We start from the raw sequence: 72,089 nt of genomic DNA, 5'->3' as shown, positions 1-72,089 counted from the left end.
TTGTCGCCATGTCGAAATTGTGTGAATTGCACTACGAAATTCTACCCCATCCACCCTATTCTCCAGATTTAGCACCGTGTGACTATTATTTATTTCCAAACTTAAAAAAATGGCTTGGGGGTAAGAAATTTCAGTCAAATGAACAGGTAATATGTGAAACAAACGCCTATTTTGAGGACCTGGACAAATCCTATTTTATGGAAGGTATTAAGAAACTGGAGGATCGGTGGTCCAAGTGCATACGTCTGAAAGGAGATTATGTTGAGAAATAAAAAAGAAAAAATTTAAAAAAAACGTATTTTCTTTGTAAGGCCGACTTTTTATCAGCCCACCCTCGTATTAATAGTGAGTGCAAATGAGCCCAAAAAAAGGGTATACCCGCCGAAAACAGGGCGGTAATCGGCGGTCCGCTAACCCAAGCGCGCCAAACAAAAAATGGCGCAACAACAACAACGCTTGCACCGGTATATAAGCGAAAGCGAAAAACAAAAAAGGTCACTGCAGCTGCTTTATATAAGGCTAGTATGTATTGGTGCGCAAGGTTGGATTAACTTCCCAACTATTAACGCGAGTTTCCACGAGAGATGGGAGGGGGCGATAGTGATTGCAGTAATACAGTACAAACAATACATGTTGCGTTCAGGAGTGGTTCAGTAAATATATATATGTATGTGTATGTATGTACTTTTGAACAATATATAAATTTATTAAGGTGCACAAGACAATAAACATAAAATTGGTCTCCAACTCTAGCTTTCAATTTTGTACATAAATATCTCCGATTTCTGAGGGTATATAAACTGCTCCAGCAGCCACTTTCTGTGTAAATCCCTCGGTGATGGTAGCAATTGGCTCAGCAACCAGGGTATTTCGCGACCGACACGAAGATTTATAGGATAAGGTGGGGTAAAGCCGACAGTGTGGGTAAACCCGACCTCCATCTGTTTTCGAAAATCGGAAGCACTACGCAAACTAATATTAGTGTTATCGTGTAGAGCATCGAAAACAATGAAAATGGTGGTATGACAGCATTTTATTAGTCAACATTGAGATGGTCAAACGACAACAAGTTTGTTTTTACAATTTTGACTTTCATTTTTCTGCATAATTAACTGCAGGATATTTCTTTTTGTCAAAATTATTGCACGAAAAAAAAATTTTAAAAAATAAATTCTTTGAATAAAGTTCTACAAAGTGCATATAAGTTTGGTTCATTTTTTTCTTAATTTCTTTTTTAATTGCGTTTTTATGAAAAATTACGTGGTGGGGCAAATCCGACCTCTAAATAGTGGGGTAAATCCTGCCGCAAAAAAAGCAAAAAAAAAACAACAATCACACCAAAACCATCAACATCGCAGCCAACCAGACGTTCAACTCGAACCAAAAAACGCCAGCAAGCTATTTGAGCAGCGAATCAGATGATACTGATTTATTCTTTTGCTATTTTCATTTTTTTAATTCTATTATCTTTTATTACCATTATATAACATAACATTGATAGATTTATCATTGCAAAACCAATATTTAGGTTATATCTGTATTAAGTCAACCAAAAACTTAGGCGGTCGGGTTTACCCCATCATTTTTGAAAATAGCAAAAATGAACTTTTTCGTAAAAAGCTTGTATCTCAAAATTTTTCAAAGGTATGAATAAAATGCTACATAAAAAGTTGCGCAAAAGTCTCACCTTTTATTTGGTATGTAAAACGACTTGATCCGATGTAAAACAAGCATTTTATAGCCAAAACCATTTACTAGGTCGGCTTTACCCCACCTTACCCTATTATATATGCTAAATCGCAAGAGCGTGTCGCGAGCAACAAGTTTTAATTTTTCAAGCACAGAAAAAAAACCTTTTGTTTGCACTTTTCTTATATTTTGTTTATGTGTTTGTTGCCTTTTTCAATTTAATTATTGTTGTCCACCCGGGGGCGCCATGAATTTTCTAATTAGTTTTAGAGTAAAAAAACAACCGATACTTGAAGAACGAAATATGCGTATGTTCGATCTAACTTCAATTTTGCTAATGTATTATACTTCAACCAGTTTTAAGCTTAGAGCCTAGCTTAATGAAAGGGCGAAGACGGGCGAATTCGGAAAGAGCTAGAGAGAGCTTTCTTATGCTCCCGCCTTTGCCCTACTAAGTTACACTACTTCAAAATTGAACAACGTTGATTTAGCCAACATAGAATCTCGTTAAAAATTATAAGCCAACAAATTCATTAGTGTCTCCGGTTAATATGAAGATTGTTTTTGAAGATGATGTTCCTGTTTATCGACGTCCGCGACGCACCTCGTACGAGAACAAATGTTTTATAGACAAACAGGTGCAAAAATGGCTTTCAGCAGAAATAATTTTACCAAGTTGCTCAGAGCATGCATCGCCTGTAGTACTGGTCTCAAAAAAGGATGGATCGAAGAGATTTTGTTGCGACTATCGAAAACTGAACTAAAAAATCAAGAAAGACAACTTTCCAATGACCCTGTGTTCACACATGAACATGTAAATAGATAAGATGCATCTGTTAAGCATTAAATCTCTACCGCAGTGCACTGTACTTGTATATCTTTAAGTAAAACCGCCACTTGGGCCTGTGTAATACAAGCAACCCGAAATTTGACCTCCTGCGAGCAGTCTGGGTTTGTTTAAGATATGTGCTATCGGGTTGACTGTGTGCACCCTTATCGCACTTAGAATATTTCTCACGATCGGGAACTCTCCGATGCGTGGGTCTAAAACTAAGATCAAAATACATTCTCATGTTAGCTATATAAGCTAGGATTTGAATAAAAAAAAAATCAGTTTGAAATATTAACTCAACAAATGAAGACGTGTTCTTATTCGGACGGTCTTTCACCCTGATTGATGGTGTATTGGATAGACTGCAAGGGTAGAAAGTCTTTACCACCCTCCACATGATGATCGCATTTTTCCAGGTCTTTATTGATAAGGATTCTAGAAAAATTCACAGCTTTCATGTCTCATAACGGACAGTAATAATTTACGCATATCCCATTTGCTATCTCAAACTCTCCGGTTGTGTTTTGTCGTTATGATTCAGCAGTCTTTCGGGAACTGATTAAAAATCAGACAATCGTAGTATATGTACATGTAAAAAAGGGTATTGAACGAAGCAGGCGGAGAGCTGGGAGGTGACAGGCGACACAGGCAGTAAAGCATTAACCGAGGGAAAAGAGTTCATTCAGCAGTGAGATACGACAGCAGAAAGAACAAAAACGAAAGCTGAAAAGTAAAAAAGCAGAAAAGGCGCAAAACTTGCAATAATAAAAATAAAAATAATTTAAAGAAAAACTACTATAATAAAGAATCAGCTAAGCGGGGTTATCAACCCATCTTACATTTGGGGGCTCGAGAAGTCCGAGAAGTCTCAACGCCGGATAGCAAAAGGGAATGAATATGAGGGAGAATGACAATGAAATTGAAAACATGCAGGAACTTGCCGAATCAAGAGGAGAACAAAAGCCAGCAAGAAGAAGCATGCAGAATCGTGTCGGAACAAGTGGAAGGCAGAATGAAGGCTGTCGAATTGGCAGTTGCAAAATTGAAATGGAGCATTTACAAACTATTTTGGCTGTTGTACAACAGCAAAAGCACAGATTGCGTCAGATTTTGTCCGCACTAACTTAAAATAAATTAGATGACGAGGAATTTGAGTTTCTCTAATGATTTCTTTCTAACAAAGAGCGAATTCCCCGAAGAGTGTGTATAGGTGGTATAGGCTTCCCAAATCGATTAAAAAAAGTAGAGATAGGCGTTTTATATTAAATAGTAGCAATTGGGGACACTTTGGGACAAGAATATACAAAAAAAACGCCAACAACTATTTTGGGCATACTTGTAGCTTTGGCGCCACATTTTAAATTCCATATTTCATTTGTTCCTCGCCAAGTGTGTATACATTTTCGTAGTGTTGGTAAAATTTTCACTGTTAAGAAGAAATCAGAGTAGCACCGAAAAACTATCGCCAAACAAACGGTCGTTAGATTTAGATGCGCTTTGATGCCGGTCCATTTTAGAAAATTCGGAACGGCAAAACCTTATGGACCGTTTGTTCAACGAACGGTGGATGCGCTTTGACGGTGTGTGGAAGACCCTATTAGTCGCTATACGCCGGACACAGTTTGTGGCTGGAAAGAAGTTGTCGGAGAGTACATGGGACCGTAGGAAGTTGCAAAAGTGAAGAGAAATGGCAGATACAATGTTCGGAAGGCAGCAGACTTCGAAGGACCATCTAACACTTCAACCAGTTGTGACTACATGAAGCTGTGGTGGGACAACGAGGATGATGTCACCTGGGACAGATGAGTAGTCAGGAATGGCCGAATGTAAAAAAGGGTATTGAACGGAGCAGGCGGAGAGCTGGGAGGTGACAGGGGACACAGGCAGTAAAGCAGTAACCGAGGGAACAGAGTTCACTCATCAGTTTCATTCAGCAGTGAGATACGACAGCAGAAAGAACAAAAAAGAAAACTGAAAAGTAAAAAAAGCAGAAAAGGCGCAAAACTTGCAATAATCAAAGTTAGGAGGAGTTATCAACTCATCTTAGATACATGACCGGTAGACTACGCCTTTTGGACCTGCCTTCTCTTAAGGATTGTCGGACCTGCAAACGCGTGATGTTCCTTCATAAACTAATCAACAGACATATTTTTTCAGGTCAGCTACTGAGTCCAATACGTTTCTCAGTTTCTTCAAGGTCAACGTTGCTTTCGGCCTATAGCTTTGAATATTTGTAAAACAAATTTTAAGTGTTTTATGTTCGCTTTACAACGACCTGCACTTTTTGTTGTATTTTGAAATGTCCTTAGATTTTAATAAAAAAATATCTTAAGACACCTATTCTTGCCTCTGGCCACTTGATATGAGTTGGAGCATGTCATTAAAAAACACTCTTTACCCGGTCAGATATAAAGATATTTGCTATTTCTTAATAAATAAATAAAAATATAATCGGGCCGAGCAAAGATGAAACCTATGGAATAAGTAATAATAATAGTAATAAGTAATAGTTATAAGGCATATGTGTTAAAATTAAGTATATATTCCAAACTCTTTGTGACTAGTGCTAAAATTTTAAGTGTAAACTTCCTTCGCTAGGATAATAAAATTAATAAATTAAAAAAAAAAAAATCAAGGCTTTGGAGATCGTATTAAATGCAGCATCAAAGCCGGCTTACGAATTAAGTGGGAAAAACACAGATTTTGAAGGGCGGGATCAACTTTTTAGGTTATACAACTGACGAGAAAATTTAAGCGATCGTTAACTTTCCAATTGCTCTAAGTAGACAAGCGTTGCAGAAATACTTGGGCTTAACGTCATATATGTGGCGCTTTATCAAAAATTATGCCTAGTAAAGCCTTTGAGTGACATGCGTCAAAAGGAATCAAATTAGAAAAACGATAGGAGCGTCGCAATTACTGATCAGGGTGTCTTTTCCTTCAACCATTTAAAAGTATTGGTATCAGCACCAGTACTCAAACTGTTCGATCCTTTCGCTATAACGGAAGTACATACAGATAAATACCGATTTTGGCAGCGTTTTGATGCAAATGGACCAAATGATCAGTAATTTCACCCGATAGCATTTATGAGCAACAAAACAAACCCTTGTGAGGAGAAGTACAGTTCGTATGAGATTGAGGTTTTAGCCATTGCAATAGCTAACAATGAAAAAGTGGAGAGTGTACTTGTTACAGAAACCCTTTACAGTAGTCACAGATTGCACGCTTTTGCAATGACCATCAAAAAGGACGATTTGCCCCATAGAGTTGCAAGGTGGGCCATGGAACACCGAGCCGGAACGAAGATGAGGCATGTTAATGCGCTTCGCCGTTTGTCTTGCTTTCTTATTACATTATTCCACAAAATCACGTTTAATTGAAGCACAGAACAGAGACAATTGGATAAAAGCCGTTAAAGTCATATTGGTCAGCAACAAGGAGCACGAAGTTTTTTATTTAGAAAATAAAATCCTTTACAAGGAACCAGTAAATAAACTGCTTGAAAATCCCAAATAAATGAGAAGTCTTCATCTGTTGAGTTTTTGTAAGAAACTAGTTTATTTCATTCCAATCCTAGCTTATATAGCTAACATGAGAATGTAAATTTAGATATTAGTTCTAGACCCACGCATCGGACAGTTCCCGATCGTGGGAAGTATTTTAAGTGAGATAAGGGTGCACACAGGCAGCCCGATAGCGCATATCTTGAACAAACCCAGACCGCTCACAGGAGGTCATATTTCGGGTTGTTTTTGTATTACATAGGCCCAAGTGGCGGGTTTACTTAAAGATAGACAAGTACAGTGCGCTGCGGCAGAGATTTATTTAATGCTTAACAGATGCATCTTATCTATTTACATGTTCATGTGTGAACATTCTGCCAAGGGCCAGCCAGATTCGGGGTACATTTAAATTAGTTGCAATAAAAAGTAAGTGGACTGTATTTTATTTGTTTCATTCGATATAATTAATTTTGCAACTAACATTTTGCAAAGGCCTCCGTATCATGGCTTAATACATGTACAATTTTATTTCTTTTCATTTTTATTTTGAATTATTTTTCTTAATTTTGCTTAGACTTAACCATTTTTCTTTATCTTAAACATTTAGTATATTACTGGGGATAGCTATGGCTTGCAATTGCCTTCGTATTTTTATTTTCCTCGCAAAATATACAATCAATATTATGATAATAATAATAGCCAACATTAAAGATGTATGACCAGTGATATGATGAAAATCTAACTCATGTAATTTTAACTTATGCGTTTTTAAATCATTTATTTCATTTAACAAATTCTTCATTTCTACTGTATGATTTATCATAGTCGTACCTGACTGTTCAAATATTACATTAGGTATTTCATTAACTTCACCTATATATGCCAAGGATATTGTCCCTTGATCTTCTGACTGAATCGTGTGGTGAGCTACTAGGATATCATTATCTGTTCGGACAGTGCAATCTGATCTTATTGTAAAAATTCCCTGTTCAGGCAAATCTACTATTTCTAATTTGGAACTTCCGCATTGCACTCTAGCCTTGGTGTTGGTCTGCACCTTAAAGAGCCAACTACTTCGTCTATCTAACTCAAACCAGTATGACTTATTCTCAATAATTGATTTATACCTACAATTTGAAGCCCTGTTTGGTTTAAGAGGAGTAATCTCACAACTGTTATCGTTGGCACTTCTCCAAGGCCAACTTCCATCACAAACCCTTTTGTTTGATTGCCATCTTTGGCACTTATTAAGTGTGGATTCTGCCATTAGGTGATAAGCATCTAGTTCAAAATTGTAGACTAAATATTGAGACTCGAGATGTATTATTATCATGCGTTCGTCAATGTTAAGAGGCACAGGAACGATTCTATAAAGCACGGAAGCATGCCTACCAAACAACGGTATTTTTGCATTAATAATTAACTTCCTATCAACGAAAAGTCCTCTAGCTGTTAGCAAAGTATAAATTTCTTTTAACTCAGTGCCTGTCCTTTTTCCTGGCAAAACTAAATTCTCTGACAGTAAGTCTTTTATTCTGGAGATTTCTAGCTTTAACTGACTGGGCTTTACCATGTTAGTATTAAGTCTACCATGATTGATGTCAATTAATAGGCCTATGATTCCGGATTGTATTTTCTCGCAATCATCTATTATATTCGTTAATTGCTTGGAGATCATGAAGAAATTAATCGATTCTTTGTATACATAATACGATTCCTTTAGCACAGCAGTCATATTGTCGATTCTCTTATTCATGCCCTTAAAGCTTGCATTGATATCATCTGTCGTACTTTTTAATATATTAACTGTAGAATCGACAATTGACGTTTGTTTTTTGCCTAATTCGTTAAGATTCTGCTGATTGCTTATTAAATTCTTCATATTATTTTCCATTGCTTCTCTATCATCTTCATCCATTATTCCAAATAGTATGTGATAAAGAGATCCCATAAAGCCAAAAGGAGCTCTCCTATTTCTAGGCTTACTTTGAGACATAAAGAGTTTGTTATTCTCTTCTAAGTCTGAGATCTGTCTTTCCGTGTTATCTAGAACTAAGAGACACTGATCTTCAAACCCATAAAGCTTTTCGCAAACAACTCTCATTTTTGGTATTAATTGCTTACCCTTTCGCAACATTTCGAAATAAACGTCCATATTATAGTAAATTACTAAGTTCCACGACGAGGCCACAATTTCAACGTCGCCCATTGGATCTAAGTATATTGCCGAGGTTTTATTTATACTCTCTATTGAGTATTTTGGTTTTTCTTTATTTGGCAATGCGTTAGACAATTGACAACACAATATAAATATAAGCATTGCCATTAAAAACCCTAGCTTGGACATTCTTGACGCGGCTCTAGTTTGCCTTTTTGGCTGGGGGTCAACCTCTCTATTTTCAACGGACTTTATTCGCTTTAAATGGTATTTAGTTGATTTCGCCCCAGCTTCCCAAATACCTCCGAAGTGAGGTCCTGCCGGGGGGATAAAATGCCAATTAATCCTATCCTTTTCCAGCTTATCCCCTGTGTCTCCTACAGTGGCTAATATTTTGAGATCGTTGGAAATCCATTTCCTCAAATTGAATCCCACTTTCTCCAATTCTTGTGAACCCAGTTTTATTAATTTATTGGCTTCTACTGAATCAGCTCCAGTCATTAGGTCATCCATATAGAAATCATTCCTAATTATTGCACTGATTTTCTGGTTTTCACATTTTTCTGCAATATTTACCAATACTCTGGTAGCGGATGCAGTACCGTAAGTGACTGTTGTCAACTTATAATTTTTAATTTTTTCTAGAGAATTTCTCCATATATATTTTGATATTTTTGATCATCATCATTAATTTTTATCTGACGATACATTTTTTCAATGTCTGCCGACACCACAAATTTCCACTTTCTCCACTTAACAATAATGTCAAAAATATCTTTTTTGTTTGTAGTTTTTGCTGAAGCATAAAAAAACTACTCTTAATTTGGTTGTCAGGCTGGAGTCTCTTATCACAGCCTTGTGCGGTAGAAAATATTTACCTTCATCCTGCACATCAACCATCTGTCCTAAATCCATGTATTCTTTCATGAACTTAGCGTAGTCAACCTTAAGTTTTAGATTTCTTTTTAACTTCTTCTCCAAATTCATAAATTGCGATATAGCTTGTTTTTTTGAATCGTCTAAGGTGACATTCTCCTTAAATGGAATTGACACAATGCATCGTCCATCTGAATTTTTTATGGTACCTTTAATAAATTTGCTTTCGCATATTTCAGACTCGATATCATTCCTGTCTTCCTCTTTCATCTCCCCAAATCGATCTAAATCTTTTAGCTCGATTGTCGTTGCAACAATTGTTTTGTTGTTTTGTTTTGTTTTGGATTTTTTACATCCAGAAACAATCCACCCGAAACGAGTTTTTTGTCCAAGGAGCCCGTCTTTTCTTTTAACTCCATTCTGAATAATGTGAGTATATAAGTCTGCTCCAATTATTAGGTCAATATGACCTGGATTATCGAATTCGGGGTCAGCTAACTTACACTTCTTCCATTTTTCTTTGTCAACTTTAACTACATTGACTGGAAGATCCTTCATTAGCTTTGGGAGTATTATTGCTTCAGTTGTTAAATTTTTCGGAGAATTTTTAATGGAAATTACTACTTTGTGCTTGGAGATGCACTTTCCAGTGGAAGATACTCCACTTATCTCTGTTTGAGATTTAATTTTGTTTAATTTTAGAATCTGCGCAGATTCTTCTGAAATAATTGTTCTTTGTGACCCTGTGTCAATCAAAGCTCTAAAATTTTCGTAATTTCCTTTTGAGTTGTTTATTTGAACCCTAGCCGTAGCTAATAAGGCTAATCCGATGTCCTTAGCGTATTGACATTTTCTATTTTTATACCCTTGCAGGGTATTATAATTTCAGTCAGAAGTTTGCAACGCAGTGAAGGAGACGTTTCCGACCCTATAAAGTATATATATTCTTGATCAGCATCAACAGCCGAGTCGATCTAGCCATGTCCGTCTGTCCGTCTGTCTGTCTGTCCGTCTGTCTGTCTGTCCGTCTGTCCGTCTGTCCGTCTGTCTGTCTGTCTGTCTGTCTGTCTGTCTGTCTGTCTGTCTGTTTCTACGCAAACTAGTCCCTCAGTTTTAATGCTATCTGAATGAAACTTTGCATATAGTCTTCTATATGCTCTCACTGCTATATATGTCGGAACGGGCCGGATCGGACGACTATATCATATAGCTGCCATACAAATGTTCGATAAATTTTTAGAAAAAAAATTATAACTTGGCTGTTTTTCAATATTTTTGCACCATTTTGAGATATAGATTTTATATTATTCCAGAATTTTGGTAAAAATTTTATGAAAATCGGACGACTGTATGATATAGCTGCCATAGGAACGATCGGGAAATTAATAGAAATAAAATTATAGCTTCGTTGTTTTTCAACGCATTTTTATTTACTCTGAGATATAAGTTTTTTTTATTATTCTAGAATTTTGGTATAAATTTCATAAAAATCGGACAACTATATCATATAGCTGCCATAGAAGCGATCGGTAAATGTATAAAATATATAAAGCTGGGAATGTAAAACTGTAACTGTCAAACTGTAAACATAATAAGTAAAGGTAAGATGTAATAAAACTCTGTTTTGTGAGTGCTTTTAGCATTTAAATCTATAAAATAAACATCAAAACCAATCTGCAAGGGTATACAAACTTCGGCGTGCCGAAGTTAGCTTCCTTTCTTGTTTTATATTGTGATAGATGCAGCATGCTATGGTGATATCCCCTGCACACCGAACACGTTATATTGCTTAGACATTTTATATGATGTCCGTGATTAAGACATTTAAAGCATAATTTTGCCTTTTTAATTTTTTTCATCCTTTCTGATGGATTTAATGCTCTAAATGTTTGGCACTGTGCCACTGTGTGTCCCAAACCTTTGCAAATGGGACAATTGCTAGTGAAAATTTTTTTTATAGCATTATTTATTTTAACAGGATTTTCATCCTGAACAGAGCTTATCGAACTTAATCGCTGCTCTAAGAATTCAATTACATCGGATAATAATTGAATTTCCTTTGGTTTCTTTGTATGGCTCTCATAAAGCTGCAGAGCCTCTTTATTAAATTTCTTTAAAATTATTTGTGCAAAGATTAAATCAACCTCATCGGAAACTTGTGCCTTTAATTTTATCATGTGAATTGACTCATTTATAGTGTCAATAAACATCCTTTATTTATTTATTTATTTAATGCTAACTAATAGTTATAAACTAAAAAGTTAACAAAGGTTCCGCTCTAATAAACATCCTTAATTGCCTTGTTGAGTCGAGATTCACATTCTCAAGCTCAAGGAGGCGATTAAGCTGTTCGGAAAATATTTTCCGTTTATTTTCATACCGCTTGGTCAATAATTCCCAAGCGGCTTCATAATTTTCCCCAGACCCCAGTAATAAGTGAGAAACCACGTTTCTGGCTTCTCCTTTTACCGAGATCTTGAGATAATTAAATTTTAAGGTCGGACTTAAATCCTCCCTTAAATGAATGAGCTCAGTGAAGAGCTCATAAAATAGGTCCCAATCTTTGGAATCTCCAAAAAACGCTGGGACCTGTATTTTTGGTAATGTTGGCAAATCATCAATTTTGAGATTTGCCACATCTACCTTTATTGGCACAACTTCCTGGGTTTTCTTTTTCATATCGCTTATTAATATTGCGATGTCGAATTCGATTTCGTCGAATCTTGAATCATATGCCCTATCAGTGACATCAACATGGGTGACTTCTTTTAAATTAATCAGTCTATCCCAATAAAAATTAATTTTTTTGATCCTAATGTCAAACGTTTTTACTTTATCCTCCTGAATTGCAAGAAGAGTATCTTGTAAATAACTCTCTAGTTGCTCTAGTGCTAGATCTATCTTTTTTTGTTCTGTTTTTTTCTCTGCCTCCTCTTCTGCCTTTTTAAACACTTCCTCAATTTTTTCTTTTATTGTCTTGAAACCTGACATCATCTCGTCAAAATGCTTGTTTTTGAAGTAGTCGTGATCGACTACTCCAATCCGCAGCAGTGACGAGTGATTTGAAACGCATTCACTTTTTAGCTTTTCATACTCTCGTATTGATTCTACACTAAAGCTGGGTAATTTTACCAATTCTCTACTCCTTTCTGTTATCTCTACCTGCTTTTTAATTAAAGCTATGGACTCAGCGGACAACATTGTGTTTTTTTTTTTTTGCGGACAAGAAAAATATATCTAATTATTATTATTATTATTTTCTTTAACAGGGTTTCTCCTAATTCTTTAACTTTTTATATATACTTATATGTAACTGTGTATATATTATAAAAAAATTTTTTGTAATTAGACTTAGCTGCCTTGTCCTCGGTCGTCGCTGCTGTCGTCGCTGCCGCTGTCGCTGTTGTTGCAGATTTATTTGTAATCGCTGCTGCTGTTGTTGCTGCTGCTGTCGTTGTCTTTAATGTACACAGAAAAAATTATCGTGGGTAAATCCAACCATTTCGTGGGTTAAAAGGTAACAACCAAAATCTTGGGTTCCATGAACTGTACGCTGCAGTATAACGACGTAACGCGTTACGTAACATGTACTGCTCTACAGTACATGGAACCACGATTTTGCGGTTAAAAAGCGCCAAACCACGAAAATTGTGAAATACACTATTTTACTATTTTACTGTAGACTACCCCCGACTACAGTAATTGCAGTTCATATTACCACCAAAATAAAACCAAAAATTATTTTAAAATTTTAATAGTATTTTTTTAATTACGTATTCTTTAAAAATATTTACAGAGGGTCTTAATTAATATTTTTTTAATTACTTATTCTTTAAAAATATTTACAGAGGGTCTTAATTAATAATATTATGGACTTATATATATATATATTTCCTATATTATGAATAAATAAATTAAATATTATAATTGTAAATTTATTAATAAATAAATATTAAGTCAAACGATGATTATCAATACTCACAAATATATATTTGTCCATATTTCACATCCGAACTAGTACTTTTGTCTCGACTATAGCTTTTCTGAAATAAAAATTGATTTAAATAAATTTGTTTATTAAAATTAATAGAAAACGGCCAAATATTTTACTTACATTTTGTTGATTCCATTTACATAGTTATTTTTTTTTTTTTGTTTTTTTTTTTTTTTTTCGCGCGGGGTCCCGCTTCCACCTCCTGCCCAACCGACCGAGGGGCGCAGCCGTGTGACGTACGGCACGAATCGCGAACTAGATAGACGCGTTAGAAGGACAGACGAAATGTACGAGGAAACATTAGGAGATAATATAATAAACTATAAATATATAAATAAATAAAAACACATGCAAAATAATGATCTAATAATAAAAATATATAACCATAACCATAATTTAATAAATAAACAAAATATAAAAAATAAAAAAAGAAAAAAAAACAAAATAAAAAGAAAAACGCATGCAAAATAAGTGCTACTCTACGAGATAACTACTACAAGTCATGCAAGAATAAATAAATAGGTAAAATAAAAAGAAACGCATGCAAAATTAGACTACGGTGCTACACTACGAGCTAACTCTACAAGTATTAAGGTTTTTAATATAGAAGGGTTATCGCTACGAATTATAATATCAGAGAGGCGGTTGTAATCCGTACATAAAACCCTAAAGGGTTCATGTACTTCAAACTCCCGCCTACAGTGATTTACTACTAAAGGGATAAGGGTTCTAGATGTTAGTCGGGGAACGTGGAAGTTAAGCTGCCCTAAAAGAAAGGGGCTCTCAACCACACCATTTATAAGGTTATGAAGGAATACGACACCAAGCATTGTTCTACGGTTAGCTAGGGAGGGTAAGTTAATTAATAGGAGTCTACTTGTATAGGACGGTAGCCTCTCATCAGCATCCCAAGGTAGGCCACGGAGGGCGAAAAGTAAAAAGTTCTTTTGTACAGATTCAATACGGTTAATATGGATTCCGAATTGAGGACTCCAGACGCATGAACCATACTCCAATATAGGGCGAACTAACGAAGTAAAAAGGGTCTTCGTTATATAAGGGGAATCGAATTCCTTCGACCACCTCTTAATAAAACCTAGCATGCCTCTGGCCTTATTAACCGTGCACGAAATATGTTCAGAGAACGAAAGTTTAGGGTCTAAGCGAACGCCTAAATCATCAACAAGAGATATTCTTTCAAGAGCACAATCATTTAGCATATAAGTGGCATACTGGGGAGTGACACGTGAAAATGTCATCAGCTTGCATTTAGAGCTGTTGAGATGTAATAAATTAGCACGACACCATGCTTGAAAGTTATTAAGATCCGATTGCAGGTCTAACTGGCAAGAGCTGTCCTTATACTGCAAGCATAGCTTAACGTCATCAGCGTACATAAGTACTCTAGAATTCGTTAGAACCAGCGGGAGGTCATTGATAAACAATGTAAATAGCAGCGGGCCGAGGTGGCTACCCTGCGGGACGCCAGAAGTGACTCTGAGGAATTTGGATAGAGCATTTTTAAACAGAACCTTTTGAGTTCTGTCACTCAAATAGCTCAAAATCCATTTAAGTAGATCGACAGGAAACCCGATAAAGTCAAGCTTCCTTACAAGAAGAGAGTGATTAACCGAGTCAAAGGCTTTACTGAAGTCTGTGTAAATCACGTCGGTTTGAAAGTTACGTCAAAAAGATCGAAGGAGACACTTATCTTGAAAGATGAGATGTCTCTGGGGTATGAAAAGTTGAATTTTTCTATTTTCACATTATTGGCTTGTATTTTGCTCTGTATATGAGCTTGTACATCTTCAGATGCGAGGTCAGGGGCAAGCCGAGAAACAAATATTGTTTTTAATGGTGGAATAGCAGTGAGGGTTTTTGGTAAAGGAACATTACCGACTTCAGCCATTTGAACGGCTCTTTTTTTGCCCTGTGGGATAGCTGAGATTTTTTTTGAAGTCTGCGGTGTCAGTGATTGAGACTCCGCAGCGGACTCAACTAATAAAACGGGCGGAGCTGCTGCCATTTCATTCCCGGCACGTTCGATTGCCGAATCTTTCGCCGTTCCCGATCTCAACACCATTGGAGTTGGTGTCGGTGCCGGGGGCTGGGCCGAGGGGGTATGCCAGATCGTAGGTTGCTGGGGCTCACCCAATTGCTGCCGACCAGAAGCTGATTTTTTGCGCTTTGGCGACTCACTTAACAGCTTCATCCCATTAAATTGAGCGTCCAGCGCTGTGAACAGGTCGTTCGCTTTGCGAAAATTGACCCTAAGTTCATTAAATCCGCCCCTGGTCTGCCGCATGAAGGATAACATTTCCTTCTCAACCTCCCGGCAGGCATAGCAACAGTAACGTATGCCTTTATTGGCAGAAATTACGTCGGCGATACGGCCCGTTAAGTCGAGACACTTAGCGTGTACGACCGCATCGCAAAGCCAGCAAAAAAGGCTGGGCTGTTCTGCCAAAACTTCTTTTTGGCAGCCTTTAATAGCACAAACAGTATTCGACACCATTTTACACAACCTACAACCACGGTGCACCGATAAGCAGAGCCGAAACGAGAACAAAAAAAACAAGAGAGCGGGAGCGTAAGCGTGGGTGAGCAGAGACACAACGAAAGCTTCGAACCGCCTAAGTGCAGCTAGACGCAGATAAACGGGACTACACAAAGAGGAGGCAGGAAAACGCAAAAAACTAAAAGTGATTAAATGAGATATATGTATATATTAAATAAACACTTAAAGACACATGCACATGCACTCGCGTAGCAAAACGGCAAAGTTATATATTGTGTTTTAACAAGTTAAAATCTGGACCCCGGTGGTTTTAAATGCAAAACAACACAAAAGTTCGGAGCGCAAAACAAAAACACGACCGTTCGCTATGAAAGTTCACCGTCTATGTTTTATAGTTACATGTGAATACTCTCACCTGAAAACTAAATATAACAGTATAAAAGATTTAATTATATATATCATAATAAGATATAAAACAAACGGTTCTTGGATGTCAGTGCCAGCTATCTTGCTCGCACTCGCCTGAGATGGTTGGCATCGCAAGTCAACAAGAAGCCAAAAAATACATTTGCATGCATGTACATGTCCGCTAATCGCTATTCAAATTGTAAAATAAAGAAAAGCAATCAAGGATCAGTGCCAAATATAAGTTTTTACATATATGTATATATTTTAATCTGTATACTAACTTTACTTTTAAAAGCGTTTCTTCTTGCGATCAGCAGCGTACGTGTACTTGCATATGTAAATACATACATATATGTATATATATGTATACATATGTATTTATATATATACATATATGTATATGTACATATGCCAATTGCGGATCTAATTATACTTTAAATGATTGTTTGTGAACTTACCGAGAAATGTGGGCGATAGGTCTCTGAAATCCCACTCCTCCAGAAGATCCTCCAAGGTAGCCACTTCGTCAATATCACTCATAACTTTTACTTTTAACTTTTTCACTTCACTTTTTCGCTGCACAACTTCTCGAAACCGACGCCGCTTTTTAAGTGTGCCCGAAATCGTTTTTTCAAGAAACGCTTGCTATATACTAGAAGTTTGGAAATATATACCAGAAAGTATTTTAGTGGGCAGAAAAAGCAATGGATTTTCATAAAATATTTAATAAAATTATAAAATGTTAATGTTACTTACCTTGGGAATGCAAAAATACATACACGATACCAAACAAGATAAAGAAACACATAAAACTTTTTACGTTAAACCTACAGTATTTTGACTGCAGCTGACAGTTACGACAGTTCGCAAAGCCAACAACAAAAAACACACAGAATCTCGTACTTAAGGGTGACTGTAATTGACTGTCATATAAACTGTCGTGCAGTCACCAAATCCAACAACAAAATACATTGACAGTAGCTTTACTGTTATTGAACCAAAAGAAATTGTTAATTTAACCCACCAGAATTTTTTCTGTGTAGATGTTGTTGTTTCTGCTGCGGTCTTCCTTCCTTCTATACGTCTGGTTTCGGCTTGTTGTTTTTGATTTTTGTGTTGTTGTTTTTTTTTTTTTTTTGAGGGTGTCTTGGTTTTTTAATTTTTTCTTCTTTGGCACTTTTTGGAGGTGTTTGTATTTTTAATTTTTGACTGCACTTCACTTCACTTGGAGGAGTCGGTATTTTTTATTTTTGTCACGATAGGGATTTTTTTAATTTTGTCACGATAGGTCTTTTTTTTTCACTACCGCGACTTTTCGATGTTTTTGGCCTCGAAAAAACGCCCACAATAAATTTTTGTTATTTATTTTTTTAATTTTGCCGATTTCTCGACCACAAAAATTTTTTTTACCAATATTTTTTTATTGGAAAATTTTGCTTTTTAACAATAAGGACTCTTTTTTTATCCTTTTGCTTTTTTTTATACTCTGTTCTTTACCACGGGTGGGGGGAAACAAGAGTTAATTATTTTGCTACCTTTTAGCTGCAAGTGTTACTTTGCTTCGCTTAAAGGAGCTGGCCTTTCTCTGAGTCCCTTACCATAGAGGGGGAAACTGCAGAGTTATCGAAGTAAATTTCTTCGAAGGCTCGATTGACCAAAATGAAAACCCCCAAATAAATGAGAAGTCTTCATCTGTTGAGTTTTTGTAAGAAACTAGTTTATTTCATTCCAATCCTAGCTTATATAGCTAACATGAGAATGTAAATTTAGATATTAGTTCTAGACCCACGCATCGGACAGTTCCCGATCGTGGGAAGTATTTTAAGTGAGATAAGGGTGCACACAGGCAGCCCGATAGCGCATATCTTGAACAAACCCAGACCGCTCACAGGAGGTCATATTTCGGGTTGTTTTTGTATTACATAGGCCCAAGTGGCGGGTTTACTTAAAGATAGACAAGTACAGTGCGCTGCGGCAGAGATTTATTTAATGCTTAACAGATGCATCTTATCTATTTACATGTTCATGTGTGAACACTGCTTGTTGTATCCGACTAGATGGTAGGTGAAATGATTTCCATAGCACACAAAGAGGTGATATAGTCGTCCGGGTCGTTCCGACATATATATACATATATACATATATCCGACAAAATATACAGGAACAGAAGAAGTTATAGAAAAACTCCAGAAGCCAGCAGCAGTTTTTGGGAACGTTTTTGGGAACTGAACGAGGCCAGTTGAGTGCTTCTATCGTACGAAAGTAGAATTTTCCATCTATAATCACAATTTACACTATCTTGTAAACTTCACCTAAATAAAAAAAACTTAATTTGTATAATATTATCCATACATAAATTATATGAATGACAGCGATGCCAACATGTTTCATCGACTCTGAGACACTGCCATTTTGTTTTATTTCAGAATTTCGGTTATAACGAAATCACGTATATCATATTACCATAGGAAGGATCAGTAACAAAAAATTGAAAGCTGTGAATGTAAAACTGTAATTGTAAAACTGTAAATATTTGTATTGGTAAATATAATTGAAAGTTGATATTCTTTTTTTATTTTTTAGCATAGGTATATATTTAAAATTGAAATTATATTAAATATTTCAAATCTGCAATATTGTTATTTATAGGATTTTATAATAATTTTTTTGACATTTTATCCAAACCAAATTATAATATGATATGCAAAAATATAAATAATTTAAATACCTCCAGTTAGTTTCGGATTGATTGTTAATAATCCAATTGAAAACTGCATAGGTATACAAACTTCGGCGTGCTGAAGTAAGCTTCATTTTCTGTTTTTATTGTAGTTCACTTTTTTGTTACCATCATATAACTAATAGAACTTCAAATGCAATGAGAATTCGAAGACGTTAGACCAAACCGATTACCGAAAATTCTGGCGGGTGCCAGTATATTTTCTAGCAAAGCAATGCCTTGTAATATAAACCACAAAAATAAGAATTCGAAGACGTTAGACCAAACCGATTACCGAAAATTCTGGCGGGTGCCAGTATATTTTCTAGCAAAGCAATGCCTTGTAATATAAACCACAAAAATTAGATAATCACATTAACGTTTGCCTAGGGCAACGTTTTAATATCTGCCAATATGCCATACGATTAAAAAAGCTAAAGCTTAATAAATATAATCTTAAATATTTTTAAAGCTCAGAACTTCTTTTATTTTCCTTATGCCGCTTTGCCTTCGACACAGATTTTACTCCCTTCTATCCCACCAGCTTCATCCCTCTCTAATTTCCGGGACTGTCGAATGCTGTTTCTCCGGAATCACTTTGAAAACAACAACAAATATAAAGTCAAAACTTTGCGAGATATCGGCAATAAACGAACGCCAGTAGAATTTAGTTTGCCTACTTCGTTTCGAACTTTTCTAAACGAAGCCCATCCGATTTGTTTTTGTTTTCCGAACATACCGCGAGGAATTGGACAGGAAGGGAATTATGGTACTGAAGGGTACTTTAGTCCACACACACATATTGTAGATTTCATATATGTTTTTCAAATGGCCACGATTGGCACTAAGTGAGCGTATGAATTTTAGTTCAGAATTTAAAGCGTTTCATTCGTTACATAAACTGTGTACTTGTTGTTGATTAATTATCGAACATATTTATAATTCTACAGTAGAATACGGAGATCTTTTCCTCCATATTAACAGATTAAAATCGGTAAAACGCGTTTTCCTGGGTAACTGTCTTTGACATTGGTTTGCACTTGTACTCTTATCATTATTATCAGCATATTTTCCTTTCTATGCAAGGTCCAGAACCCCAGGACACTATTGGCTCTCTCTCGCGATGAATCACAATCAAAATGAAAATCACATTCACGGCGTGAACGAAGGTCTTTCCCTCCCGCTCACCTTAGTTCCATCGCTTTCAATTGACACAATGGAGCTGGAGGCAGACGGAAATAGTCTGGCCGACGAACTGCTTGGTGTCGGTCTCCACTCCAATATCAAGGCTTCGCCGAAATCACTTGCTCCCACTGTTAGCGACAATGCTCTTAACACACTAAACGAGCTGCGTGAAGCAAATCTACTGTGCGATGCCCAGATTTCGGTGGGAGAACAGGCTTTTAACGTGCACCGCGCTATCATGTGTTCCTGCAGCTCTTATTTTCGGTGAGTCCAAATCGCACCAAAAAGTTTGCCACTGCAGGGCATCCTCTTCCACATCTTCTCGCTAGCGCACAGTTTACGGGATTCAATGCCGTCAGTAGCGTATGCGGAACAGGTGGAACAGGAAAAGAGAACCGCGTCATCCACATCCCCGGCATAAGCGCCAGCATCATGAATGGTGTCATTCAGTATGCCTACCTAAGGCAGACAAATATTAACGACGAAAATGTTCACGAACTGCTAATCTGTGCGGATTATGTTGGCATGGTGGGTTTGGTTAAACAGTGCAAGGACTATCTCAGCCATACACTTACACCAGAGAATTGTGTCAGCATTATGGGATTCGCACGGTAAGTGGCGATTCCAATACCACACAGAATTGGTCTCTGTGATAAACGCACACAAATCCGATTTTAATTGGCATCACGACAGGTTCCGATTTTTAGAGGATTTATACCAGAAGGCACGCAATTACACCTTACGATACTTCACGGAAGTGGCAGCTCGTAATACAGACATAATGGATATGAACGTAAAGGACTTCTACAGCATAATTAGTGACGATGAACTCAACACCCGCGAGGAGGACTACGTTTGGAAATTGTGTGTCAAGTGGATTGATCGGGATCCTGAAATCCGCAAGCAGCACGTGGCGCACTTAATGACCGGACTTCGACTTGGTCTAATGACGCCAAAGGTAGGTCCTAGTTGTACAATGAGAAAGTAAAGCAATGTATTATTTGGTCGACATCTACACTTGAGTTCTTGTTGAAATATGTAGTACAGTGCATAACTAGTAGTGTAGATCATAATAATAATAGATTTAAGCAAGAAAAAAGTAAACATTGGCACGCTAAAGTTTGTATATCCTTGCAGTGTGCAATAGGATCATTGAGATCATTTTCAGCTTATTGCCGAAAATGAAACTAGTTAAATTGTTTATGAATTATTTTATTAATATAACTAATTGTTACAAAAGATATTATCCGATTGATTTTGGTTTAAAGTCGCATCGCCTCGTTAAGAGGTATTTTTGTTTGATATATATACATATATGTAAATATTTAATAAAGTTTAACTTATATTTACAATTTAAGTATGGGCAAGTTCCTATTTACATTTGTCCTATTTAAATTTTTTTAAGGAGTTAAGAAGCGTTGACGTTTTAAGAGCTATTGATGAGCTTGTTTCGTTGTGTTATTACGGAGTTTTGAATTTAAATTCATTATTTTTTTTTTTATTCACGAGTTGCCGTGTAATTTTAATAGCTCTTTTGTCACCAACTATTACAACAGCAACCATATCAAAAGGTTGGAACGTTGAATCTACCAGCATTTTCACATAATGGTACTTTGTCGGCTTTTATGACGATTTGATAGTTGTCATTTTGCAATCGTTTCAAAACTCTTTCAATAAATCGAATTAGTTGATTCTGACCTTCTAAACAATTTTCCAGTAATATAACAATTGATTTTTCCTCTGCTGCTTGTTAAATGAAATTAAACTGGTACCGAGTCGTCACTCGTTCTTCACAATTCCTCATAAAATAAATTTGAAGAAATTTCGGATTATCATCGGGCATTGGCATCAATGACCCGATTTTATGGTACACCTGGCCTTGTATTTTGAATGTAGTTTCAAAATTACGTCCATTGGATGCAAGATTGCAAATTTTAGTGGCCCCAATTGACGTCATTTGGAAGCAAGAATTAAATTTGCGTGCCTTACGCAAAAATAATTCTGAATTGCCAACAAGAAGGGATAATAAAGGTTCCATCGGAGGTAGAGGTGACAGCACAATTTTTCCTGATGCACAGCACATGCCGGGCGCTTCATTCAGAAATTTCATTGCCTAACAATATTGCCATACGTTATCCATTTCTACTTAACTCATTAATTATTGAATTTTTGCATTTTGTTCCAATGCTGTTCCCATGTTGCGCTCACGATTTGTGTAGAATTTTGCCTAAAAACCACCGGGGTTTATTAACAATTCATATTTAGTGTTTTTAATAGCTCCCGTTCACTTCGCGTGTACATGCAACTTTTCTATTTGTGATGTTTAATTCATTTTAAATTACATTTTAGTTTGGGCTGCTGCGGTCGCTTTGCATTATTTTTGCATTCCCTTTTGTACCTATTGTTAGTTCAGTGCTTAACTCACGCTCTCCCGATCTTTTGCTCTCCTGCTCTTCCAGTGCCTCTGCACTTAAACCCTTACGCCCTCTCTTAAACACCGAAGTACATTGGTAAGTCACTAAGATGTCTGGTAATTTGGTCTGCTTCGCTAAATCCTGTAAAAAATATTATTTACGGTGAACTCACCGTCACCTGTTGGCTGTGTGACAATATAGTGCATCCCAAATGCATTGGTGTTTTTGCACGGACAGTAGATGACGTGGCCAAGAATATTGGCGTACGCTACTGATGTGAGGCCTGCCGCGAGGTGGAGAGGGAAATGATGTCTTTTATGCGGAAAACCAAGGGCGGTTTTAAACAGCTATTATAGAGTTTTCGCAAAACTCAAGATATGCTCTTGGCGGTGGACACTCAGTTTAGTAGTCTCAAGCTATTAAATGAGTCTCCTAGGCGCAAAAAAACCGCAACCCTCCCGATTTGCCCAGTGCCCCTTATACGTCTGTTAATTCCGTCCCAAAAAACTCACCAACTCCCTTGGTATCTTCTATCAGAATGAAAGAGGCTTACGCAGTAAGCTTCCTAATTGTATTCTGACAGTGTCACATTTGCTTTCCAAGTTATTGTGTTCACAGAAACCTGGTTAAAGCCGGAGATTATGAGCTCCGAAGTTTTTCCAGCTGCATTCACAGTATACCGGCTAGATCGGCCTATCAGACGAGGGGGAGGTGTCCTTATACCGGTCGACTCCACTCTCACGTCCGAATTAATAACTTTCGAGGAATGCAACGATGTTGAATTCCTTTGCGTGAAGCTATCAGTTAATGGTAGTTCCATTTTTGTTACATGTTCCTACATTTCTCCATTGTCGGAACTTCCTATTTATTGGAACCATCTTTCCGCTATTCAGTTGGTCTCCAAAAGACTTTCGGATAGGGACCATTTAGTTGATCTTGGTAATTTTAACATCCCAGGGGCTATTTGGTCTTTTGATAATTCTACTAATACACTTCTTACCACAACACATCATGATTTTGTTGCTGGCTTGTTTGACATTTCGCTGTCCCAACCAAGTTCGAAACTCTTTAGAGCGTTTCCTTGATCTTTGCTTCGTCTCTGATCCGGCAAGAATTAGTTTAGCTAGGGTGGCGCCCCTGACGCAACCCGAAGATCCCTATCATCCTACTTTCGATGTGACTATCGACATTGGGACTGTTCCACGAAATAAATCTGACTTTCCAGCCCAAGAAGTCTTCTGCTTTAGCAAGACGGATTTTGTACGGCTGAATAATTTCATAATTGATTACAAATGGTCTGATCTATACATATGCACTGAAATGGCGGAAGCCGTGGATATTTTTTACAGTGCTACGAATTCATTTTTTATTGAATGTGTTCCGTTATGCTGTCCGCAGAGCTCGCAGGGTTGAGTCCCGATTCCCAAAAGAGTCTTAACATTCAGGTTACGTAACCGGTTAGTTCCGAAAACTCTCAATGAGACCTCTGCCATGGGCCCTTTTTCTATTCTCTCTCGGTTGAAGCGGAGAGAGCGGGCTCGTTGTCTGAAGTGTGACCGGTCTCTTCGCGGAAAGTTCTCGCTGTTAACTTGTACATTTCGCGAAGCGTCAGTTGATTGTTTGCACAATTTCTTCATTTTTGACAACAAACATTTAAAAATGTAATTGATTTAATTAAATTAAATGATTAAACTAAATAACAAATGAAACAAAGAGAAAAAAACATTCAACACAAACTTGAGTTTATTTCTTTATTAATTTGTGTTTAAATTGTTTGTAGAATATATTTTTAATTTTTCGTAAAAATACGAGTGCTTCATCCCTCTCCCTCTCTCTCAGGCACTCTTTTCGACTCAGAAGCGGGCGAGTAGTTTCTATGCCGCGTCGTTTCCCGAAAGCTTTGTCTTTGCGATCTCCGTTACAGATAACCGGAATCGTAATCAAAGCAAAGAAGCGAGAACATCTGCGAGAGAGACCCTTTTCAGACTAGTTGGTTGTTCTCTCTCCGAAAGAATTTGATTGATCAAAACGGTTGACCGTTTTGTGCGAGCTCTGGCTGTCCGTCTACAAAAAATAAGCCTCCTTGGCTTACCAAAGAGTTGACCCGCCTCAAAAATAAAAAATCAAATCTGTATGCTAAATATCAACGTACCGGTTCTCCAACTTTCTTATCTAGTTATTTATCAGCTCGGTCCACTTTTACCGTGCATAACGCGCAGTGCTACAATAATTATTTGACTCGTTGCAGGTCCCAGTTTTCTCAGGACCCAAAACAATTTTATAATTTTGTTAAATCTAAACGTGTAAACGTGATAATTGTGAACGTAAGAATATAAATCCGATGCTTTATTTAAACTTTTCTCCTCGAGCACAAGCCACCGAATGTCGCGGCGTCGTTTCTATTCCTTTACTTATACCTTTCGATGCGTGAGCGAGATAGGTATACGTACATTTTTATCTCTTAAAGCTAATGTGCGAGATAGACAGAGATGACAGTTTTATACTTAACTCTAACGGGGATTTTATCTTGTATAGCTCTTCAATACAATGGGCTTTATCCTGATTCTATGCTAATACAATGTACAGTGGGCCTTATTCGTATCTAGCCTACCACAAACGTAAACCTACTTACTCATCCTTCCTCGCTCTCTTTTGATAATACAACAACAGATAATGATCAGGCAATAGCCGATCTTTTTGCTCCGTTTTTTCAAACCACTTACTCCAACTTAATAAACCCAAGTCAGGCTCATTCTTACATCATCCCCAAGTCGAACCAAATCTTCAGTCCTACCTTAAACCAAAGTTTTCTTCGTTTAGATCTTCATCGTGTTAAGACAGTTTTTTTACCAGGTCCCGACGGAATACCAGGCTGTGTGCTTAGGAATTGTGCCGAAGCCCTGTGCAATCCCCTTCTCAAATTGTTTACCTTATCCTTAGAAACCTCCCACTTTCCCCATATTTGGAAGGAATCATTCGTTAATCCTCTCCACAAAGAAGGTAGCAAATTGGAGGCCAACAATTACAGAGGAATCTCTAAGTTGTCGGCCATCCCTAAACTGTTAAATGTAAAATGTTATTACTCCTCATCTGCAGCACCTGTGTAGGTCAATTATTTCTCCATGTCAACATGGTTTTATTAGGCAAAGATTAATTACAACCAATCTTTTGGAGCTCACTTCCTTTATTATAAAGGGCTACCAAAATAACTTTCAGACAGATGTAATCTATACTGATTTCAGTAAAGCATTTGACTCTGTTAACCATTCTCTTCTTGTTCAGAAACTCGATTTAATGGGATTTCCGATTGATCTTCTTAATTGAATCTCATGTTATCAAAAAAATTTTTTTTTTAGGCTTTGCTTTTATTTATTGAATCTTCTCATTTATGAGACTAACAATAAGTGTATCAAATCTTACAATACTACCTAACTAGCAGTCATGAGACTGGTACAGAGTAAATGGCCCTGACTAATTATGGCTGGGTTGGATGGTCGTTACGTAGTAGGCGGCTTCTTCTGGAAACTCGTATCAAGTCCCTTGCTAGAGGATTTGGATGGGTGGAGAGTTTTTCCTTGTAGGACGCTTTTTGTTTTTCTATTTCGTTCTTAACTGCAGGAATGCCGAGATCCCTGTGGATGTGTTCGTTGCGAATATACCATGGTGCCCCAGTTATAGTTCTCAGGATTTTTGATTGGGCGCGCTGTATGATGTCTAGATTGGTACTGCACGCGTTCCCCCAGAGCTGGGAGCCTTACGTCCATATTGGCTTTAGTGTGGAGTTGTAGAGCAGGACCTTGTAGTCCAGACACAGGGGCGATCGGGAGTTTATGAGCCAGTGGAGGCTGCTGGCTTTTAGTTTTAGATGAAGTTTCTTGCATTCAATATGCCTTCGCCATGTTAGGCGTCTGTCCAGGTGGACGCCCAGGTACGTTACCACGTTGACTTCGGGGATCAGTGTGCTGTTCAGGTAGAGCGGGGGGCATGTTTGTCTGTTGAGAGTGAACGTTATGTGCTTACACTTTTGTTCATTTATTTTGATACGCCAGTCAGATAGCCACTTCTCGACTACCTTGAGGTGGTTGGCGAGCTGGGCTGTTGCACGGACTGGGCATCTGGAACGGCTGAGGATCGCAGTGTCATCAGCGAAAGTGGATAATGTTAGCTGGTCGCTTGTGGGGATATCCGCTGTGTATAGAACAAATAGGGTAGGCCCAAGTGCACTTCCTTGTGGGACTCCAGCTTCGATTGAATAGGTGCCGGATGTTGTTGCGTTGCACCTCACTGCGAAGACTCTGTTGTAGAGATACGACTCAAGTAATTTGTGTGTGTATACCGGCAAGAGTGTTTTTATTTTGTGCATGAGGCCGTTGAGCCAGACTCGGTCGAATGCTTGAGAAACGTCGAGAAATATCGCGCTGCAATATTCTCGATGCTCGAAGGCTGTGCGAATTTCTGATGTTATTCTGTTAACTTGCTCGATAGTTCCATGTTTTTCTCTGAAGCCAAATTGATGGGCTGGGATGATGTTGTGAGCTCCCAGATAAGGAATTATGCGCTTTAGTAGGCATTTTTCAAATAACTTGGACAAGCATGATAATAGACTTATTGGTCGGTAAGATGACGGAATCGTGTGGTCTTTTCCAGGCTTCGGTATCATTATAATTATAGATTTTTTCCATTTTGTGGGGTAATGGCCGAGACTTATGATCCCATTGAAGATTTTACAGATGACCTCAATAGCACAATTCGGAAGTTCAATTATCATTTTTTGAGTTATTAGGTCATCGCCGGGAGCCTTTTTCGGCTTCAGTTCCCTGATTGCCTTCGTTATTTCGTTCGGACGAAATGATGCTGGAGTAGATTCCGTTTCAGTGTGGATTTGCGGTAGTTCAAATGGATTTGCAGCAGGGTTCGGCTGGAAAACGCCCTGGAGATGTGAGGCAAAAGTTTCGGCTCTGTCTTTGTCGCTGCGGGCCCAGCAACCAGATGACTTTCTTATCGGGGTGATGGTTTCAGCCGGTGAGCTTAAATTTGGGTGAGCTCTCCATAAGGGATGCTTTGTGCTGGTTGGCGAGAGTTTTTCAATATATCTTAATTGTGCTTTTTCGGCATCTTGCTTCAGGGCCCGGCTTAGTTTGCGTGTGGCTTCATTTAGACGTTGCTTTGAGCATGGCGATCTATTGGTTTGCCACGCCCGTCGCAGACGCCTCTTTTCTTGGATAAGCTGTTCGATTTGCTGGTTCGTTTTGAATTTGATTTTTTGCACATCCGTCTGTTGTGGTGTTGAGATTCTGGCTGCAGTCACAAGTACCTTTTCCAGTGCGGTGGTGGAGGAGTCGATGTCGGTTTCAGTATTGAGCTGGGGGGCTAGCTCAATGTGGGAACTCACATACTTTTTGTATTTCATCCAATTGGTTCTGTGCGACGTCAGCCTATCGGGGCGATCCGTAGTTTCTGGGCTTTGAAGGAGGGTTATCAACAGCGGCGAGTGATCTGAAGAAAGGTCTGGAAGGGCCTTGGCGTTTATTAAATTGCGTGGGATGTTTTTTGTCACCGCGAAGTCAATTAGATCGGGTATCTTTCTGGGGTCTGCGGGCCAATATGTGGGGCTACCAGGGGAAACGAAGTCCAGCTTATTTCTCACATTGATGAGAGCGTTATACAGTTGTCTTCCCTTGGGGGTCACGAGGCGGGATCCCCAATGCGTATGCTTGGCGTTGTAATCTCCTGCAGCTATAAATCGATCTCCAAGAGAGTTGTAAAAATCCATGAATTGACCTTCAGAGATTGTAAAGCAAGGTGGGCAGTAGACAGCAGCAATGCAATGGTTGCCGTTACTTGACTGCACTTTTATGGACGTAGCTTGCAAGTAATTTGTTGCAAACCTTTGGTGAAAATGGTGTTTGATGCGTTCTCTGATGAGGATGCCGGTCCCGCCGTGGGCTTTACCATCTGGATGATCTGTGCGGTGGAAGGTATAACCTCTTATATGAAAGTTGTATCTGCTTGTGAGGTGCGTTTCAACCAGTAGCATGGCGTCGATGTGATTTTGATTTAGGAATTGTGTTAGTTCAAGTTTATGCCGTGAGACGCCGTTGGCATTCCACGTGGATATACGTAGATTAGACATTGATTATTTCGACTGTTGTGCTACAAGCAACTGTATCACCATATTCTGATTCTGGATAAGCGTTTGCATGGTCGTTTTCATAAATGACATGAGTTCCATCATACTTTGTTGCATGGTCACCATCATGGATTCCAGGTTGTTTTGTGACTGCCCTGGGGCCTGCTGAGCGTTTACCGAGTTTAAGGGGGGAGGATTTTGCATACCTGTTCGAAGAGCTTCAGCGTAGGAGATGCCCGTGGGGGCACTTAGCGGACCAAAAGAGGATCTGGCTGCTTTGGCAAAAAATACTTCTGGAGTAGTTTTTGAATTATAATACACATTTTGTGTATTTTGTTGGCGTGTAGCTGTTGCTCGTCGCATGCGACTCTTCAGCTCCTTGTAGACCACGCAGCCTCTGTAGTTAGCTGTGTGATTTTCTCCACAGTTTCCGCATTTTTTCGTTTTTGGGTCTTCTTTGTTCGCAGGGCAGTGTGCGGAATTGTGGAAGTCTCCACAGACTACGCAGACTGACCGAAGGGTGCAGAATGTTCTTGTATGTCCATACTCCTGGCAATTTGTGCATTGCACAGGACCGTTGCGTTTGTGTGGTTCTTCCACGGTGATTCTTCGATGCAATAGGAACTGCAACTTGTAGATCGGGTGAACTTCATTCTTCTTCAGGGTTTTACTTTCTGGCTCCAGTTCGACTTTGAAGAGTGGTTGCGGCTTTTTGTTTTTATTTATAATGTTGCTGACATTCTTGGCAAGGAAACCCTTGCCTTTCAGGGCTTCCACTATCTCAGAGGGGGCGACGTCTGGTTCAATTCCTTTTAACACGACTTGCAGTCCCTTGCTGCTTTTTAGTTGGTAGGTGTAAAAATTCTTTTTGGATTCTTCCAGGTATTTAGACACAGCCCGGAAGTGTTGTTCTGTTTTGGTTTGGATTTTTGTTTCGCAAATGTTCCCTTTAATAAGCGGAACAACATGAAAGTTTCCGTCCCCGACCAGCGCAACAATTTTGTTGACCAGGGCGTTTGAGCTTTTCTCCCTAATATAAATGGGTGGGGGCTTTGGCTGTTTTTGGGTCTCCTGCTCCGGCTCTGCTTGGTTATTCTCATCATCTGCTAGCGGAGAAAATTTGTTGGAGTTGTTTGGGTCGTAGCTTTTGGTGACACGGTTGATCTTAGGCTTGTTACCAACCGTGTTAAGTGGGCTAAGCTTACGCTTAATTTGGATGTAGCTTTTTGCTTTTCGGAGTTCACGGTTTTTGTTACCATTGAATTTGGCGATGCGGCCGTTGGCACCGATTTCGCAATATTGGTCGTTGATTTAGTTGTTGCTGTTGCTTTTGCTACGTTTGCAGAAATTGCAGCTCTGCTTGTTGTTGGTGCGTCTTCCATCGAAGCCGGTGGTGGTGGGGTTTGGCATTGGGAGCTCCAAGATGTAGGAGCTGGAATGAGTAGGGCGGGTGAGCCAGAGCGTGCTCTCGTGCCGTCGGCGGTCAGTAGAGCCGGGTTGGGCTTTGTAGACGTTTTTTCTGCTTCGATATCGCGAGTTGAGAAAAAAGTGAAACAGCCGTTTCTTTGGTTTACAGAGGTTCTACGCTCATTCTTTTGATCGCCGCTCATTATTTTGAGCTTGTTACGCGTGGCACCATATAAATGAACTTTGAACTTTTATAAAAAAAAATTATATATATATACTAGAGGACCCGGCGAACTTTTTCTCGCCCCAATTTCACGACTTCATATAACTCCAGAGTAATAACAGAACACTCGTAATTTAAATTTGTTGTTAAATTTTTTGACTCGACATCAGTGGAGAGTGATGTGATAAACAATATTTTTTGTTTTGGTATTCGGTGCAAAAACAAATAATGATGACGGCTTTCTTACACGCGAACAGGCTACGTATAACTGCCCATGTAAAAATTCCAACGATTGGCCTTGCGATTTATTGATTGTTATCGAAAATGCCAATTGAATTGGGAACTGAATCCTCCTGAATTGAAATAGAAGATCTGTTGCCCTTGATGATCGTTGCTTGAATCACGTTGTTCAACCGCGTACCGTTGCATAATCTCGGATTGCATGTGAACGTGATGAATAAATCCGGGCGCCCGTAATTCCGGACATACTTCATCGCATCTTGAACGTACTAATGCACATGGTGCGGGCTTCCAACATAAGTAGCTGGGAGAGTGGTCAAACAACCGATGTTGGCCGCGTGTTCTTCAGTAGCGATGGCGTCACGCAAGCGGATGTACTCGTCTGAGCGCAACTTCAACTGATTAAAACGAATGAAATTGAGACGTTCCGTTTCTACTTTGACATACATGTCAACACAGTACTGTTGTTCTTATTCATTTCTTCTCCTAAAATTTGATAGTGATAAAATCAATAAGAAGTGATGATTTGTAAGAAAACTTGTCGTTTGATTGACCATCTTTATGTTGAAGTGATACCCATCTTCTCCACGACAGAACATCAACGGGTATTGAAGAGCATCATATGACTGATGAGTCTCATAAACTCGCTGCAATTAGCCATTATCCCGACGCTTAAAAACAATATCGCGTGATTCCATATTCTCGCCATCACCACTGCGACTTCATTGATAGTGGGAGCATGAAATTGTCTTGCATGGCTACCAGTGGGTCTTTTGTCAGCGCTGATAATGATTTTGTGTTCGTCATAATGCATTCTATCTAATGCGGTTTTGAACAATCTGACCAATTCATTATGCTCATGAAGAAGATTTTGCAATTGTTCGATAATTTTACGTTTACTTGCAGTAAAAATTGCACAGCGGTGATTTAGTTCAACTACCGAATCACCAATGAAATAGATCTGAAGGAATTTATGATCTTTGTTTTGTGGTGGTAACAAAGCGTCCGCTCGGTGGTGAATTTGCCCTTGAATCTGAATGTTGGGATGCACTTTCGAAAAAAGGTTAGTTGCTCATTTTGATAATAAAGAGGCGCCATTACCTTATAACTTGGATTGTAGCCTGATTGATGAACAACCTCTATTATAACTTTTACCTTTTGAGTTATTTTGGCCAGTAAATAAACTATATTTCTTTAGAAAACTCTGTCTTGTTTATTCACTCTCTTCTACAGCTTTTTAGGTTATGTCTTTATGATGGTAGTGATGTGTTTATCTTGTTTCGATACAATCGATATGTTATTACGAGCGGCACTCTAACTTGGCGGGTTTTTGAATTAGAAATAATATGTTTGATGGGGTGGGGTTTAAAAGGAACTCTATTGGATTGGTATTTTAAATTATTTTGCATTTTTGGTTCCCAAAAGAGTTACAGGTGGCCAGCAGGTGTTCCAGTGAAATGTCGTCGTTGCAGAAATGGTAGGTTGTTGGTGCGGCTTGGTCGTGATAGTGTTTGTGTATGATTTGCGTGTGTCCCAGTCTAAGCCGTGTGACTTGACTGTTTTTCAACATATTTATATCATTTTTGAGATATAGCAATTTTTTATTATTTCAGAATTTCACTTTTAATTTAGTAAAAATCGGACAACTACTGACATAGATACAATCGATAGATTTCTGTTAACAAGCGTCCATCGTACTGCGGCTCAGTCAGACTTATTCGCTAAACAATTAGCCAGACTTTCTATTACCGCCTTGCTGAACTTATTCGTCTTTTTGACTAAGGCTTTTACTCTGGCTTTCTTATTCGCATCCCAAAAATGAAAATAAATACAGTAATCGCTCTCTACACCACAAGTGCACGATAACAGAAACTGCAATGGTATGAAAAAGCTCTAATAAGTAGCAACGAACAAATTAAGCCTGACAAACGTGAACATATCGACGCATTTTCGCGAAAGTATCGTATGTCGAAAAATCCAATTTTACAGGAGAAGCTTTTTTGTGCTTTAATCTCTTAGGAAGCACTATAGAAAAGACAAAATTGAAACTTAATTTTTATCGGAACTATAAGGTTTTCAGTTATAACATTTCACAGGGTAGTGAGACATTGGGTGCCTAACAATTTTGCATTAAAATCTCAATTTCGAAAAAAAGCGACATACGATACTTTCGAGAAAATGCGTCGATATGATCGGTTATGAGAAAAAATAAGTAATGGAAAATCTAGCCAAGAATCAGTGTAGTGCATTATCATCGTAAAATAACCCATCCAAAGATTAGGAAAGGGTGAGAAGAAAGAACAAATTATTGAGCTTATTTGGCCCTTGGCAAAAGAAAGTATGTACATATGTTGTAAAAAATGTACATACAGTGAGTCACAAAAGTATTCGTTGCAAGGTTCCCGACGAATAATTATGTTATTTTTTTAATGAATAAGTATCAAATTTATCACTTTAGTTTTTATTTTATGTTGCTCAGATATTAAACAATAGGAAAACAACAAAAAGTTGTTAAAAAAAACTAGCTTCATTGCTGTTTTTTTCTAAGAAATTCATTTAAACTACAAAATTTCATGTCACAAAAGTATTCGTTTTTTTGTTTCGCCATTAAATATTTATTATTTTTTTATTGTGTTATATCTTATGTGCAATCCTTTGTTTTATTTAATAGCTTATAATCGTCCTTGCATTGGCTCTACCCATTTTGGGCACCTCTTTCAGGATATATTCGACCATTTCTTCTCATTATATCTTTAAGTTCCTTTTTCGGCAGAAATCCGCTGTTCCTGGAATTTTAGCTTAAGATGGTGTCATAGATTTTCAGTAGGGCTAACGTCTGGGCTCTGTGAAGGAGTTTTAGTCTGGTTTCAATAGTACAACACCCACATCTTGACTTTAAAAGTCGTTTGTTCGGCGCTATTGTACTGGTGGAAATTGAACTTGTCGGGTTCTGGACACATTAGGGTGCCACTAGAGAAATTTCTTGATTTCAGTAGAAAAACCACGCTTATTATGGTAAGAAGACTATTATCAAACATACCAGAAATATATTTAAAGGATCAACCCTCATTGTGTAGGTGTAAAGTAATTTTCTTCTGGAAAATGTTTTGACTCCGTACTATTCGGCATTTTGTAATTGATTACGACCCACAATGACGCTTAAATGTTGTGTTTTTCCATGAATTAAATTTTTAAATGTATTCCCAACCAGAATACTGAAAAGAATTGCACTAACCCATGAAAAAAAGAAAAAATAATAAAAAAAAAATCTCAGAAACGAATACTTTTGTGAGCATAAAAATCAATTTAGTTTTATATATTTGTCTGTAGCTTGTTATTGAAAAGGTTTTGGGATAGTAATCCATTTTTTCACATTTTGAAGCTTTTAGCTAGTGAAAATTGACATTTTCCTCAAGACATCCTTTGCAACGAATACTTTTGTGACTCACTGTATGTCGCAGAGAGTTAGTTCATACACTCGGTAGTAGGTGCAAACTCCTTTCCATTAGTTCTGAATATGAAATCTGTTACTGAGTGCAACCAGCAGAGTGAGAGAGGCAACTAGACACACAACTTGAGAGGTAACGTAATGGGGCAGTTCCGGTTGCGTTGCGGAGACGAGCAGAACAACCAACAAGTACTAAAAAAGTAGTCTAAATAACCAATACGATGGTTTTCTGGAATGTGAATACAGTGTTATATTGCGAGATACAATATATCTATACATCATATTAACAATAATTTGTTTATTTTATTTTATTTTTTTTAATTGAACTATAATATTATACAGCTGTCAAAGACACCATATTAAAATTAATTTCAAAAGAATATGAAAATCGATTTTTAGACATAACATAACAACAATAGCAGTTGTTTCCTTCGATTTCCGAAAAATGTTTTTAATTTGTATGAAATAACCATATTATATCCTTATGATATAGTAATGCACTAATTTTCAACGCAAGAACCTCGGTAGCTGATAAACTATTCATTTTACTCCCACATCGGCCGCTTCAGCCATCTTTGTTTACGTTTTAGAAGGAGCACAGCTGATCGATCAGCTGTAATTGGATGCGGATGCAGATGGAAGCGAGTTACACATTTGTAAAAAATTCCAACTGCTCCTCACAGGCAGTGAAAAAAGCAAAGTTAGCAAGAGTGTCAAGCCGAAGGTGTTTGAGAAGAAGACGGACTTCTGTTTTAATTCTGGCTCTGCGGAGCACAAAAGAATAGACTGCTAGTCACAAGCAAAATATTTCAATCCCTTGAGCAAGAAACTAAATCAGTAGGTGAGTGTGATGCAGATGTATATAGCGTATTTGTGAGCCAGCATGCCTCCCGAGTTTCAAAAGAGCGTGGAGCAGTTGATTGAAAAAAGCTATGAGAGTCCAGTAGAGCGATTGCAATGTCCTATTGAGTTGAAGATTATTCCAGATGGAGTCGTCAAGCCGTTTTGCCAATCACCAAGTCGGCATTCTGCAGAAGAAGCGGAAGCTGTAAAGTAACAAGTTGAGCAGTGGCTTCAGCAGGGCATTGTTACCAAATCTTTGTCGTACGTAGCAAGCCGAGTCGCGTTGTCCGTATTGTTTTCCAGTTCCCATGGTCGATGAGTTCTTAAAAAGCTTCAAGGAGCGAAGTTCTTTACAGTATTGACTTTGGAAAATGGATTTTTGCACGTGACAGTTGAGAAAAAAAAGGTCGTGCCTATGCTGCATTCGTTACACGTGACGGGCTCTTCAAGTTTAATAGCGCTCCATTTGGTTTTCGAAACTCTCCAGCTGCTTTTATACGATTTGTAAACCACATTTTCCAAGGCCTGATAAACGAAGATATCATGCAGCTTAACATGGACGACATAATCGTGTACGCAGTCTCCGAAAAAGAATGTTTGCAGAAGACTCAGCAGGTTTTAAAAACAGCTGCCAAATACAATTTGAAAATGAATTGGAAAAGTGCCGTTTCCTTCGGCAGCGAATATCTTTCTTGAGTCATTTTGTCGAGAATGGTAGAATTTGGCCAAGAACGAAAAAAACTACTGCAGTAAGCTTCCGTATGCCCAAAAAAATCAAAGCAGGTTAATCTTTCATTGGTCTGACCGGATTTTTCAGAAAGTTTATGTCCAACTGAGCCCAAATTGCTTATTCACTTACGAACCTGTTTAAGAAAGATGTCAAATTCAAGATCGGACCAGAAGAATTGCAGGCGATAGATCAGCTGAAAAGTTTGCTCCCGAAGTGCCCCAACTGAATTACTCACTGATGCGTCAAAGGAAGGTTATGGAGCCATATTGTTGAAGAGTTTCGATGGAAAGTTGCATACTATTTACTTTTGGAGCAAGAAGACCCCCAAGACAAGTTGGGTCCTTTTCTACAGCAGTGTCAAACACGTGGATCCCCTGATAGATATTCCTCGAACGTGTTTCTAGTTGCGTCAGAAATCAGAAGAAAGCACAGCAAACAGACGAACAGATTAACGCAATTATAAAAATTCTTGAATATACGCGTGTTCAAACATGAACACGGTTTTAGATAAGAACGCATCTGTTAAGCATTAAATAAATCTCTGCCGCAGTGCACGGTCTAGCACTTGTGTGCATAGCTATAAGAAACCGCCACTTGAGCCTATGTAACAAGTAACCCGAAATATGACCTCCTGTGAGCGGTCTGGGTTTGTTTAGGATATTTACGATCGGGTTGACATGTGCACCCTTATTGCGCTTAGAATATTTCTCACGATCGGGAACTGTCCGATGCGTGGGTCTAGAACTAAGATCTACAATGTACATTCTCATGTTAGCTATATAAGCTAGGGTTTGAATGAAATAAAATCAGTTTGTAACAAAAACTCAACGTATGAAGACGTCCTCTAATTCGGGCGGTCTTTCATTTTGGTCCTTCGAGCCGGATGAAGACTTCTCATTAATTCGGGCGGTCTTTCATTTTGGTCCTTCGACCGCTCTGCAACTTTCCCCCCTGTGGTAAGAGGTTCAGAGTTTTAAACCAGCACCTTAAAATGTTAAGGCTGCAAAAATAATTATCTCTTGTTTCCCCCCACCCGTGGTAAGGAACAGAGAATAATATTATAAAGCAAAAAGACACAAAAGAGTCTTTTATGTTTAAATTGAAGCACCATTTAGGCTTGACATAGCTAAAGGTTGCTATAATACCATTAAAAGATATGGTTTGGAGGCATACTGAGGCCTTTTTATGAAAAAAATCTAAAAAAACATCAGTACCATTGAAATATACATATGGTTTGGAGGCGTACTGAGGCCTTCTTTTGAAAAAAATAAAAGAAAACATCAGAAGTGAATAAAATACCATGGAAATATATGGTTTGGAGGCGTGCTGAGGCCTTTTTTTGAAAAAAAAAAAATAAAAGAAAACATCAGTAGTGAATATGCTAAGAAAAGAAAAGTGCATTAAATTGGAAAATAATAAATAAAATTATTTTGTGGCATTTGAAATTGCCAAAAGCAAAAGGATAAAAAAGAGTCCTTTTTGTTAAAAAAAAAAAACAAAAAATTTTTCCACCTCCATTGGTTGGTTTTTTAAGAGAATAAAAATGAAAAATTTTTTATTGTCGAGTAATCGACAAAATATAAACAAATTTTGTGTGGAAGTTACCCAGCCCTTGACGGAGAATAAGGAGAAGGAGGGACGACCGCACGGCAGCAACTACAAATAAGTCTGCAACAACCACTACAGCCGCAGCGACGACAAGGCGGCAGCGACGACAGCAGCAGCGACGACAGCAGCAGCGAGGATTCAGGCGGCACCTCAACGCATCCAACACTGACTGCAGCAGCACTCAGAAGGTTTGTCGCAAGAAAAGGAAAATGCGCTACTAATTATTCCGATAAGCGGAACAAATTTTGTAGGCGCAGCTAGAAAGTTGGCAAAGGCCACTAAAAGAAGGAATTGAGTGGCATTTTATTCCACCTATTCCGCCGGCAGGACCTCACTTTGGAGGTATCTGGGAGTACTAAAAGCACTCAGCTAATAAAAAATAAAAATTATTATAATTTCGTAAGCAGGCAATTACAAGCTGATGCTTTCGATGTCCGTACGCAAATTCTTAAAATTTGTAATTCGTAAAAAAAATAATTTTGAATTGTATTGTATTTTTTGTTGATAACCTAAAATTCTACAGCTTGCTGGCCCTTAGCAGAATGTTCACACAGGAACATGAATTAAAAATTAAAATGAAATTGTAATTGTTTATTAAGCCATGATACAGAGGCGTTGTAAAATATTAGTTGCAAAATGAATTATATCGAATTAAACAAAATAAATACAGTCCACTTATTTTTAATTGCAACTAATTTAAATATACACCCACACCTTGCTGGCCCTTGGCAGAATGTTCAAACATGAACACGGTTTTAGATAAGAACGCATCTGTTAAGCATTAAATAAATCTCTGCCGCAGTGCACGGTCTAGCACTTGTGTGCATAGCTATAAGAAATCGCCACTTGAGCCTATGTAACAAGTAACCCGAAATATGACCTCCTGTGAGCGGTCTGGGTTTGTTTAGGATATTTACGATCGGGTTGACATGTGCACCCTTATTGCGCTTAGAATATTTCTCACGATCGGGAACTGTCCGATGCGTGGGTCTAGAACTAAGATCTACAATGTACATTCTCATGTTAGCTATATAAGCTAGGGTTTGAATGAAATAAAATCAGTTTGTAACAAAAACTCAACGTATGAAGACGTCCTCTAATTCGGGCGGTCTTTCACGCGTGTTGATAACTGCAAACTCAAAGGTGGGACGCTCTTCAAAGAAGCGGAAGGCAATAAATTGATAGTAGGCCCAAGATTGATGGAACGAGAAATAATAGTTAGCGCTCCGGAAGCAGGTCATCCAGCAGCTCGTAAGACTGTTATGCATAGTCTTACGAGCTGCTGGATGACCTGCTTCCGGAGCGCTAACTATTATTTCAATCAATCCAGCAGCAGTTTTACATTCAACACGTTGAAGGAAAAGTAGCCCGAGTTATTTCCAACTGTGTCAGCTTTATTATCTATATCAAAAAGTTGGGTAAGCAAGAAGGTTTAATGCATTGTATCGACAAGGGAGACGTTCCTCTGCACACGTAACACATCGATCACCTCGGACCAATTAAAGCCTCAGCAAAGCAGTTTAAATTCATTTAAGCTGCTGTAAACGCAGTTTCAAAGTTCTTCTGGTTGTTTCCAACGAAGACAACGGTACACGAAGAAGTAATCAGAAAACTGGGTGAATGGGTAGACATATTTTTGGTTATCCAAGCACGTGCTTGCTCTGTTAGCAGTTAGTAGGCGCGAAGGAAATAAATAAAAAAGGATGCGAGGAAACTACTACTGGCGTTCTGCCGGATTGGTTGCTTGCATGCGTACTAAGTGGGTTAAGCTTAAAGTTTTAATATGACCCAGCAAGTCAGTACTTTCCACATCACCACGGATTAAGTTATATAAGAGACAATAGGCAAGTCAATAGAAAGAATCAGTCGATTGTATCCATTCTGTCGAAATTATCCTCAGATGAGCCGAGCAAGTGGTACAAATACGTCCCACTGGTATAGAGGGCGCTAAATTCACAAGTGTATTCTACAACAATGCTAATAGAAGAGATTGTACAACAATTCAACGTCGAGCGCGCCAAGATCCGTGACACAGCGAAGAAGAACATTCAAAAAGCTCAGATGGCCTATAAACGGAAACGTAAACCGGATATACCAACCGCGGACTGGAAGTTCCGCACGTTGTGACCCCATTACCCAAGGAGGGGAGTCAAAGTGCAGTCCTTCAGATAAACAAGGAGGCAGAGGACATCCTCTATCCCTGATACAGGAAGATGGCGTGGGGCATGGGTAGCGTGGATGCCGCCCAGGAAATGACGCTGGATGAGTCCGATGAAGGAGAGGACGGTGACCTAACCGTAGTAGTCAAACCGTCGGATGGAGGTGAGCCCAGTATCCATGACAATCTGGGTGCTGCAGCTCAACCTACTCTTAGCCATGGAGCAAGTATCCGCCGACATAGCTTTGGTCGAGGACCCATGGATCGCCTCAGGCAATACAATCGCCGGACTGAAGTCCGCAAATTACAATTTGCTCCATCCACCAACGGTAAGCAGGAATAGAACCGCCGTACTTTTACGGAAGGGTCTACACGCTAACCTTATATCTCATTACAGCTCTGATGACCTGACCGTGGTGATGCTAGAGAGCAGAAAAAAGCGCCTTTTGGTAGCTTCCTGCTACATGGCACACGACAGGACGGCCCCACCAGAAGAACTCATGAGTCTGGTAGAAACCAGCCCGAAGGACCAGCAACTGTATATGTATAAAATGTATATGCAAATCAATAAGTATTTATTGAAAATGTAGGCCCAACGCTTGCCTAATGAGTTCAGCACTTTCCCTTGCATTTCCTATACAAGTTTCTTGATCAGGTTGTCCATCTACTCCAATAAGATATTGCACACTTTGCTCTGCATTCGGTAAAGAGACTCGCTATAGTACGGTATTCCGCAGAGGATCAAATGGCGTACTGGGGAATCCCAATTATAATTTTTCTTACAAGAGTCGAATGTTTGGCGTACAGGGGAATCCCAATTATAATTTTTATTACAAGAGTCGAACCCAAATTTTTGCAGCTCCTCGAAGGTTATTGGAGACATCCCGTCGTTGTTCCACTTCGGAATATATATATTTTTCGTTTTCCAATAACTTTAAAAACTAACGCAATATCGCAAGTTTTGTAGTATAAAACTTGCCTCTTGCGTTACTGCGTTTATTTTGATTTCGATAGGTAACTCAGGTCGGTGTAAATATACTATTAAAGAAAAAATTCAAAGTAGCGCCACTTTTATTTTTCAATATTTTCAAAATATCCTAGTATATGCGATGTGCAATCGCCCCACCCAATTCGCCAAAATCTTGTTGAACATGGCAGTACAGTACAGTTGAAAAAGACTTTACTTAATAACTGTTAAAGAATTCACATTGTTGAATCTTAGTGGAATTGCTCGTGCTTGTGATTCTCACTCAAGAACTCGATCTGAATCTGATAAAGCTCCCAGCGCATGGACACCAGCCGATCACCGGCTTCGCTTTCTCCCTGCGCTGCTGCTGATGCTCTTCGTCGGTCAGCTTCTTGCGTTTCTTCCGCTTGATTTGCTTTTTAAGATGCTGGCACAGCTCCTTAATCTTAAAACACGTTTCATTTCCTTTTGCACAATCTTCAGTTCAACACGACATTCTGCAGCGGGTGATTCCGGGTTTACCGGCTCAAACTACGAGGAAATTTAGAAATTTTAATATACGTTTTTAAAACATTAAAGGTACTTAGTGTATACTAGTTCTACCGGCGCAACATTTTGAGAATAGTGGAAACCATCCCAAACCATCACAGCGAAGAATTTGCATATGAAATCGTAGCCCAGCCAGCAGTTGTAAAAAAAAGAAAAAAACGCAGCATTGGCTGAAAAATGTTTTGAACAAACTAAATGTTGCCAGCAACATTGCTAAACAGCTGCCATTTTGCTTTCAATCGAAATATTTTTAAGGGAGGAAATCGAAGAAAATAAATATTTCTAGAGTAGAAAAAACCGCAATTGGTGGACAGCATCTAGGCTGATCCCAGTTCCCAGCCTCCCACGACACAGCCCTCGACCTGAGGATTAATTCTGAGAATCCTGATGTCTAGCGCAAGTAAAAAAAAATTCGGTAACCGAATGTGTCGTGGAAGTGACCGTGTCCCCGGGGAATTCTGTTTTTTCCCCTGATGGGTCTCAAAGTCTCGTAATATTTTCCACTATCCATTTCGTTTCCTACAGTCTTTCGAATAGGGAACATTTAGTAGTTCTTGGTGATTTTAACATCCCAGGAGCTACTTTGTCCTTAGACAATTCCACTAGTACACTTCTTACCACAACACATTATGATTTTATTGCTGGCTTGTTCGACATTTCGCTGCCTCAAGTCAATCATGTTCGAAATTCCTCAGAGCGCTCGCTTGATCTTTGTTTTGTCTTTGATTCTGCATGAAGATCCCTATCATCCTACTTTCGATGTGATGTGATTATCGACATTGGGACTGTTTTACGGAATAAACAACCGAAATTCTGAAATAATAAAAAATTATCACAAAGTAGATCCAAATATGTAGAAAAACTACAAAGCTATCATTTTTTCTACAAAATGTCGATCTTTCCTAAAGCAGCTATATGATGTAGTCGATCGATCCGGCCCGTTCCGACATATATATAGGCGGCAGCGACGACAGCAGCAGCGACGACAGCAGCAGCGAGGATTCAGGCGGCACCTCAACGCATCCAACACTGACTGCAGCAGCACTCAGAAGGTTTGTCGCAAGAAAAGGAAAATGCGCTACTAATTATTCCGATAAGCGGAACAAATTTTGTAGGCGCAGCTAGAAAGTTGGCAAAGGCCACTAAAAGAAGGAATTGAGTGGCATTTTATTCCACCTATTCCGCCGGCAGGACCTCACTTTGGAGGTATCTGGGAGTACTAAAAGCACTCAGCTAATAAAAAATAAAAATTATTATAATTTCGTAAGCAGGCAATTACAAGCTGATGCTTTCGATGTCCGTACGCAAATTCTTAAAATTTGTAATTCGTAAAAAAAATAATTTTGAATTGTATTGTATTTTTTGTTGATAACCTAAAATTCTACAGCTTGCTGGCCCTTAGCAGAATGTTCACACAGGAACATGAATTAAAAATTAAAATGAAATTGTAATTGTTTATTAAGCCATGATACAGAGGCGTTGTAAAATATTAGTTGCAAAATGAATTATATCGAATTAAACAAAATAAATACAGTCCACTTATTTTTAATTGCAACTAATTTAAATATACACCCACACCTTGCTGGCCCTTGGCAGAATGTTCAAACATGAACACGGTTTTAGATAAGAACGCATCTGTTAAGCATTAAATAAATCTCTGCCGCAGTGCACGGTCTAGCACTTGTGTGCATAGCTATAAGAAACCGCCACTTGAGCCTATGTAACAAGTAACCCGAAATATGACCTCCTGTGAGCGGTCTGGGTTTGTTTAGGATATTTACGATCGGGTTGACATGTGCACCCTTATTGCGCTTAGAATATTTCTCACGATCGGGAACTGTCCGATGCGTGGGTCTAGAACTAAGATCTACAATGTACATTCTCATGTTAGCTATATAAGCTAGGGTTTCAATGAAATAAAATCAGTTTGTAACAAAAACTCAACGTATGAAGACGTCCTCTAATTCGGGCGGTCTTTCACGCGTGTTGATAACTGCAAACTCAAAGGTGGGACGCTCTTCAAAGAAGCGGAAGGCAATAAATTGATAGTAGGCCCAAGATTGATGGAACGAGAAATAATAGTTAGCGCTCCGGAAGCAGGTCATCCTATTTTCGATGTGATGTGATTATCGACATTGGGACTGTTTTACGGAATAAACAACCGAAATTCTGAAATAATAAAAAAATTATCACAAAGTAGATCCAAATATGTAGAAAAACTACAAAGCTATCATTTTTTCTACAAAATGTCGATCTTTCCTAAAGCAGCTATATGATGTAGTCGATCGATCCGGCCCGTTCCGACATATATAGCAGAAAGAGTATTCAGAAGACTATATGCAAAGTTTCATTCAGATAACTTTAAAACTGATAGACTAGTCAGCGAAGATACGGACAGACACACAGACAGAAGGACAGACGGACAAGGCTAGATCAACTCGGCTGTTGATGCTAGTCTATCTGCAAAGTTTTATTCTGACTAAAAATAAAAATAAAAACGAATCTCTTTGACCAATGAAACCACCCACTGTGCAATCCACGACGTAAGCTTGGTCTTCAAACTAACAAAATACCAATTAATAATATACAGGAGATTAATAAGCGAACCTCAGGAACTGGGGTCATAAAAGTATCCAATGAAATGAATTGCCTTATCGAAGAGCCAAGTCCCGATCTCATTAACGAAACAATGCAAGAACGGCCCGGAACTAACAATGAACTGCAAATATCTACAAAAATAATTGGTGTCCATTCTGATTTAAAAACAAGACAGGAAGCTAACCGTGCAGATTGTAATTGTGTATATTTATATTGTTCACGCCAGAAAGGCGCTTAATTTCGGGAGGCAGTGCGCTCTCTCTTTCTGTCCCTCTCCCTCCGGACTTCCAGTCCAAAGCTCCTCCGCTTGCTCTCGCTCTTCTAGCGGATGCTTCGGCTCTGGCCGATCGTCGCATCGCTGAGCGGCCGCTCCCGCTCTCCTAGTTGTTTCATCTCCCACTCCCGCTTGTACATTTCAATTCCTTTTATGAACTCTAATGAAGCGGACCAAGTCCATACTATTATATACATTGAAAATAACCACGCCCCCCGGCCTACTACTTCTCTTCGTTTGGTGGTGACTTTTCGTTCTTGCGGTGATATTTCTACGGTGTTTTCGCTGACTGCGGCGCGGGAGTGTTTTTTAATAGTTTTGTGCTTATCTGGAAATTGAAGGAAGAATTACCCCCCCCCCCCCCAGCCGAACATTTGGTCCTTCGAGCCGGATTTTTGGATTTTTGGATTTTTTCTGGATTATGGATTCCGGATTTTTTCTGCAACTCCGCTTCACCAGCAGTTCTCGGCGTTTTCTGCTTCCAAAGATAAGTACTCCGTATTCCGTCGCCCCCTTGCTGCCGATCTTCAGCAGTAGTCCGAACATTTAATTTCGGTCACTCTGCTGCAAGATTAATTTTCCGTGTCGACTCCAAGTGCGAGTTTTTCTGACAACGGCAGTTAAGGAATTTTCCATTTTTTCCATTTTCTACAATTCGTAAAATTTTCAATCCGTCTCACTTTTGAACGTCGCCATATTCTTCTTATTCCGCTTTCCTCTATACATATTGGCATTTATCCGTACATCAATGTACAAAACGGTTCCTAAATAAGAATAAAATTCATACATACATATGTCCATACATCGGTCTACATAAAGACATTGATTTTATTTCGCACAATAAAAAAAATAATAAGATTCCAATAATAAAAATTACTATTAATCCAGATACAGTCCACTGATAACATCCATATATATGTATATATATATTATTATATTATAAATCCATATATTTTCTCCATATGAAACATATACATACAGTGAGTCACAAAAGTATTCGTTGCAAGGTTCCCGACGAATAATTATGTTATTTTTTTAATGATTAAGTATCAAATTTATCACTTTAGTTTTTATTTTATGTTGCTCAGATATTAAACAATAGGAAAACAACAAAAAGTTGTTAAAAAAAACTAGCTTCATTGCTGTTTTTTTCTAAGAAATTCATTTAAACTACAAAATTTCATGTCACAAAAGTATTCGTTTTTTTGTTTCGCCATTAAATATTTATTATTTTTTTATTGTGTTATATCTTATGTGCAATCCTTTGTTTTATTTAATAGCTTATAATCGTCCTTGCATTGGCTCTACCCATTTTGGGCACCTCTTTCAGGATATATTCGACCATTTCTTCTCATTATATCTTTAAGTTCCTTTTTCGGCAGAAATCCGCTGTTCCTGGAATTTTAGCTTAAGATGGTGTCATAGATTTTCAGTAGGGCTAACGTCTGGGCTCTGTGAAGGAGTTTTAGTCTGGTTTCAATAGTACAACACCCACATCTTGACTTTAAAAGTCGTTTGTTCGGCGCTATTGTACTGGTGGAAATTGAACTTGTCGGGTTCTGGACACATTAGGGTGCCACTAGAGAAATTTCTTGATTTCAGTAGAAAAACCACGCTTATTATGGTAAGAAGACTATTATCAAACATACCAGAAATATATTTAAAGGATCAACCCTCATTGTGTAGGTGTAAAGTAATTTTCTTCTGGAAAATGTTTTGACTCCGTACTATTCGGCATTTTGTAATTGATTACGACCCACAATGACGCTTAAATGTTGTGTTTTTCCATGAATTAAATTTTTAAATGTATTCCCAACCAGAATACTGAAAAGAATTGCACTAACCCATGAAAAAAAGAAAAAATAATAAAAAAAAAATCTCAGAAACGAATACTTTTGTGAGCATAAAAATCAATTTAGTTTTATATATTTGTCTGTAGCTTGTTATTGAAAAGGTTTTGGGATAGTAATCCATTTTTTCACATTTTGAAGCTTTTAGCTAGTGAAAATTGACATTTTCCTCAAGACATCCTTTGCAACGAATACTTTTGTGACTCACTGTATGTCGCAGAGAGTTAGTTCATACACTCGGTAGTAGGTGCAAACTCCTTTCCATAAGTTCTGAATATGAAATCTGTTACTGAGTGCAACCAGCAGAGTGAGAGAGGCAACTAGACACACAACTTGAGAGGTAACGTAATGGGGCAGTTCCGGTTGCGTTGCGGAGACGAGCAGAACAACCAACAAGTACTAAAAAAGTAGTCTAAATAACCAATACGATGGTTTTCTGGAATGTGAATACAGTGTTATATTGCGAGATACAATATATCTATACATCATATTAACAATAATTTGTTTATTTTATTTTATTTTTTTTAATTGAACTATAATATTATACAGCTGTCAAAGACACCATATTAAAATTAATTTCAAAAGAATATGAAAATCGATTTTTAGACATAACATAACAACAATAACAGTTGTTTCCTTCGATTTCCGAAAAATGTTTTTAATTTGTATGAAATAACCATATTATATCCTTATGATATAGTAATGCACTAATTTTCAACGCAAGAACCTCGGTAGCTGATAAACTATTCATTTTACTCCCACATCGGCCGCTTCAGCCATCTTTGTTTACGTTTTAGAAGGAGCACAGCTGATCGATCAGCTGTAATTGGATGCGGATGCAGATGGAAGCGAGTTACACATTTGTAAAAAATTCCAACTGCTCCTCACAGGCAGTGAAAAAAGCAAAGTTAGCAAGAGTGTCAAGCCGAAGGTGTTTGAGAAGAAGACGGACTTCTGTTTTAATTCTGGCTCTGCGGAGCACAAAAGAATAGACTGCTAGTCACAAGCAAAATATTTCAATCCCTTGAGCAAGAAACTAAATCAGTAGGTGAGTGTGATGCAGATGTATATAGCGTATTTGTGAGCCAGCATGCCTCCCGAGTTTCAAAAGAGCGTGGAGCAGTTGATTGAAAAAAGCTATGAGAGTCCAGTAGAGCGATTGCAATGTCCTATTGAGTTGAAGATTATTCCAGATGGAGTCGTCAAGCCGTTTTGCCAATCACCAAGTCGGCATTCTGCAGAAGAAGCGGAAGCTGTAAAGTAACAAGTTGAGCAGTGGCTTCAGCAGGGCATTGTTACCAAATCTTTGTCGTACGTAGCAAGCCGAGTCGCGTTGTCCGTATTGTTTTCCAGTTCCCATGGTCGATGAGTTCTTAAAAAGCTTCAAGGAGCGAAGTTCTTTACAGTATTGACTTTGGAAAATGGATTTTTGCACGTGACAGTTGAGAAAAAAAAGGTCGTGCCTATGCTGCATTCGTTACACGTGACGGGCTCTTCAAGTTTAATAGCGCTCCATTTGGTTTTCGAAACTCTCCAGCTGCTTTTATACGATTTGTAAACCACATTTTCCAAGGCCTGATAAACGAAGATATCATGCAGCTTAACATGGACGACATAATCGTGTACGCAGTCTCCGAAAAAGAATGTTTGCAGAAGACTCAGCAGGTTTTAAAAACAGCTGCCAAATACAATTTTAAAACAAGAAAGGAAGCTAACTTCGGCACGCCGAAGTTTGTATACCCTTGCAGATATTATTTTATTACATTTTACCTATACTTATTATATGTACAGTTTGACAGTTACAGTTTTGCATTCCCAGCTTTACATTTTCTCTACATATACCGATCGTTTATATGGCAACTATATGATATAGTTGTCCGATTTTTATGAAATTTATACCAAAATTCTAGAATAATAAAATAAGCTTATATTTCAGAGTAGATTAAAATACGTTGAAAAACAATAAAGTTATAATTTTTTTCCTATTAATTTCCCGACCGTTCCTATGGCAGCTATAAGATATAGTCGTCCGATTTTAATGAAATTTTTATAGAAATTCTGAAATAATACAAAAAGGCCATATCTAAACAATAGTGTAAAAATGTTAAAAAACAGCCAAGTTATACTTTTTTTTCTAAAAATTTATCGAACATTTGTATGGCAGCTATATGATATAGTCGTCCGATCCGGCCCGTTCCGACATATATAGCAGTGAGAGTATATAGAAGGCCATATGCAAAGTTTCATTCAGATAGCTTTAAAACTGAGGGACTAGTTTGCGTAGAAACGGACAGACGGACGGACAGACGGACAGACGGACAGACGGACGGACAGACGGATATGGCCAGATCGACTCGGCTGTTGATTCTGATCAAGAATATATATACTTTATAGGGTCGGAAATGTCTCCTTCACTGCGTTGCAAACTTCTGACTGAAATTATAATACCCTGCAAGGGTATAATGAATTGGAAAAGTGCCGTTTCCTTCGGCAGCGAATATCTTTCTTGAGTCATTTTGTCGAGAATGGTAGAATTTGGCCAAGAACGGAAAAAACTACTGCAGTAAGCTTCCGTATGCCCAAAAAAATCAAAGCAGGTTAATCTTTCATTGGTCTGACCGGATTTTTCAACTGTGCCCAAATTGCTTATTCACTTACGAACCTGTTTAAGAAAGATGTCAAATTCAAGATCGGACCAGAAGAATTGCAGGCGATAGATCAGCTGAAAAGTTTGCTCCCGAAGTGCCCCAACTGAATTGCTCACTGATGCGTCAAAGGAAGGTTATGGAGCCATATTGTTGAAGAGTTTCGATGGAAAGTTGCATACTATTTACTTTTGGAGCAAGAAGACCCCCAAGACAAGTTGGGTCCTTTTCTACAGCAGTGTCAAACACGTGGATCCCCTGATAGATATTCCTCGAACGTGTTTCTAGTTGCGTCAGAAATCAGAAGAAAGCACAGCAAACAGACGAACAGATTAACGCAATTATAAAAATTCTTGAATATACGCGTGTTGATAACTGCAAACTCAAAGGTGGGACGCTCTTCAAAGAAGCGGAAGGCAATAAATTGATAGTAGGCCCAAGATTGATGGAACGAGAAATAATAGTTAGCGCTCCGGAAGCAGGTCATCCAGCAACTCGTAAGACTGTTATGCTTGCTCTGTTAGCAGTTAGTAGGAAATAAATAAAAAAGGATGCGAGGAAACTACTACTGGCGTTCTGCCGGATTGGTTGCTTGCATGCGTACTAAGTGGGTTAAGCTTAAAGTTTTAATCTGACCCAGCAAGTCAGTACTTTCCACATCACCACGGATTAAGTTATATAAGAGACCATGGGCAAGTCAATAGAAAGAATCAGTCGATTGTATCCATTCTGTCGAAATTATCCTCAGATGAGCCGAGCAAGTGGTACAAATACGTCCCACTGGTATAGAGGGCGCAAAATTCACAAGTGTATTCTACAACAATGCTAATAGAAGAGATTGTACAACAATTCAACGTCGAGCGCGCCAAGATCCGTGACACAGCGAAGAAGAACATTCAAAAAGCTCAGATGGCCTATAAACGGAAACGTAAACCGGATATACCAACCGCGGACTGGAAGTTCCGCACGTTGTGACCGCATTACCCAAGGAGGAGAGGACATCCTCTATCCCTGATACAGGAAGATGGCGTGGGGCATGGGTAGCGTGGATGCCGCCCAGGAAATGACGCTGGATGAGTCCGATGAAGGAGAGGACGGTGACCTAACCGTAGTAGTCAAACCGTCGGATGGAGGTGAGCCCAGTATCCATGACAATCTGGGTGCTGCAGCTCAACCTACTCTTAGCCATGGAGCAAGTATCCGCCGACATAGCTTTGGTCGAGGACCCATGGATCGCCTCAGGCAATACAATCGCCGGACTGAAGTCCGCAAATTACAATTTGCTCCATCCACCAACGGTAAGCAGGAATAGAACCGCCGTACTTTTACGGAAGGGTCTACACGCTAACCTTATATCTCATTACAGCTCTGATGACCTGACCGTGGTGATGCTAGAGAGCAGAAAAAAGCGCCTTTTGGTAGCTTCCTGCTACATGGCACACGACAGGACGGCCCCACCAGAAGAACTCATGAGTCTGGTAGAAACCAGCCCGAAGGACCAGCAACTGTATATGTATAAAATGTATATGCAAATCAATAAGTATTTATTGAAAATGTAGGCCCAACGCTTGCCTAATGAGTTCAGCACTTTCCCTTGCATTTCCTATACAAGTTTCTTGATCAGGTTGTCCATCTACTCCAATAAGATATTGCACACTTTGCTCTGCATTCGGTAAAGAGACTCGCTATAGTACGGTATTCCGCAGAGGATCAAATGGCGTACAGGGGAATCCCAATTATAATTTTTCTTACAAGAGTCGAATGTTCAGCGTACAGGGGAATCCCAATTATAATTTTTATTACAAGAGTCGAACCCAAATTTTTGCAGCTCCTCGAAGGTTATTGGAGACATCCCGTCGTTGTTCCACTTCGGAATATATATATTTTTCGTTTTCCAATAACTTTAAAAACTAACGCAATATCGCAAGTTTTGTAGTATAAAACTTGTGTCTTGCGTTACTGCGTTTATTTTGATTTCGATAGGTAACTCAGGTCGGTGTAAATATACTATTAAAGAAAAAATTCAAAGTAGCGCCACTTTTATTTTTCAATATTTTCAAAATATCCTAGTTTATGCGATGTGCAATCGCCCCACCCAATTCGCCAAAATCTTGTTGAACATGGCAGTACAGTACAGTTGAAAAAGACTTTACTTAATAACTGTTAAAGAATTCACATTGTTGAATCTTAGTGGAATTGCTCGTGCTTGTGATTCTCACTCAAGAACTCGATCTGAATCTGATAAAGCTCCCAGCGCATGGACACCAGCCGATCACCGGCTTCGCTTTCTCCCTGCGCTGCTGCTGATGCTCTTCGTCGGTCAGCTTCTTGCGTTTCTTCCGCTTGATTTGCTTTTTAAGATGCTGGCACAGCTCCACAATCTTAAAACACGTTTCATTTCCTTTTGCACAATCTTCAGTTCAACACGACATTCTGCAGCGGGTGATTCCGGGTTTACCGGCTCAAACTACGAGGAAATTTAGAAATTTTAATATACGTTTTTAAAACATTAAAGGTACTTAGTGTATACTAGTTCTACCGGCGCAACATTTTGAGAATAGTGGAAACCATCCCAAACCATCACAGCGAAGAATTTGCATATGAAATCGTAGCCCAGCCAGCAGTTGTAAAAAAAAAGAAAAAAACGCAGCATTGGCTGAAAAATGTTTTGAACAAACTAAATGTTGCCAGCAACATTGCTAAACAGCTGCCATTTTGCTTTCAATCGAAATATTTTTAAGGGAGGAAATCGAAGAAAATAAATATTTCTAGAGTAGAAAAAACCGCAATTGGTGGACAGCATCTAGGCTGATCCCAGTTCCCAGCCTCCCACGACACAGCCCTCGACCTGAGGATTAATTCTGAGAATCCTGATGTCTAGCGCAAGTAAAGATTCGGTAACCGAATGTGTCGTGGAAGTGACCGTGTCCCCGGGGAATTCTGTTTTTTCCCCTGATGGGTCTCAAAGTCTCGTAATATTTTCCACTATCCATTTCGTTTCCTACAGTCTTTCGAATAGGGAACATTTAGTAGTTCTTGGTGATTTTAACATCCCAGGAGCTACTTTGTCCTTAGACAATTCCACTAGTACACTTCTTACCACAACACATTATGATTTTATTGCTGGCTTGTTCGACATTTCGCTGCCTCAAGTCAATCATGTTCGAAATTCCTCAGAGCGCTCGCTTGATCTTTGTTTTGTCTTTGATTCTGCATGAAGATCCCTATCATCCTACTTTCGATGTGATGTGATTATCGACATTGGGACTGTTTTACGGAATAAACAACCGAAATTCTGAAATAATAAAAAATTATCACAAAGTAGATCCAAATATGTAGAAAAACTACAAAGCTATCATTTTTTCTACAAAATGTCGATCTTTCCTAAAGCAGCTATATGATGTAGTCGATCGATCCGGCCCGTTCCGACATATATAGCAGAAAGAGTATTCAGAAGACTATATGCAAAGTTTCATTCAGATAACTTTAAAACTGATGGACTAGTCAGCGAAGATACGGACAGACAGACAGACAGAAGGACAGACGGACAAGGCTAGATCAACTCGGCTGTTGATGCTAGTCTACCTGCAAAGTTTTATTCTGACTAAAAATAAAAATAAAAACGAATCTCTTTGACCAATGAAACCACCCACTGTGCAATCCACGACGTAAGCTTGGTCTTCAAACTAACAAAGTACCAATTAATAATATACAGGAGATTAATAAGCGAACCTCAGGAGCTGGGGTCATAAAAGTATCCAATGAAATGAATTGTCTCATCGAAGAGTCAAGTCCCGATCTCATTAACGAAACAATGCAAGAACGGCCCGGAACTAACAATGAACTGCAAATATCTACAAAAATAATTGGTGTCCATTCTGATTTAAAAACAAGACAGGAAGCTAACCGTGCAGATTGTAATTGTGTATATTTATATTGTTCACGCCAGAAAGGCGCTTAATTTCGGGAGGCAGTGCGCTCTCTCTTTCTCTCCCTCTCCCTCCGGACTTCCAGTCCAAAGCTCCTCCGCTTGCTCTCGCTCTTCTAGCGGATGCTTCGGCTCTGGCCGATCGTCGCATCGCTGAGCGGCCGCTCCCGCTCTCCTAGTTGTTTCATCTCCCACACCCGCTTGTACATTTCAATTCCTTTTATGAACTCTAATAAAGCGGACCAAGTCCATACTATTATATACATTGAAAATAACCACGCCCCCCGGCCTACTACTTCTCTTCGTTTGGCGGTGACTTTTCGTTCTTGCGGTGATATTTCTACGGTGTTTTCGCTGACTGCGGCGCGGGAGTGTTTTTTAATAGTTTTGTGCTTATCTGGAAATGGAAGGAAGAATTTCCCCTCCCCCCCCAGCCGAACATATATATAGCATAAATAAAATGCTGAAAACACACACAAAACAGAGTTTCATAACATTTTACCAATGCTTGTTATGTTTACAGTTTGACAGTTACAGTTTTAAATTCTTAGTTTTACATTTTCTCTACATTTACCGATCGCTTCTATGGCAGTTAAATGATATAGTTGTCCGATTTTCATAATATTTATATTAAAATTCTGAAACAAAAGCTCATTTATCAAAGTAGATGAAAATACGTTGAAAAATAACGAAGTTATAATTTTTTCTATTAATTTCCCGATCGTTCCTATGGTAGCTATAAGATATAGTCGTCCGATTTTCACAAAATTAAAATCGAAAATCTGAAATAATATAATTTGACCATATCTCAAAAATGCAAAAATGTTGAAAAAACAGCCAAGTTATAATTTTTTTTTCTAAAAATTTATCGAACATTTGTATGGCAGCTATATGATATAGTCGTAAGATCCGGCCCGTTCCACATATATAGCAGTGAGAGTATATAGAAGACTATATGCAAAGTTTCATTCAGATAGCTTTAAAACTGAGGGACTAGTTTGCGTAGAAACGGACAGACAGACGGACGGACAGACGGACATGGCTAGATCGACACGGCTGTTGATCCTGATCAAGAATATATATACTTTATAGGGTCGGAAAGGTCTCCTTCACTGCGTTGCAAAACTCTGACTGATATTATAATACCCTGCAAGGGTAAAATAAATTTGTTTAAATGCGGAGAAGAAGAGTACTCGCAGGATCGATTGCTCTATCTTGATACTTCGGCGCGAGTGACAGAATATAAAGTGTGGCCTATTACAATGTTATTAGATGATCAAAGGGTTACCAGATTGGTACTTTAAGCAAGGCTCATAATACGAATATACCCCTCAAAGTAGCAATCGTCCCAACAAACCATTTCAATCACGGAAGAGTCGCCTGCGACTGTTCTAGAAAAATAATTTGATCGCCCGCGACATCGCATTCTGATCGCTTTCCAATCTTCTGTTGGGAGAAAGTGTTCCTGTGAATGCGACTCTTCTAAGGGAGTCGCGGGGAGCTCTTCTGAAGAAGTCCCAGAGGAGTCTTTTGGAAGACTCGCTGAAGAGTCTTGTGGAAGAGTCGCGGAAAAGGTCTTCGCTGGCTACTAAGCTGTCTTAAAAATGTTATGTTCGGAAGACCTTTTTATTTAATATAAATCTAAATTTATATTATATATAAAAAGATACATATTTACTCGCATTCTATAGTTTGCCTTGAATTATTTGAAATTTGACAGCAAATAGGAGTAGATAATAAAACCAAAAAAGCGGTTTTATTCGTTTAATAAATCCAATAAAATGTCCTCATGAAAACGCTTTAAACCGAAATTAAAGAATACAATGAACAATAGATTCAATGAATATTTAAAATTAGTTCCATATAAGATTTAATTCTCAGAATTGTTTTTTCATCACAGAAATTTTGAAAATTTTGGGAGTTTCAACTTTGGCGTCGAATTCCAATGATTTTAGTTGAAAATAATATAAAACAAAAACAGATAAATAAAACAAAAACCGTTTACCGAAGAATTAGAATACAGATCAACCGCAAAGACAAAAGAACGAAGTCAAACTAAATGAACATAAAAGTATTGATTTATTGTTTTTGTAAAACTCTTTTGTTTTGGACGCATTGTCTGCCTTGCATCTATGTACGGTACTTTAATCCCTCATTCCTTCATTTCGTAGTTTTTAACGCTGCTTTAAGGATCACCAAATAATCGCCACCGCGACTTCCAGAAAACTCTTTTTGGGGATTTTTGTAAATAAGTCCTCCAGCAATCGCCAAAGCGACTTCCAGAAGACAGGGCAGGTTGGCAGGGGTATACCGTATACTTGTTATGTCCAAAGAAAGGATAGAATTATGATGCTTGTTAATGTATAATCCTTTGGTGAGGGCATCAGCGGACATCTTCTCTGTCGGCATGTATGCAACCGTGATATCACTTTTCTCCTTCTCTTGAATAAAGTGGTGTCGGACTTCAATGTGTTTAGTCCGAGGATGGAAACCGAAACCTTTCTCCAGGTGTTGTGCGCTCTGGTTGTCGTTAAAGATTCGGACTGATTCAAAAGTCGATCCAATCCATTTAGGAAGATCTTTCAGATACAGAGCCTCTTTTACTGCTTCCGACATCAGCAAGTATTCTGGGTCAGTACTCGACAAAGCCACGGACCGTTGCTGGCGCGCCTCCAAAGATATGGATATGAAAAATTAGAACTTTTGAACCAAATAAGATAACCGAATAATTTAAACGGCATTTGACAGGTAATTGTAAAATTTATATATGTACTGCACAAGGTGTCACACCCACCAATTCCCTTTTATAACGGGTATCAAAGTGAAAAAAAAACTTTTTTCTTAAAAAAATAATTTTAAAAACCAAATACAAAATTAAAACAAATTTTCCTCTATTTTTGTTGATTTGATTAAATAAAAATTCTCGAAACACTGAAAAATAAACAGTTTTAGTTGATTTTTTGTTTATTCCGATTTTTTTCTTTGTCATTTCGTTCTATGGTTTTCACTTCGAATTAGGTTTAGTTGCCAAATATTTAGGTAACGGTGCACTAGTCTAATAAAAACTTCATTATTTTTTGACCAAAAAAAAATGGTTTTTGTGTAATACCACCTAAAAGCTGACTAATTTACCCTTTTTTTGTGTAATGCAAAAAACAAAACACAGTTTAACTTTGAACGCTTATATCTTCTCTAAAAAAAAACTTTAAATTATTTTGATTACAGATTCTGAATCCTTGGAAAATTCTCTATGGTTTAAAACGTGACTTTTTTGATTTCTGCAACGCTAATTGTTCGAGAGGCGCTAGTGTGCGACGGTCGGATTAGTTGCACCCCCAATCCGCATCCACGAGGCCGTAAAAGTCATCTCCAGTCTTTTTGAAGAGTAACCCAAGCTATTTCCTACCGTAAGATACGCTTCGAAGCCTTCCAGTGCTCGGCTTAGTAGTTAAAAATTCCCTCCATTCCGTATCTTCGAAGCATAGCGTCGATGTAATTCTCTTGAATCATTAAAACTTTCTAATTCCTCGCATCCGCTTTGAATTCGATGCCCATGTTTTGACAGGTCCAAAATCTTTCATCTTGAATGATGCTCCCGAGTAAGTTTCAGTTTCTTGCTTGGGAGTCAACAGCAAATCAACCTATATGGTGATCAGTAGAAATTTTCTATCTTCCTGTTTAAAAAATAGACATTGATGTATGTAGCTTTGACCGGTTTCTATAAGCTTCTTTGTAAGCTTGCAATACCAACGGAGTCCTGACTGACGAAGTCCGCAGCCTTTCATAGCAAACAAACAAGATACTTCATTTGTTTTAGGGATTTCCTCCAAAGACATGCTGCTTTTCTATTCTGTTTTACGCTAGCTCCTGCTTCGATCCGATGTTGGCGGTGGACTTCAGTTTTCTCATGAGGTTGGTGAAAATCTCAGCTATATCCATGAATACCTGCTCCGCTAGCTCACAGTTGAGCTAGGCAGCGTCGACGCCCATTCAGTGATTTTTTTTAATTCTGCAGATAGAGCAATCAATTCCGTCCCAAAAAACTAACCAACTCCCTTGGTATCTCCTATCAGAATGCAAGAGGCATACGCAGCAAGCTTCCTAAATTGTATTCTGACAGTGTCACATTTGCTTTCCAAGTTATTGTGTTCACAGAAACCTGGTTAAAGCCGGAGATTCTGAACTCTGAAGTTTTTCCAGTTGTGTTCACAGTATACCGGCTACATCGACCTACCCAGACGTGGGGGAAGTGTCCTTATAGCGGTCGACTCCACTCTCACGTCCGAATTAATAACTTTCGAGGAATGCAACGATGTTGAATTCCTTTGCGTGAAGCTATCAGTTAATGGTAGTTCCATTTTTGTTACATGTTCCTACATTTCTCCATTGTCGGAACTTCCTATTTATTGGAACCATCTTTCCGCTATTCAGTTGGTCTCCAAAAGACTTTCGGATAGGGACCACTTAGTAGTTTTTGGTGATTTTAACATCCCAGGGGCTATTTGGTCTCTAGATAAATCAATTAATACACTTCTTACCACAACACATCATGATTTTGTTGCTGGCTTGTTTGACATTTCGCTGTCCCAACCATGTTCGAAATTCTTTAGAGCGCTTCCTTGATCTTTGCTTTGTCTCTGATCCGGCAAGAATTAGTTTATCTAGGGTGGCGCCCCTGACGCAACCCGAAGATCCCTATCATACTACTCTTGATGTGACTATCGACATTGGGACTGTTCCACGGAATAAATCTGACTGTCCAGCCCAAGAAGTCTTCTGCGTTAACCAGACGGATTTCGTACGGCGGAATAATTTCATAATTGATTACAAATGGTCCGATCTATACATATACACTGACATGGCCGAAGCCGTGGATATTTTTTACAGTGCTAAGAATTCTTTTTTTTATACCCTTGCAGGGTATTATAATTTCAGAAGTTTGCAACGAAGTGAAGGAGACCTTTCCGACCCTATAAAGTATATATATTCTTGATCAGCATCAACAGCCGAGTCGATCTAGCCATGTCCGTATGTCCGTCCGTCCGTCTGTCCGTTTCTACGCAAACTAGTCCCTCAGCTTTAAAGCTATCTGAATGAAACTTTGCATATAGTCGTCTATATACTGTCACTGCTATATATGTCGGAATTATAACTTGGCTGTTTTTCAATATTATTCCATCATTTTTTAGATATAGCCATTTTATATTATTCCAGAATTTTGTTATAGCTGCCATAGAAACGATCGGTAGATGTATCGAAAATGTAAAGCTGGGAATGTAAAACTGTAACTGTCAAACTGTAAACATAATAGATAAAGGTAAAATGTAATTAAACTCTCTTTTGTGTGTGTTTTCAGCATTATAATTTATAATATAAATATCAAAACCAATCTGCAAGGGTATACAAACTTCGACGTGCCGAAGTTAGCTTCCTTTCTTGTTATTGAATGTGTTCCGTTCTACTGTCCGTCTACATCAAATAAGCCTCCTTGGTTTACCAAAGTTGACCAGCCGGCTGCAGCCTCAAAAACAAAAAAATCAAATCTGTATGCTAAATATAAACGTACCGGTCCACTTTTACCGTGCATAACGCGCAGTGCTACAATATTTATTTGACTCGTTGCAGGTCCCAGTTTTCTAAGGACCCAAAACAGTTTTATAATTTTGTCAAGTCTAAATGTAAACCCATTACTCATCCTTCCTCGCTCTCTTTTGATAGAACAGTAGATAATGATCAGGCAATAGCCGATCTATTTGCTCCGTTTCAAACCACTTACCCCAACTTAATAGACCCAAATTAGGCTTATTCTTACATCATCCCTGTAAGGTAGTTTCGACGGCTGGGATATACTCAGTCACGCCAGGGTATCTTTACAGAAAAAATTTATAAAGATCTGGGACAAAAAGGTCTTTGACGTAACGGTGGGCTGACGTGAGATGTAGAGTGTCAGCCACCGGGATACTGAGTGAGAAAAGTAATTGATTCGGTATTGGCAAAAGAACGAAAAGGGTCAGCGGTAACGCGTATTGGGACTGGCTCATGACACTCGCCACGAGGAGACCGAGAGAGGGGATCGATTATGGGGACACCTTTTCTAAGGCAAAATCTTCGGGCTAATTTCTAAGCATCGGGTGTGCCTCCATCAGCACTCGCTGCCGTTCTGCAGTATGCGGCCGGCTAAGCCTGGCCCTGAACAAGTATCGGATTTCGAAATAAATATATTTATGCGCGACCAGCTTTTGTTATTTTTTTCCGTGTGTGTGGAAGTAGTGGAGAAGTATTTATTTTAGCATTTTTATTCCTGTGGTCGAACTTGATTTATTTCTCCGAGTGTAGAAGGGTTCGAGTTTCTAGCTAGGGCGACTTAAAGGTAGAAAATATTTAGGATTTCCCATAAATATATTTCCGGAAATTTATAATTTTATTTAATTATTTTGCATATTTTTGGTTTTCATTTATATTTCAGGCGTTTCTCTCAGTACACGGTTAAGCAGGTTAGGTCAGGTTAAGGTTACAAGTTTTAGCCTACTACCCACACACACGTGAATCCGTAGGGTGCTCCGCCGCTGGTCCAGGGCCGGCACACTCTGCTCCTTGTCTCCTGGTTTTCTTGCGTCCAACGTCAGCCGACGGCTGGGAATCTGGTGGCGCGATCTCCCTTGCTGGTTTGCCTCGCGTCGACGGCTGGTTCTCGATGGCCGCTGGTGGGCTGCGGCGCGTCTCACTTGGTGTTTTGGGTCACAACAATCCTGGTCGAGATCCGCCTGTTGGTCTCGAGTTTTGTCTGAATTGGCAAAATCTTTCTCACAAGAATAAACACTCCGCTCGCACCTCCGTTCAATTTCGCCACGTCCCACAGTGGCCGATTTGACTGTTCTAGCGGCAGAAATGGAATTTCATAAAAAGTAACGATAAATTTACCAAGTTTGAAATTTTTATCAAATCTTTACCTAAAAAGAAATTAAACTCTACACGTTTAATTCAATTAAATTTTTTATTTTGTAATTTTATTTTTTTATTTTTTATTTTTTATTTTGAATGAGATTGTATTTTGTTTTTAAAGATGTTATTTAAAAAAAATCCACAAACAAATACATTTCAATTTTCCGAGTCTGAATCTGAATTTTCTTCTTGTATATTGTAGTCTACAAGTAGATTTTGACCTTCAATGTCAAAAGAAACTGCTTTGCTCGAACTATTATTATTATTGCTCAAACTTGTTATTAGTGGATCCGACGATACCAATAATAAGTGCAACAGATCCGTCATTGTATTAGACCGAGAGTTTTTGCGAGTATGGTTCAAGCGAAAATTTCTTAAGTCTTTGTTTCGGGCTTCCAAGGCTTCTTCCGACATCATTCCGATTGGAAGTGGTACTTTCTCGATAATATCCGCTCCATGAATCAAAATCTTGTGTACTAAGGATGGCATGTAAAACCACGGGTATTGTTCAACAAAAATGCAGTGCAGTTTCGAAAGCATAGTTGCGAAATCTCTGAATGTTAATGGTATATCCCGAAGCCATACAGCGCAAAATCAATGATAACCTTTTTAGTAGTTCCTGGTTCACTCCGGTTATTTCTGCAGCCAAAATGTAGTTTTCAAAAAATCGCCGAGCCGTATTTCACCTGTTAGTGTTGCCAGAACCTTGCATTGGAATATCAACCAATAATGCCATTTCAACCCTAAATCTTTCTTGAATGGCTGCTTTTCGATGATTAACTATGGTTTTATCTGAGCCCCTCACCTGCCACTTTTTAATCGGTAGCCGGTAACTAATGTGTAGCATACATTCAAAGCAATGAATCCAACTATGTAAAGTAGACAGTCCAAATTTAAGTAAATCATTTTGAATCGGCAAATTGTTAATAGCTTCTAGGTCATTCATTACTTTAGGCGTAGCCTTACAAATGCCACGTTTGTGAAGATGTTTCAGCAATTACGCTAAACACTTTTCCGTCGATCATTGTCAGCTCTAATTTGTGGTTAACTTGAAACCTGCTCAATCTCGTAGGCACAATTCGAGAAATTTGCGCCTGTATGTTCTCTATTTCGGCTCTTACCAACTCAGTAGACCCTTTTGCTAACATATTTTTAAGAGGTCTACAGAACTTCCATCGCAACCCCATTTAGACAAGAACGTCAAATTTTCATATTTGTCATCATCCAATAACATTTTGCTGATTGCATTGGGATGGGCCTCAACAATTCGGGATATAGTATGGTCTAACATATCTTGCAACAGAACTTCTGCACAACAATCGCCCGTTTTAACTATGTTTGGATAACACCTCTTCTTTGCAGATAGCAAAACATCATATGTTGGGAAAATATTAGCATTACGCGACTTGGCACCAGCTTGCAAAAGTTTATATGACTTTTTGGTGTAGTCGCCATCAATGTACAGGGCTAAAGCCTCATCTGGAGTATATTTTATTGGCATCTCTTTTGAAGCATCCAGACTTCTTTTTAATTTCTTGGACGAGCCTTCATCTGTGGCTACCATTGAAACGATATTACATGCACTGTATTTGTAAGGGCTTACACTAGCTGCTTTCATAAGCTGGGCAGAAGAGTTTGCTTCTACTAGATGCGAAACTTTTGACGTTTGGTATTTTGGGTTTCAATCAGTAAAATTCTTATTCGTTCGGGTTGTATTCAATCTACTGTTTTCACTCAGAAGGGCCAAATGTTCGGTTAACCAACCCGCGTTCTTGCTCTCAAAACGCTTTATATCCCTATTACATTGCCTCCATCTCTTACAAAGAATTTTACAAAAATTTTTAACGGTGCAAAGTATATAGTTCACGTCCGAGTCAGAACATTTAGATTTGTCAATAACATTTTCAAAAATATGCTCAACCAGAAAAGAATTTTTCTTCCCGGCGTCTGTTTCCCCATGCCATACTGCAAAAAGTGCTTGTTTGCACACCGACATGTTTGCTGAAAATATCCTAACCTTTAGCAGGGGCTCGTAAGGGCAGCTGATCTTGGTTAATTTACACACTAGACGAACCATAGTTTAGCACAGTTATAAAGTTTTTGCGGGCCGGGACGAGCTTCACAAAAATTTAGTCTACAGAAGCTGAAACATGCTTTTAAAAAGGGGGCTACAAACATTGATGGTTTTAAACAATCGTTTAAGCAATCGTTTGCTCTCGCTCTTTCCTTTGGCGCGTGCCAATCTTATGTTCCCTCTCCTTCGCACTTATGCGGGGCTGGGTCATGTGACCAAAAAAAAATAACTATCGCTAGGCTTAAGGTATATTATTATTATTTCTAAACTTAAATATTAAACTTATATCTACTGGGTAGGCTTAATATTAGTAAGTAATTAAATTTTCCATAGAAGCTAGTGAACATGGAACAATATGGATCTTGCGTATAGTATTAGCGCCTTAGTATAGCGTCCACAGCAAAAACATAGGATCGGTTCAAAAGCACTTCTTACTTTTCGCTTTACGCGATTTAAGCTGGGATGAAAACTCTTAGATTACTAATAAAATTGCCCTCTTTATCTAATCGTAGAACCATGTTAGGTATTACATTCTTATATAACTTAATCCGTGGGGACGTGGAAAATGCTGACTTGTTGGGTCAGCATAATTTTCACGTGCCAAGAATTAACACTAGATCCTTTTTACCATTAGTTACTGTAGAACATTCTTTGAACTGCATGAACCCTTTAGAGTCCTCTGTGAAAATTATAACGATTTGTACATTATAACATCTAATGTTGATAGCCACTCAAAACTAAAAGCTTTAGTCTTAACCCACTTAGTACGCATGCAAGCAACCAATCCGGCAGCACGCCAATAATAACTTCCTCGCATCCTTTTCTATTTTTTTCCTTCGCACCTACTAACTGCTAACATAAACAAGCACGTGCTTGCTGTCGCAAGTTCCACTTGATATGTACTGTACAACATATTGCAATTTTTTTTTTTTTTTTTTTTTTATGCTTTGCTTTTATTTATTGAATCTTCTCATTTATGAGACTAACAATAAGTGTATAAAATCTTACAATACTACCTAACTAGCAGTCATGAGACTGGTACAGAGTAGATGGCCCTGACTAATTATGGCTGGGTTGGATGGTCGTTACGTAGTAGGCGGCTTCTTCTGGAAACTCGTATCAAGTCCCTTGCTAGAGGATTTGGATGGGTGGAGAGTTTTTCCTTGTAGGACGCTTTTTGTTTTTCTATTTCGTTCTTAACTGCAGGAATGCCGAGATCCCTGTGGATGTGTTCGTTGCGAATATACCATGGTGTCCCAGTGATAGTTCTCAGGATTTTTGATTGGGCGCGCTGTATGATGTCTAGATTGGTACTGCACGCGTTCCCCCAGAGCTGGGAGCCATACGTCCATATTGGCTTTAGTGTGGAGTTGCAGAGCAGGACCTTGTAGTCCAGACACAGGGGCGATCGGGAGTTTATGAGCCAGTGGAGGCTGCTGGCTTTTAGTTTTAGATGAAGTTTCTTGCATTCAATATGCCTTCGCCATGTTAGGCGTCTGTCCAGGTGGACGCCCAGGTACGTTACCACGTTGACTTCGGGGATCAGTGTGCTGTTCAGGTAGAGCGGGGGGCATGTTTGTCTGTTGAGAGTGAACGTTATGTGCTTACACTTTTGTTCATTTATTTTGATACGCCAGTCAGATAGCCACTTCTCGACTACCTTGAGGTGGTTGGCGAGCTGGGCTGTTGCACGGACTGGGCATCTGGAACGGCTGACGATCGCAGTGTCATTGTGGGGATATCCGCTGTGTATAGAACAAATAGGGTAGGCCCAAGTGCGCTTCCTTGTGGGACTCCAGCTTCGATTGAATAGGTGCCGGATGTTGTTGCGTTGCACCTCACTGCGAAGACTCTGTTGTAGAGATACGACTCAAGTAATTTGTGTGTGTATACCGGCAAAAGTGTTTTTATTTTGTGCATTAGGCCGTTGAGCCAGACGCGGTCGAATGCTTGAGAAACGTCGAGAAATATCGCGCTGCAATATTCTCGATGCTCGAAGGCTGTGCGAATTTCTGATGTTATTCTTTTAACTTGCTCGATAGTTCCATGTTTTTCTCTGAAGCCAAATTGATGGGCTGGGATGATGTTGTGAGCTCCCAGATAAGGAATTATGCGCTTTAGTAGGCATTTTTGGTTTGCCACGCCCGTCGCAGACGCCTCTTTTCTTGGATAAGCTGTTCAATTTGCTGGTTCGTTTTGAATTTGATTTTTTGCACATCCGTCTGTTGTGGTGTTGAGATTCTGGCTGCAGTCACAAGTACCTTTTCCAGTGCGGTGGTGGAGGAGTCGATGTCGGTTTCAGTATTGAGCTGGGGGGCTAGCTCAATGTGGGAACTCACATACTTTTTGTATTTCATCCAATTGGTTCTGTGCGACGTCAGCCTATCGGGGCGATCCGTAGTTTCTGGGCTTTGAAGGAGGGTTATCAACAGCGGCGAGTGATCTGAAGAAAGGTCTGGAAGGGCCTTGGCGTTTATTAAATTGCGTGGGATGTTTTTTGTCACCGCGAAGTCAATTAGATCGGGTATCTTTCTGGGGTCTGCGGGCCAATATGTGGGGCTACCAGGGGAAACGAAGTCCAGCTTATTTCTCACATTGATGAGAGCGTTATACAGTTGTCTTCCCTTGGGGGTCACGAGGCGGGATCCCCAATGCGTATGCTTGGCGTTGTAATCTCCTGCAGCTATAAATCGATCTCCAAGAGAGTTGTAAAAATCCATGAATTGACCTTCAGAGATTGTAAAGCGAGGTGGGCAGTAGACAGCAGCAATGCAATGGTTGCCGTTACCTGACTGCACTTTTATGGACGTAGCTTGCAAGTAGTTTGTTGCAAACCTTTGGTGAAAATGGTGTTTGATGCGTTCTCTGATGAGGATGCCGGTCCCGCCGTGGGCTTTACCATCTGGATGATCTGTGCGGTGGATGGTATAACCTCTTATATGAAAGTTGTATCTGCTTGTGAGGTGCGTTTCAACCAGTAGCATGGCGTCGATGTGATTTTGATTTAGGAATTGTGTTAGTTCAAGTTTATGCCGTGAGACGCCGTTGGCATTCCACGTGGATATACGTAGATTAGACATTGATTATTTCGACTGTTGTGCTACAAGCAACTGTATCACCATATTCTGATTCTGGACAAGCGTTTGCATGGTCGTTTTCATAAATGACATGAGTTCCATCATACTTTGTTGCATGGTCACCATCATGGATTCCAGGTTGTTTTGTGACTGCCCTGGGGCCTGCTGAGCGTTTACCGAGTTTGAGGGGGGAGGATTTTGCATACCTGTTCGAAGAGCTTCAGCGTAGGAGATGCCCGTGGGGGCACTTAGCGGACCAGAAGAGGATCTGGCTGCTTTGGCAAAAAATACTTCTGGAGTAGTTTTTGAATTATAATACACATTTTGTGTATTTTGTTGGCGTGTAGCTGTTGCTCGTCGCATGCGACTCTTCAGCTCCTTGTAGACCACGCAGCCTCTGTAGTTAGCTGTGTGATTTTCTCCACAGTTTCCGTATTTTTTTTGTTTTTGGGTCTTCTTTGTTCGCAGGGCAGTGTGCGGAATTGTGGAAGTCTCCACAGACTACGCACTACGACTGCAATTGACAAAAAAAAAAAAAAACAAAAAGTTCTTCAATAGAAGTCTGCTAGAATAAGACGGAAGTTTCAAGTCAGCATCCCAGGGTAAGCCACAGAGGGCGAAAAGTAAAAAAGTTATTTTGTACAGATTCAATACGATTAATATGGATTCCAAATTGAGGTCTCCAGACACATGAACCGTACTCAAATATATGGCGTACTACAGAAGTAAAAAGAGTCTTCGTTACAAAAGGGGAATCGAATTCCTTCGACTACCTTATAATAAAACCGATCATGCCTCTGGCTTTTTAAACCATTCATAAAATATGTTCAGAGAACGATAGTGTCGGGTCTAAGCGAACACCCAAACCGTCAACAAGAGTTTTACTTTCCAGAGAGCATCATCAATCTGCATTTGGAGCTATTGAGTTATAATAAGTTAGCACGACACCATGCTTGAAAGTTATTAAGATCAGATTGCAGGTCTGACTGGCAATAGCTGTCCTTATACTGCAAGCATAGTTTATTGGCAACACGGTACATAAGTACTCTAGAGTTTGTTAGAACCAGTGGGAGGTCATTGATAAACAAAGTAAATAGCAGCGGGCCGCGGTGGCTACCTTGTGGGACACTGAGGGATTTGGATAAACCATTTTTAAACAGAACATTTTGATTTCTGTCACTCAACTCAAAATCCATTTAAGAAGATTGACAGGAAACCCGATTAAGTCTAGCTTTTTTACGAGAAGAGACTGATTAACCGAGTCAAAAGCTTTACTGAAGTCCCCCCCAATAACGGAAGAGGTGAGTTCCAGGAGATTTTTAATAACACAGGTACACAGCCAAAAATTTCCACGAACCATTTCAAGTTTTCCATGATATTTGGGTGCTCCTGAGTAAAAGTCCCATACAAAATTATTTTCCATCACCTACAGGTTCCGCGGTATACCTAAAAATACAAAAAACCTATGTTTGCCGACATTTTGAATTACGTGGCCTATATAATTGGACTTACCTTTATTATTTTTGGTAGGACCTACTCTCAATACATCACGGCACTACTAAAAAATAGTCCCAATCGTGAACCATTGCCCATGTCTTTGGAATTCGACGCCAAAGTTGAAACTCCCAAAATTTTCAGCATTTCTGTGATGAAAAATCAATTCTGAGAATTAAATCTTATATGGAACTAATTTTAAATATTCATTGAATCTATTGTTCATTGTATTCTTTAATTTCGGTTTAAAGCGTTTTCATGAGGACATTTTATTGGATTTATAAACGAATAAAACAGCTTTTTTGGTTTTATTATCTACTCCTATTTGCTGTCAAATTTTAAATAAGTCAAGGCAACCTATAAAATAGTAGTAGATATGTTTCTTTTTATATATAATATAAATTTAGTTTTATATTAAATAAAAATTTATTCCGAACATAACATTTTTAAGACAGCTTAGTAGCCAGCGATAATCCTTACATATTTAAGTTTAGTCAAAAAGAAAAAATGTATATTATATATAAAAAGAAACATATCTACTACTATTTTATAGGTTGCCTTGACTTATTTAAAATTTGACAGCAAATAGGAGTAGATAATAAAACCAAAAAAGCTGTTTTATTCGTTTAATAAATCCAATAAAATGTCCTCATGAAAACGCATTAAACCGAAATTAAAGAATACAATGAACAATAGATTCAATGAATATTTAAAATTAGTTCCATATAAGATTTAATTCTCAGAATTGATTTTTCATCACAGAAATGCTGAAAATTTTGGGAGTTTCAACTTTGGCGTCGAATTCCAAAGACATGGGCAATGGTTCACGATTGGGACTATTTTTTAGTAGTGCCGTGATGTATTGAGAGTAGGTCCTACCAAAAATAATAAAGGTAAGTCCAATTATATAGGCCACGTAATTCAAAATGTCGGCAAACATAGGTTTTTTGTATTTTTAGGTATACCGCGGAACCTGTAGGTGATGGAAAATAATTTTGTATGGGACTTTTACTCAGGAGCACCCAAATATCATGGAAAACTTGAAATGGTTCGTGGAAATTTCACAAAGTTTAATTTTGTGTTCCTGTGTAATCTAATAAAGTATATCGATTTAAAGATACCTCTTGTTTCCGCACTGTTTTCCTGTCCCTATTCCTGTCGCATACACACTCCAACCTGCCGCAAATGTTTTTGTCTTCTTAGTTTTATAGTTCTTTACATATTTGTCTAATCTTCACTTTCCAATTCATAGTGCTTTATGGAAGAGGTCAAGGAGCACCCTTATGTTATCCAGTGCGAGGCCGCTAAACCGCTAATTGTCGACACCTTTAAATTTTTGTATGACTTGGACTTCCTAGAATCTCAGGCCGACGAGGTAATTTTACTTTAATTTTTGTTTATCACCGACTTATTTGTGCCCTTTAACCTACCTTCTTAACTGAAGCTTACAACGCCGCCCTTAGCAATGCCGAGGTTGCCGCACGAGGTCATTTTTGCGATTGGAGGCTGGAGTGGTGGCACCTCAAAGGGTTGCATAGAGACCTATGATACTCGAGCAGATCGCTGGGTAAACATCAACGCCGAGGATCCTGCCGGCCCTCGCGCGTACCACGGTACTGCAGTCTTGGGATTTAAAATTTATTCTATTGGGGGCTATGATGGTGTCGAGTACTTTAATACCTGTCGTGTATTTGACGCCGTTAAAAAGATATGGAGCGAAATCGCTCCGATGCACTGCCGTCGATGCTACGTGAGTGTGACTGAACTAGACGGGATGATCTATGCGATTGGCGGCTACGACGGACACAACCGTCTGAACACCGTTGAGCGGTACAATCCAAAAACCAATCAGTGGACCATTATTCCGCCGATGAATATGCAACGATCGGATGCCAGTGCCTGCACCCTTCAAGGGCGTATCTATGCCACCGGTGGATTTAATGGGCAGGAGTGTCTGGATAGTGCCGAGTATTACGATCCAAACACCAACGTGTGGACACGAATAGTAAACATGAATCATCGGCGGTCTGGAGTAAGTTGTGTGGCATTCCGGGGTCACCTGTATGTTATCGGGGGTTTCAATGGCACGGCTCGGCTCTCCACTGGCGAGCGATTCGATCTGGAGTCACAGACCTGGCACTTTATTCGGGAAATGAATCACTCTCGAAGCAATTTCGGACTGGAAATCATCGACGACATGATCTTTGCCATCGGTGGCTTTAATGGAGTCTCGACCATTTCACACACTGAGTGCTATGTACCTGAATCAGATGAGTGGATGGAAGCCACCGATATGAATATCGTCCGTTCTGCCCTCTCCGCTAATAATGTAGCGGGGCTACCTAATAAGCGCGACTACATACACAAGGAGCGAGACCGTCTGATGGAGGAGAGACGCCAACGACTCATGGCCACCGCTTTGGCTCGAGATGATATAGGGCATGGTAGCCCTGGAAACTCGCTTGTGGAAACTAGCGATGTAGCTATAGATGACTACGAAAGCCCTAATGACGACGAAGATGCTGACGAGCAGCGGCCACAACAGGATTTTATAGCGAACCCCGCAGGTCCTGATCTTACACCGGCCGTTGTTCACGGCTTAGGACATCCTCAACCGGCAGTCCCTCATCTTAACCGTCTTCTAGAAGAGCGAGACATTGAAAATAATCGGCGCTTTCGGGTGCAGCTGCGTAATCAGCGCTATGGTTCGCATCATGAGATTCGTCGTCGCACCTAGAAATTGGCGCAATAGGCATGCACCAAGTTGAATTTAGGCTCTTAAGTGTCAAAGTTCACATCCCTAATTTGCCACACCTTTCCAAGCAAAAACGAAACCGCCCATTAGAGGAAGCGTAAGCATGGGTGTAGCCCACGCCAATTGGAACCGTTTTTATAGGTCACAACTAAAAACAAAACAGTACTTCCAACGATCAATTCGATATTCATTACTTTTCATATGTAATACAAAAATTTGTAGACCAAATTTCAGTAACTCAAAATTTTGCCGAATATATATTATAAATATATATAAATAAAATATTTATTATAATAATAAAGTTATAACTTTAATCAAACTTTACAGGCAAGATTATCGGTTGTTGAAGACGGCTCAAGAAGAATATATTATATGGATAGCGGGGTAAGCGACACCGCACACCACAACCTGAAATCTAAAAGCGGTCCTGGACTACTTAAGCTTCGGCTTTTATTGCCATTACAATGTACATACATATATGCTACAAACAAATCTGTACAGCATTTAGTAGAGAACAGATGATCGACCGATACATCTATAATCTGGAATTGCTTCACATTAAAACAGAAACTACTGCATCTCTGCCCTGTTTAGCTGAGAACTGTAAATAACATAAAATTACATAAGAACACAATCTCCCCATTTTTACTGAAACAAATCAATATGTTTAGTGATTGAACCAGCACCAAGTCGTTTATATTAAAATAAAATAGGATTTGAGAAGGAAGCCTCAGTCGATTTACTAAGATAACTCTTTATAAAAGAGACCACCATTCTCAGTGGTATAGCCGTCTATGCTACATGTAAGATACCCAAAAGTTCACCCATAAAATAGACTCATAAAAATTACATTAAGGGTCCATTCTGGTTAGTTGAAAAAAAAAAATAGAATTTTTTTTTTTTGCATTTTTCGATAGCTTTAAGTGTGTAGAATATCATACTAAAAGATCAAATCGAAATACGTAATAGTTTAAAAGCTATGAGCCTCCGAACCGGCCGACTCAAAGCAGCTACAGAGCAAACATAAAACTTTAAACACGTTTTCTGGAAAACTACATTTTTCGGGCTGGCGACCATAATATCTCAGTCAATTTTTAACGAATCTTAATGATTTTTTTTTTTTTAAATACGCGTAATTAACGTGTCCATGGAATAGGCTACAATTATATTGATAGCTTAAACATTGGATTTTTACTCAACAAAAAAGTAAGGAAATTTTTCAAAAAAACGAAAAAAAATTTTTGAGGCGCCGCCATTTTCTTATTTTTTATTCAATTTTAAAAAAAGTAGCCTATTCCATAACCACATTCATACAAAACAAGAACATATTTGAATTTTTTGTTTCAGTCGATTTTTACGTCCTGCAGGATGGTCGCCAGAGGGGTGCCTTTTTTGGGCATGGGCTTACGTCGCCCTGTGTCCTGCTTCAGGACATGCTCTAAAAATTTTTGAAAATTTGGCTAAATAATCTTTAAACTATGATAAATATATGTGACAAGTTTGAACTTTCTATGTCTTTTCGTTTGTCCACAACAAATTTCTGAAAATGGCCTATTTTTTGGCCCAACTAACCAGAATGGACCCTTAAGCGAAATGGTAAAAACGTTTGACTGTACAAATAAATTTTTTCTAATGGAACAGAATAAAAACAAAAAAAAAAGTTATCGCCAAAAACAATTAACCAAACAAAATCGGCAAAAAAATTGTGCTCTGGAAACTCGATCTCTAATGAAGCCACTAATACACTTATTAGAAACAATTAAGTAAAGAAGTATTTTTTCTGTCACCTTAAGGGGGTTGACCCTGCGGGCAGGAAATACATTAGAATATTTTGAAAATATTGAAAAATAAAAATTTGGCGCCACTTTGATTTTTTTTAAACACACAATTTTTTTTGTCAATTTTGCAATTTCCGCATGTAATTTGAATATATTCAGCAAATTTCAGGACAATTGGTAAAGTCGTTTTTAAGAAATCGTGTTGACGAGTTGGAAAAAACAAATGAAAAAAAAATCGTTGCAGGAGTAAACTGCTCTGAAGAGCATGTCTTTTCAGTGATGTAACTTTGTAACGACACCGAATATCGAAAAATTCTTTTAGGCAGTTATAGTACGTACATAAGTTAAAGTTGTGACGCGCAGATGCGCACAAATATATACGTAAGATATAAAATAAGGATGATAATAGATTATACAATAGAAAACTATGAATATGGAATATGGAATAGATTTGAATTGAATGCGCGCGCGCGCCATGATCAGGCGCAAAGGGCCACACTGGCCAAATAAGGATCTGGCCACACTCTTAATGGCAAATTTCTCCGGGCGAGTCGGTCACACTCGGCCGCACCGGAGCGCTATATAAGGCGAGCTCCAGCCCTTGGGAGGCATTCAGTTTTCGGCCAGCGATCGGCCAAGTCCTCTAAGAGGAGCTAAGGGTAAGCCAGCAGCAAGGAGTCACCCAAGGAGCACGGTTAAGTAAGGTATATTGGTAAGTGGTAACACATAGTCGGACCCTGACCATATCTTACGTCTATAACTTGTGGAAGACCTTAGGGCCTCTCTGTAAGTCTCAATATTGGAAGACCTAAGGGCCTCCCTATAGATCTCTATATATCTCGGTAGACCTTAGGGCCTCCGTGCACGTCTCAAACTTAGAAAACAGGCCCTAAAACTTTTCTCTTTTAGAAGACCCTAGGGCCTCTATAAACTTCTCAATCTTAGAATACCTTAGGGCCTCTAACCAACTTCTCATCTTAGAAGACCTGAAGGCCTCTACAAACTTCTCCTTCCTAGAAGACCTTAGGGCCTCTAACAAGTTCTCTCTTTTAAAAGACCTTAGGGCCTCTACAAACTTCTCAATCTTAGAAGACCTTAGGGCCTCTACAAATTTCTCAATCTTAGAAGACCTAAGGGCCTCTAACAACTTCTCGCTTTTAGAAGACCTTAGGGCCTCTACAAACTTCTCAATCTTAGCAGACCTTAGGGCCTCTAACAAACTTCTCTAATCTATAGAAGACCTTAGGGCCTCTACCCACTGCTCTATTGTTAGAAGACCTGAGGGCCTCTGCACACTTCTCTATTGTTGGAAGACCTTAGAGCCTCCGCATATTTCACTAACTTGAAAGACCTTAGGGCCTTCACTAACCATAGCCTAGATTGGAAGACCTTAGGGACTCCACAAATCGGCTCGCTAACTGGAAGACCTCAGGGTCTCCCCTAACAGGTTATTCCACTAACTGGTAGACCTGAGGGCCTCCACCAGTTCTTCTCACTCTAGGAGATCTGAGGGGCATCCGCGTTTCACCGACACTCTCGAACCGAGCGGGAAGGATGTACCTGACCCTGAAGTGCGGCGTTCCAGAGCGACTACCCGCGGTAGCAGACTAAATACAATCTTTTTAACAGTTGTAATATTCGAGGCAATAAACATATAATTATAGTTACGGCATATTCCTCGGCGTTCTACTCTTGGACCGGGTCGGCATTTCTTTCAGCAACCACCTCAGACAACAAATAAATTTCTGAGACGAACCCTGGCCATCCTTGAGCCACCGGAATGAGCAAACCGTCACAAAGTCAACCCCCTTAAATTGGCATATAGTATTTTTTTTAATTATTAAGGTTTTCAGTGGGAAAGGGAAAGGTCTTCCTCGTTCTACAAACAATAACATCAAAGAGGCGTTTGTAATAGTCTTATGACACTCCCGCATTCATTAGAGATTTCATTAAAGATTTAACAGCTCCAAAGATTTTACACAAGTGCAAGCAGGACGACTCATTAGAGGTGAAAAAATAAAAATCATTGTTTAAAGATTACCAATTGATTATAATATATTTTGCTTTCCAGT

The 72,089-nt window shown here is 38.9% G+C and overlaps 1 protein-coding gene and 1 long non-coding RNA gene across 5 annotated transcripts; one reads left to right on the top strand and one right to left on the bottom strand.

The window, feature by feature from the left end:
* Window positions 1-12,834: 12,834 nt before the first annotated feature.
* On the bottom strand, window positions 12,835-13,197 carry LOC138928172 (uncharacterized). The gene is made up of 3 exons (XR_011444660.1): window positions 13,176-13,197; window positions 13,044-13,104; window positions 12,835-12,955 (listed from the first exon to the last, which is right to left on the bottom strand). It is a non-coding gene; the product is annotated as an uncharacterized lncRNA (long non-coding RNA).
* Window positions 13,198-19,556: 6,359 nt separating this feature from the next.
* On the top strand, window positions 19,557-68,506 carry klhl10 (kelch-like protein 10). Of its 4 annotated transcripts, none has more exons than XM_041777425.2 (6): window positions 19,557-19,713; window positions 19,787-20,149; window positions 20,215-20,496; window positions 20,579-20,843; window positions 66,737-66,859; window positions 66,929-68,506. In XM_041777425.2, the coding sequence occupies exons 2-6, from the start codon at window positions 19,824-19,826 to the stop codon at window positions 68,219-68,221; spliced, it is 2,289 nt and encodes a 762-aa protein (XP_041633359.1). In that variant the 5' UTR covers window positions 19,557-19,713; window positions 19,787-19,823; the 3' UTR covers window positions 68,222-68,506. The 4 variants fall into 4 exon arrangements, with proteins under 4 accessions (XP_041633359.1, XP_041633361.1, XP_041633360.1 ...); XM_041777427.2 differs by having other exon boundaries at window positions 19,574-19,713; window positions 19,765-20,149; XM_041777426.2 differs by having other exon boundaries at window positions 19,576-19,713; window positions 19,793-20,149.
* Window positions 68,507-72,089: the final 3,583 nt, after the last annotated feature.

Source organism: Drosophila kikkawai, chromosome 2R (genome assembly GCF_030179895.1).
Source record: "Drosophila kikkawai strain 14028-0561.14 chromosome 2R, DkikHiC1v2, whole genome shotgun sequence".
Taxonomy (NCBI): domain Eukaryota; kingdom Metazoa; phylum Arthropoda; class Insecta; order Diptera; family Drosophilidae; genus Drosophila; species Drosophila kikkawai.
This window is presented reverse-complemented; position numbering and strand designations above follow the sequence as displayed.

Coding starts and splice junctions, on each gene's coding strand:
- klhl10 (XM_041777425.2), top strand. CDS start 19,824: ATGAATCACAATCAAAATGAAAATCACATTCACGGCGTGAACGAAGGT. Junction 20,150..20,214: donor TCCTGCAGCTCTTATTTTCG/GTGAGTCCAAAT, acceptor TCTTCTCGCTAG/CGCACAGTTTACGGGATTCA. Junction 20,844..66,736: donor TTGGTCTAATGACGCCAAAG/GTAGGTCCTAGT, acceptor TCCAATTCATAG/TGCTTTATGGAAGAGGTCAA.